This window comes from Pteronotus mesoamericanus, unplaced genomic scaffold (genome assembly GCF_021234165.1).
Source record: "Pteronotus mesoamericanus isolate MK-2021 breed Mesoamerican mustached bat unplaced genomic scaffold, CSHL_Meso_final contig_105, whole genome shotgun sequence".
In the NCBI taxonomy this organism is placed as follows: Eukaryota; Metazoa; Chordata; class Mammalia; order Chiroptera; family Mormoopidae; genus Pteronotus; species Pteronotus mesoamericanus.
The window spans coordinates 3,218,852-3,290,940 of NW_026555006.1; the positions used below are offsets into that span (position 1 = coordinate 3,218,852).

General features: G+C 36.3%; 2 protein-coding genes and 1 pseudogene across 2 annotated transcripts; 2 read left to right on the plus strand and 1 right to left on the minus strand.

The window, feature by feature from the left end:
* The first annotated feature begins 4,119 nt into the window (after nt 1-4,119).
* LOC129069298 (trafficking protein particle complex subunit 6B-like) lies at nt 4,120-4,530 on the plus strand. Its single transcript, XM_054571953.1, has one exon. It carries the CDS (start codon nt 4,120-4,122, stop codon nt 4,528-4,530), a length of 411 nt encoding a protein of 136 aa, XP_054427928.1.
* Nucleotides 4,531-7,829: 3,299 nt separating this feature from the next.
* On the minus strand, nt 7,830-8,617 carry LOC129069677 (60S ribosomal protein L7a-like; annotated as a pseudogene).
* Nucleotides 8,618-9,097: 480 nt separating this feature from the next.
* CUNH1orf185 (chromosome unknown C1orf185 homolog) lies at nt 9,098-47,347 on the plus strand. The gene is made up of 5 exons (XM_054572379.1): nt 9,098-9,113; nt 16,598-16,703; nt 30,774-30,909; nt 45,768-45,804; nt 47,005-47,347. The coding sequence occupies exons 1-5, from the start codon at nt 9,098-9,100 to the stop codon at nt 47,298-47,300; spliced, it is 591 nt and encodes a 196-aa protein (XP_054428354.1). The 3' UTR covers nt 47,301-47,347.
* Nucleotides 47,348-72,089: the final 24,742 nt, after the last annotated feature.

The following is a 72,089-nucleotide window of genomic DNA, read 5'->3' on the forward strand; positions in this document are numbered from 1 at the left end:
CACAGCTCCCTGGAGAGAAACAGCATACCACACAGGCCAACTCAGTTCAAGCACCAGGGTTGGTCAAGAGGCAGAGGGAGAGAGGGGAACAATGGGCAAGTGCCTCTATTTTGGTTTCTGCAGAAAGAAACATGATGGGGTACAGTAAACAGGCTTAAGATTAGCTTCATTATTCAGATCAAGTTATTCAAAATCTTCAGCAGACTTTGTAATGTAAAGACTGTTCTTGGTTGTCTGGTACATAGCCCTGGGGAGTTAGGGTCACTGTACAGTGGCCTGGAGTGTGAGAGCTCTATAAGGGAGGTGGATAGGGGAGGCAGGAGATAGCCAGGAAGGAGGAAACTCCAGAGATGCCCCAGGGCTTACAGAAAGGACATCAATGAAGGACAGAGACCCTGTTCTAAGATCGGTTGTTCCTGCTTTCTGGAAAAGCGCTGAATCATGGTGAATCAAGAATGCACCTCTGCAGAAGATACTGCATGACCCCTGCTTCATTATAATCGCATTATAATAAATTAACATTGTGGGACCCCCTACCCTGGTGGCCAATCAAGGAAAATTATGGGAAATGACATGTTCAGTAGCTTTAAAGTAATATAACTACTTGTACATGTGCAATAAAACACCATCAAAGCTAGCCAGGAAATATCCACTCTATAAGAATAGAAGCCCTCCAGCCCCTGAGGTCAATCTCTGCTCGGAATTAGCCTGCTCCCATGTTCTGTGGAGTGTGCTATTGCTTAAGAAATCTTCTCTCTCTCTTTCTGCTGTAAACTCTCCATGTGTTCCGTTCTGTTCTTTGTACATGATCACCAAGAACCTGGTTACCTGCCCACTTGTGACGGGTATGGGCTTAATTGGCTACTCAAGAAAGGGAACTGACTGGTCTCTAGACAGGGCCTCAAAACTGGGTCAAGTTAGTATTTATAAAAACTATATCACAACACTAAATATAAGGAAATCTTTCACATATGTAGTTTCATGAAAGAATTGTATAAAATGTATTTGCCATACACAGACAAACCTATAAGACTGCCTACAATAAAGTGTGCTACTTATACAGTATTGATCCAATTCTCTAAGGCAGGAAGTTTCAGGTTGTTGTAGAACAGATTAGTCTGTTTTTCCCTTTTGTTCTCTTACCAGTTTTTAAGAGGTTAATTTAAAGGCACATTGGATCATTTCAGATGTATAATGAGCTTAAACACCATAATTGCTCTTTTCACTTCAGAGTTCCTTGTCAGGATTAGAAAGGAAAGGTAGAAAAATGGTAGCAGCACTTAAACAGTGATATTTCATGGTGTTGTGAAAGTGGAGTTCAATTTGGTAAACAGTTTGTCCTGGAAACTTCAGGAAAGTAGGAAGTTACATTTTAGGTTGCCTTCAAAGCATCAATCTTAGATAAAGTATTAATTTAGGCTAGGAGAGATTTACAAACTTAAAATTACCAAGTAGCAGACATTCAAGAGATTTTAAAGTAGCATAAGAATGCCCTGGTGACTCTTTCCTAGGCTGCCGAAGGACTTATCCTATGCTTGAAGTTTTGTTCTCTGTGCCCAAACAACAGTTAGAATTGCTACTCTGGTAGGAACTTGGTAGCTCCACAGTCCCCTTCTTGGTTCATAAGCATTATTTCCTCCTTCTTTATACTTACCCTTAGGTTTTGAATCCATTAAGTTCTGACTTAAGTCCCACCTTCTCTTCAGTTCTTTGGTATAATAAGCATTCTCGATATGGCAGCATGTGTTAATTTTCTGTCCTGACGAATATTCCCTATCTCTGATATTGGAATCTCAGGGCTTTGGGGTTTCCAACTAACCCGTTGTCATGACTTTGTCTTTGTTCTCTTGAAACCCTTTCACTTATTACAGATGTCCTTGGGAAGCAGCAACATCTATAATTAGAAAGGAATAGATTTCCAGAATAACACTAATCTCCAGCTTTTTCTTATATGTAGTATCATATGTATCAATACCTACTTACATGATTGAGCTCTAAAGAATCCCACAATAACTAAGGATTGTTTCTATTTGTTTTATAAATTATAGTATTTTTTTATCAATTTTGTATCAATCATTAGAAACAAGTAATTTTTGTCCCTTTAGATAAAAAATTATACTTACATAACTCATTTTACCTTTCCCAGCTTTTTAATTTTCTGAGTGAGTAATAAATGTACATGGAGTAGAAGTCAAAATATACAAATGGATAGCCACAATTAAAGAATTTAAATTGCATGAAAAATCTCTGTATTCCTCTTAAAATTCAAATTGAAGACTTTCCAGAATAATGTATTACCATTTGTTAGTAGTAGTGTCAGTATTACTTGTACTTATGTAATTGCATATCTCTCAGATGTTTGTTTAAATCTGATGATAAGTATTAACATAATACTTTGTGAAGCTGATACTTTAATGAACAAAATGAAGCACTACATATATCATTGGTCTAAAATCTGTTTCTCAAAAACTATAAAAGCTTTTCTCAAAAGCTATTAAGTAAATTAATGCCCACCAGAGGATGCTGCAACTGCATGAAGAAAAGCAAACAAGTGTCTCAATGATATCATGCCTGTCTAATTCAAGTCAGGGAAACCAATACTTAAGTACTTATCCTAGGAGATAAAGGTGATGCACATTTATTTTTTGACCTATGACCCATTTACCTTTTGGAAAAAAGGTTGCAGTGAAGAGAGTCTAGGAAAATGCAAAGGAAACATAAGGTATAAAATTAGAAAACTACCTTACTAAAAGTCAACAGACTGTTCTGTGGTTTGTATAATGAATTTAACTGCATAACTGCTTATGTCATTATGATGCTCTACTAATATAATGTCCAACATCCTTAAACAAGGATGCTTTTACATTCTTAAACAAGACTCCCATAGCACTGTAAAAAAAAAAAAAAAAAAAGCCCCCACTGATTGAATCTATGACAAGTATAGGCACTATCCCTTTATTGACAGTTCATATTTTTTTATGGATGGTAGTATGAAAATACACATTATCTTGAGGTAACCTTTCCAACTTCCACCTGGTTATTAGGTGATTTCCTCAAGACCTTTATCACTCTTATTTGCTATTGTGTTTATTATTTGCTTATCTTATTCTTACTTGCCTATGTGTACCTTATTTACTTATATGTTTATTATTTGTCCCCTCTCACTAAAATATGAGTGCTGGGACCCTCTTCTTGTTCATCACAGTATCACTGGCTTCAGGACAGTGTCTGGCACCTAACAGGGCTCGGTAAAAATCATGAAATTAAGGAATCCCACTCCCATTGTGTAGCAGTTGTTCAAATGGTAGTACAAACCATTCATAGTTAAATCCCTACTGTGTGCTATGCTACAAACAAAATTTAAGGATAAATTTAAAAGAGACACAAGAGTGTATAAGATATGGCCCTTTTCTTTGAAGTACTAACAAAATTCCTGTAATTTTTTTATGTACCCTTCTTACTTTCAGAAAGGATTTAAAGTAGTTTTCGGTAAAAGTTACATAAATAGAACTGATAAAGATATAAAAGATAGAAACTAGAAGAAAAAATGGAAAAGCGATACATTTAAAATTTGAGTTAACATAATTTCCATAATCCAGCATGAATTTTAGTTTGAACTTGCTAGTTTTCAGGCAAAGGAACACTGGATATCTAATTATTATTATTTGGCAAACATATTGTCAGTTGGCTTGAAAAGAATGTTTCTTGATATTGAATTCTAAAAGAAGTTTGTCACAGAATCCATATATAAGGGGCACCTGGAATAGTGTGATGGATAATATAGTTAATATTTAGATGATTATTCCCTATGTAATCATTTCTTTATTATATCCTTGCTAAAAACATAAAATTAAGGTTGGGCCTGAGGGCTTGGAGGCTCTGAGGTGGGCTGTCCCGATACCTGGCTTTCTGCAGTACCAGCCTTCAGGAAACCGAGTGAATTCCTGTCTCCTAGCAACGAGGGACGGGCTGGGGACAGAGGGAGCTGTGGTGCACACCAAATTACTGAGGCGCTAGCCAGAACCCACGAACTCGGCCCTAACTGAGCCAATAACCAGAGCTGGGAAGAATAAGCTGGAAACGGTCGACGAGGGGTTGTTTTTCCTTTTCTATAACGTGATGGTGTCAAGAATGTACTACTCGGAGGAGCAGGGGGAGGTGGAAAACAGACGCAATATTACTGAGCTGGAAGACATGGCGTTTCTAGTGGCACAAGAATTGATAGAAAGGTTTACAAAAGATACCTCAGTGTTCAAGGATGAGTTAGATATCATGAAGTTTATTTGTAAAGCTTTCTGGACTACAGTATTCAAGAAACAAATAGACAATCTAAAGACAAAACATCAGGACATCTATGTGCTTCAGGACAACAAATTTCGTCTGCTTACTCAGCTGTCTGCAGGAAAAGAGTACTTAGAATATGCACGTAAGTATTTAACATTTACACATGGCTTAATCAGAGGTGGCTTATCAAACCTAGGGATAAAAAGTATTTTAACAGTTGAAGTGTCTTCAATTAATGCCCGATAGTGATGATACAGAAATTGAAGAACATACTGAAATGCAAGGCTTCAACAGTGTAAAAAGTTAAATTATTCATCTATAAAGAATTTCAAGTAGCAATGATTTAATTACATGGTTGGACATTTGTGTTGATAGAAGCTATTTGCTAACTTGTGTAATGAAAAATGTACTCTTAAGCAGGAGTAAGGTTGTACAGACCAAGTTAAAGCAGATAGAGAGACCATAATATAAACTTTACTCAAAATACTCAGAATGGGAAAAACAAAAACAAAAACAAAAAAACCTGACTTCAAATAAATAAACATCAAGATGTAGGATCCTTATTTTAAACATTTTAATTTGTTTAGAGTGCTACGACGTATTTAACAACAGATGGAGAAGCAGAACTTAGGGTTTGATAAATTAGAATAAAGTATGCACCAGTCAGATTCATTTGTGTAAGAATGAACAAATTTTGCTTTTGTCTTATGAATTTGCTTTAGTTATTTAAAAAAGAAAAGAGCAAAAAAAAAAAAGACATACTATTAAAGCATAACATTAAAGATATTTCTATAGGAATACTAATCTATTGTGGCTTAGATACATTTTCTAATAACCTCACTTATCACAAGTAATATTTGATTATATATCCTTGCCATTTCAAGTTTCATTTGTCTACACTGACTTAGTGAAGAGCCAGATAGCAGTCAGTTCAAGATAACTGTGTGGCAAGGATTCAAAGTCATTTATTATTTATGGAAGGAAAATATATATTTAATATAAGAGATGTGCAAGTAATAAAGTGTACTATCTGTTTTGAAAATTAAGGAGATTGACTTTTACTCTCACCAGGTTAAGAACATATGTGATAACTGTGTCCAGCTTTTAATGTTTTCCATTCATTAGTTAATTTAATCTTTCTAAAACCCCGCTGAAGTAGACATGATGAAATTGCTGGGTCATATGGTAGTTCTAATTTTAATTTTTTGAGGAATTTCCATATTGTTTTCTATAGCTGCTGCACCATTTTTCATTCCTACTAACAGTGTACAAGAGTTCCAATCACTCCACATTCCTTTTTCTTAAGGAATCTTTTTTTTAAAGATTTTATTTATTATTTTTCAACAGAAGGGAAGGGACAAAGGACGAAAAAGGGAGTGGAACATCAATGTGTGGTTGCCTCTTGTGCACCCCCTACTGGGGACCTGGTCCACAACCCAGGTATATGTTCTGACTGGGAATCAAACCAGCAATCTTTTTGTTCTCGGGCCAGCGCTCAATCCACTGAGCCACACCATCCAGGGCATCTCCACATTCTTGCCAACACCGCCTTTTATTTATTTTAACGGCCATCCTAACAGGTGAATGGATATCTCATTGTGGTTTCGATTTGCATTTCCCTGATAGTGATACAGTGATGTTGAGCATCTATTTATATGCCTGCTGACCATTTGTATGTCGTCTTTGGAGAAATGTATAGTCAAGTCTTTAGCCCATTTTTAAATTGAGTTATTAGAGTATTTTGTTGGGGGTTTTTTGTTTGTTTGTTTGTTTGTTTTTGCTATTGGGTGAAGGCTTTATACTTTGGAAATTAACTCCTATGGCTTACAAATATTTTTTCCATTCTGTATGTTGCCTTTTTCCTCTGTTGATTGTTTCCTTTGCTGTGCAGAAACTTTTTAGTTTGATGTAGTCCCACTTGTCTATTTTTGCTTTTGGTGTCACATTCATGAAATTACTACCAAGACTAATGTCATAAAACTTTTTTCCTGTTTTCTTCTAAGAGTTCTGCAGTTTCAGAAGACAATTGTTTCTTGTATATTGAGCTCATACCCTGCAATTTGTTAAACTCACTTAATTGTTCTAGTTTATTTAAAATACCACAAGTTTTTCTACACAGATGATCATCTTCTCTGTGTCTTAATCCATCCAAGCTGCTATAATAAAATACCACACACTGGGTGACTTATGAACAAGAAAAATTTATTTCTTACAGTTATGGTGGTGGGACGTCTGAGATTAGGGAACACGCATGGTCAAGTTCTGTGTCTGGAGAGCTCCCTCTCCTTGCATATTGTTGTGTTGTCACATAGTGGAAAGGGTTAGTGAGCTCCGTGGGATCTTTTTCATAACAGCACAAATCCCATTCACGAGAGCGCCACTCTCATGACCTAAGTACCTCCAGAAGGCCCCAACTTCTAATTCTCATTGAAGACCAATATCCCATTGGGCATTAGGATTTCAATATATAAATTTGGGGGGCACAGAAACATTCAGACTATAACCCAGAATATAAACATCTATTTCTTATTTTTTAATCAAGATGCCTTTTGTTTCTTTTTCATGCCTGGTTGCACTGTCTAGAACCTCCAGTGCAGTGTTAAAGAGAAGTTGTGAAAGTGGACACCCCTGTGTTGCTCCTGATTTTAGGAAGAAAGCATTCAGTCTTTTACCATTACATCTGATTTTTTGGCTTTTATCAGATAGAGTTCCCTTCTATCCTAGTTTGCTCAGTTGTTTTTTTAAAAATCAGGAATAGATGTTGGATCTTATCAAACTTTTCATAGATTCATAGTGATCATGTGGATTTTCTTTCCAAACTTGTTAATAATTGGTTTTAAAATGCTAAACCAACCCCATATTCTTGTGATAAACCTCACTTGATAATGATGTATTATCCTTTTAATATAATGTTGTATTTATTTGATAAAATGTTTAGAATTTTTACATCTATGTTTATGATGCATAACATAGATGAAGTTTGCATATATGTACAATTTATAATTTCCTCTCTTTTTCTCTCTTGCCTTTGCTCTCACTCTTATTCGTACCTGGCTTTGGTATCAAGGTAATGCTAGCCTCATAGAGTGAACTGAAAAGTGTTCTCTTGTATTATAAATTTTGGAAACATTTGTGTAGAATTAGTATTGTTTTAATACTTATTTAATACTAATCCTTAAATGTTTGTAGAATTTAACCAGTGAAGTCACCTGGACATGGAGTTTTCTTTGTAGGAAGAATTTTATAACTACAACTTCAATTTTTTTAATTGGGGGTCAGGGGGGAATGTGTCTTTTTGTTATCTATTTCTTGAAAAAGCTTTGGAAATTTATGTCTTTTGAGGAATTTTTCAATTTCATGTAAGTTGTTAATTTTATTAGTATAAAATTGTTTGTAATGTTGCTTTACTGTTCTTTTACTATCTGTAGAATCTGTAGTAATGTCACCTCTTTAATTTCTGACATTGGTAATTTGTGCCCTCCTTTTTTTCTTTTTGAAGGAGAATTTTTATTACTCTTATGTGCAGAAAAGTCAACAGTATACACTTAACCCAGGTCAGTGGTCAGTTCTTTAGCCTTTGCTTTTTCCAGCTTGGCAATGTGAGCCATCGAGTTTGTACCCAGAACACTGACTACCCAGTGGCAACAGATCTCATCATATTTCATCATTGTAAGTGGTTCAGATAGCTTCCACCAGCCTTGCTAGAGCTTCTTTGTCTTCCGAGTTAACCTGTGTGAAGGTAGTGGTGGTATCGCCCTTCCTATGGACTAGACACTCGACCCTGGCCTTCCCCTCAGTAATGCAATAGGGAAACCCTATCTTACAGCACTGGGCAGGCCAGAAGACAAATAGCTTGATGGGATCCACACCATGTACAATCACTACCAGCTGCAACTCCTTGTTCTCCACCAAAGTTGTGACAGTGTTAACCTCTACAAGGACAGGTGGCCTCTTAGTAGGGACATTCCCTTTGCCAGCAGCTTTTTTCCTCAGCCCAGGCCAACGATCTCTGCTACTTCTCTTGCTTTGTCTCTGGTCTGTACTTGTGGGCCAGGTTAAGTAGTTGAGTAGCTGTTTGGCAGACCAAGGCCTGGTTAATTGCAGGAGGCACTTTCAGACACTTACAGAGAACATTCATTTGCCTCTGCAACTGAATGTAGCAGGTTCATTTGACAAAGCAGGTGAGGTCCCTTTTGGGCTGGATGTCTTGTCCTACACCAAAACTTTGGTGCCTTTCCTCAAGGGACTTAACGACCTACTTGGCCTCCTGCTTCACTACATCAGGGCCACTACCATCTTCTTCCCCTTACTTAGCCTTCTTTCCTTTTGGCATCTTTCACAGGAGGAGGAGACACCCTTTTTTCTTTAGTCTAGCTAGAAGATTATCAATTTTTTTAGATCTCAAAGAGCCAGCTTTTGGTTTTATTGATTTTTTTCTCTTGTTTTTCTGTTTTCTGTTTTACTAGTTTTCACTTAAGTGTTTAGTATTTTTTATTCTGTTTATCTTGGGCTTCATTTGCTCTACTTATTCTAGTTTTTAAGATTGTTCACATTTTTTTTCTAATATTGCAGTTTTTTGGTATAGATATTTCCCCCTGAGTACTGCTTTTGTGGCATCCCACAAATTCTGATGTGTTTTCATTTTATTGGGTGGAGTGTCAATTAGAGTTATGACGGCACATGGCTTTCAAAGTTCCCTAGGGATCATCTCCATCCCAGTTAAGCCTAAAAAAGAAAGAACATGGAGAAAGGTGCTAGGGGGCTTTTTATGACATCACTTCCACTCAAATTCCATTGGTTAGAATTCAGTCACATGGCTTCACCTAATGGTATGGGAAGCTGGGACATGTAGTCTAGTTTTTTGTCTGGGAAGAAGAGGAAAATGTATTTGGACAAACAGCCAGCAATCTCTTTCTATTTTCTGGAAGAACTTGTATAAGATAAGAAATACTTGAATCATGGGTATACAGTAGAAATTGTAAAGTTATTGGGGCCTGCTTTTTCCTTTGGGGGAAATTTTGTAACTGCTGATTCAATTTAATGGATACATGTTCATTTAGGTTTTCTATTACTTCTTGAGTCACTTTTTGTAAGTCATTTTTTAGGTATATATAATTTAGTATAAGTTTTAAAACATTAGCATAGATTTGTTGAAAGTATTTTCTTATTTTAATCTCTGCTATAATTGTATGTTCTTCATTTTTAATATTGTTTACTTATGCCTTTTTAATTTTTTTGATCTTAGTAGAGATTTGTTATCTTATCATTCTTTACCAAAAATCTTAATTCACATTTCATTAATTTCTGTTCTTTATATCCTTCCTTTACATTATTTGAGCTTATTTTGATGGTCCTATACAACTTATAATTTGAGTGCCAAGCTCATTATTTTTCAGATTTCCTTTCTAATATATGCATTTAGTGCCTTACATTTCCCTTGAATTTTGCTCCAGCTTTGTTGCTGCATGTATAGAGAGTGCTTTCATTTTTGTTTCTATGTATTTCCATTGATTTCTTCTTTAAGTTATTTACAGTGTGATTTCAAATTTCCACAAGTATGGCAGGGTATATATTAGGTTATTAATTCCAAAATTAATTGTATTATTTTCAGAGAATGTGATATGTGTAATAATGATTCTGTAAACCTTGTTTAGTCCTCCTTTATAGCCTGATATATTCTTGGTAAGTTTGAGATAGCTTACCATTTATTTTATTATTAAGTCCTTGCAACATTATCTTAATTATTCCGTATTCTAATTCTGTGTGAGAGATAGTATTACTCTCATTTTTCAAGTAGGAAATTAAAATCCAGTCAAAATAATAATTAACTTTTCCAAGTTTACAGATCTAATTAGTCTGATACCCATCCAAAACAGACACCAACTAAAACAATCAGTGTGGTCAACTTTTTATACTGGTTGTATATGAGCCCTGTTTATATTTCATTATAGATTTTTAAGCCTCTGGGCAAGGATTCATTCTTATTTAAATGGATTTTTATCCCTCGCTTGGTGTCTCAAACAGTATTTCACACATATCTGGTGTTCAATAAATGTTTGTTGAATTGGAGTAAACCTGAGACTGAAATCTGGAAAAACCCAATAAACATATAACAAGTGGGTAATTTGTGAATACTCAAAAAATAAAACATAACTTGTAGTTTTGGTATAATTGCAAAAAAATAATCTGAAAACAGTCCTGGGTCAGAGACCCAGTAATTCTGGTTAAAGGTATAGATACAGCTATATATGTATATATGTAACATCTATATTTTTATCTTATAACTTTTACATATGCATAAATATATCCATACTATCTAGATATAAATAACGTATCTAGATATAGATAAGGGATATATCTTTATTTATACCTAGATAGAGATATATATGTTAAAGTATATATGGGTAGAGGAAGAGAGACTTAAAAAGACTATAGACAGAGAAAAGGGAGGGAAACCAGGTGAATTTAGGTTACTAATGCCAATACAAGAGAAAGAGAATGGTCAATAGTGAAGTTTTGATTTTGTGTTAATGAAGTTGTTTCATGATTTTTGAAATGGAAGTTGTGAAGAAGTAGAAAATTCCATTTTAAAACTTTTGGCTGTAAAAAGTAAGAAAAGGATCAATGGTAAGCTGGAGAGTGCTGTGGGTAAAGAGAGAGGTGTTGTTTGTTGTTTGCTTGTCTGTTTGTTTTTTAAGATGGAAGAGTCGTGACCTGGTTTAAGACGGTTTCTTTAGCTGCTATGTCCTACTCACTCCATAAGATTCAGCTCAGGTGTTATCTTCAGGAAACTGTTCCTGCACTTGGTCAAATTGCCTCTGTTGTCTTAGCACTGTCAACAGGCCATCATCATAGAACTTAGGATACTTTAATGACTGTATCAATTTAAATGTCTTATCTTCTTCAGGCTGTAAATTTTATGATCAAGTGTTTCTTATCTTTGAATCATCAATTCTTGGCAACGGTTTACAAAAGAAAGTTTTCAAATGATGTTTAACCAAACTACGGAACTTTTTTGTTTTAAATTTCCCCTGCCTTTTTATAAATCTTTCTGTGTCTGTATTTTGTACTTATTTTTTCTCTTATAACACCTGTAATACTTTTCAATAGCAATTATTCTTTTTCACATAACTAAACAGCATACTTGTATTATCCATTTTTGTCATACTAACATCTAGCACAGTGCCTATCATTCATTCATTGACTATTCAATTATTTCTTGAGTAACCAGTCATTATTCTAAATTCTGAGACTATCATAGTGAAAAAAAGACTTATCTTCTTGTAAAGGAAAAGAGACAATAGATAATCAATAGATAATAGACAATAATCCAATAAGTAAAAAAGACTATTTATTATAGTAATTAATGAAAACAAATGGTGATACGATATAATGTCTGTTGAAAGTGAGGAGTCATTACTTTAGATAGAATACTTAGGGGCAGAATCAAGAAAGTAAGAATACTACTTGTGGATATAAAGAATTACATATGAATCTTCAAAACATAATGGTTTTTCTAATATAATCATGGTAGAAAATTTGAATATACAGAAAAGTCTGGAGTGGAACATTATAACTATAAGCCTTTATCCCAAGAATAACTAATGTTGATTATTTTTCTTGTACAAATGTTTCTCCCTTTTTCTCTTTTTATAAATTGAGATCATATAGTTTTCATGTTTTTAATTATTGGAAAAAATAAGAAAAGTGAAAATAAAAAAGGACAAAAATAAAAACATCTATATATCTCGTACTAAATAAATATTTTGACATATAAACATCACATCTTTAAGTTTTAAAGAAATAATATATTGTAATGTTCAGTTTATATTTTGTTTATAGTCTCATTCCCCTCATTTTTTTCTCCCTCCAGATGCAACTAATATGAATTTGGTGTATTTTAATACTTCTGCTAGATTAGTATTTTTAAAATACTATTACTTTGTGGCTTCTTCTAATGTGCATAAAAAACATTAGTACATAACTGGAATAATTGAATATAAATTTATGGTAATTTCTTTTTTTCACTGAGCATTAATTCTGGATTTTAGTTTTATTCATGCAGGCACAAATAGATCTAGTTTATTTATAAGTCATAAGTGTTAAGCTTGATGAATTTTCACTGAATATATCTATGCAACCAGTACCTAGTTTAAGAAACAGAACATAACTAGCATCTCTGAACTCTTCCTGAGGTCTATGTTTGAATTTTATATCTGCCTTCTTTTGTCCAACATTGTTTATGAAATTTATTCTTATTGTTGTATATATAGTTATTCTTTCCTATTATATATTGTTTTCTTCAATCAATTCAACTTTTTAAATTTGTTCATTCAACTATTAATGAGTATTTGAGCAGTTTCCAACTTGTGGCTCTCAACTGGTGATACTATAAACATTCTAGTACATTTTTTTGTTAACATATGTACCTACTTCAGTTTGGTTTATAGCTAAGAATTGCTGGTCATGGGATACACATATGTTCAGCTTTACTGATAGTGCCAAACAGTTTTCCAAGGTATTGTACAAAATTACATTTCCATCAGCATTGTTTGAGAATTCAGGTTTCTCTGCCTCCTTTGCAACACTTGATATTTTCTGTCCTTTTCGTTTTAGGCATCATATAGAGTTGTCATATTATCTCATTGTGGTTTAATTTGCATTTCCCTGATTATTAATGAAGTTTTCATGTGATTATTGGCCATTTAGATATTCTCTTTTATGATACCCTTATATATGTAGCGTTCATACGTGTTTTTTTCTCTAAAAAATCTAAAGATTTTCTGTGTCTATTCTTCACTCAGTCTACATAAGGGAGGACCTTGGTAATTTTTAAATTACTACTGTTCTGTCACCAGTTGTATGCCTTTAAGCAAGTTACTTAACCTAATTTTGCTTGTTCCCTAATCTGCAAAGTGGGAAATAATAGTACTTACCTCATAGAGTTGTGAGAATTAAATAAATATATATAAAACACTGTGAACAGTGCCTGGCGTATAGTATTTGGTCTATAAATGTTAGATATTATTGTTGTTTTTGGTGAAAGGATATATAACATATATCAAGGGGACAGAATAGAGAGAATACAGAAATAGATTACAGAAATAGGTTGACACAAATATAGCTAATTGATTTTTGACAAGGATGCAAAGGAAACTCAAGGAAGAAAGGATAGGCTTTTCAACAAATAGTGTTGGACAACTGGATATACATATGAAAAAATAAGAACTTGATTCATACCTTGCACTTTATGCAAAAATTAATTTAAAATGAATAATAAATTAAATATAAACATAAAACTATCAATCTTTTAGAAGAAAACAGAGGACAAAGTACAACTTGGGTTACGCAAAGAGCTCTCAGATAAGATCCATAGAAAAAAGTTGATAAATTGGATATCAACAAAATTAAAAAGTTTTTCTCGGTGAAAGACATTTAAGAGAATTGGAAAGACAGCCACAGATTGGAAGAAAATATTTCCAATTCACATATCTGACCAAGGACTTGTACCCAGCATGTATGAAGAATTCTAAAAAATGAGCAAAGATTTAAACATGTACTTCACTGAAGATGATATATGGATGATAAGCATATGGCAAGATGTTCAACCTCATAATCCACTAAGGAAATGAAAATAAAACCACAGTAGAAAGCCACTGTACCTGTATTAGAATGGCTGAAATAAAACTGACAGTATGAAGTGGTGGTGATGATACAGAGCAATACGAAGTAGAACTATTGCATATTGCTGGTGGGAAAGCAAGACAATACAGTCACTTTGGAAAGCAGTTTGGCAGTTTCTCATAAATTTAAATATATACTTGATACCTGACATTGCTGAAATAAAACCTTATATTTAAATAAATATCTGTATGCAAGTATATAGTAGCATTTTTCCCTAATAACCCCAAACTGAAAACAACCAAGTGTCTCTCAGCTGGTGAATAAACAAACTGGGGTACATCTATAAAATGGAATGTTACTCAACAATAAAAAGATATGAATCACTGATACATGCAATAACATGGATGAATCTCAACTGCATTATGCTAAGTGGAAAAAAGCTAGACTCAAAAGGCCATGTATTGTATAATACCATATATAAGAAATCTGGAAAGGCAAAAGTGTAAGGTTAGAGAATGTGTATGGAAAACGATTAGTGGTTGCGGGCAGTTAGTGCTTGACCCGCTTACAGGCAGCGTGAGGAAACCTGGCGGGGGAGGGTGATGAAAGTGTTCTGTAAGTTGACAGTGGAGATAATTAAATACTCTTTGTATCTGCCTAAACTTATACAACTACAAACACATGTACAAAAGTAAATTTTACTATGTGTAAATTTAAATTATTTTAAGTAAAAATCTTAGGTTGTACCTCTTTAAATATTGCTTCTCTCTTCTGTATCTTCTGGAACCCTTATTTGTTTTATGTTGCATACTCAATATTTTCCAAATATAATTTACTTATAATTTTTTTATGTAATTGGGCAAATTTCTCAGTATTATCTTTTATTTCATTAATTGGGTTCAAGGAAGAGTTTACTCCGTTTTAATGTTTTTAAAATTTTTATTTCTAAGATTCCTCCTTAGTTCATTTTTGGTCTTTTATTGGTGCCTCAGGACTCCCTTCTCTAAGAGATGTTGGTAATATTGTTATTCACTGTGCCAGAGACTGGTTTGGTCTAAGTCTTATCTCAATGATTTTCTTTGCTTCTTCTAGCTAATTCCTGCTTCCAGATCTTCTAGCATGCCTGTGGTGTTAGTCCTTACTTACTTCTCGGTTGATTTTCTCCTATTGTCCATAGAGATCTTTACCTTACATTTAAGCACGACTATGTATTTAAAATTTTTTAATTGTGGGTTTTATCTATCTTGCTTCTATCCTTTAATACTATCTGACATCTACTTGTACCACTGTATCAGTAATTCTCAGCTGGGGCAATTTTACCCACCTTCCGGAATATGTAATACCTGAGGACATTTTCAGTACAGTGCACAGGACTGTCCCTACAACAGATTATCTGGTTCCAAAGACTGATAGTATTGAAGTTAAGAAACCCTGCACTAAATTAAAGAATACTATATTTTTCTTTCATAATATCATCATAACTCATTTAATTGACTTCATACTGTGGGGTATTTAGAGGTTTTTTGTATTATATATATCACTTTGATAAATAGCTTTATATAACTTTTTTGGTACCATTAATTCCCAAATGTAGACATTTCTGAACAAAAAGAAAACTAAGATTTGAGAGACCAGATATTAAGGAAAAAACTAAGATTCTTGGAAGCTGGAAATTACTTATGAATAAAATACGGGAACAGTCTTTATCATGTCATATGCCTAGTAGAACTTATAATATGTTTACACATAAAGATCTTCTGTTAGTTTTATACTTTTAAACCCCTTTTTTTCCCCCAAATAATACACTCTTAAGTTATTTTAAGAGCCTTCAAGTTCTACAAAATGTTCTGTGAAAGCTTTCTACAGCTTGCTTTTTGCTTAAGTAGCAGATTTCAGAATCTTAATGAATACTTTAATATTTTGTAATGAATACAATCTGACTATAATTGCCTTTGTTTATTTATTTTTCTTTTAATACATACTAATATTAAGGTTGTTAGTATTAAGATAATAGAACAAGCAGAGAACTGGCTATAATTTGCTAACTAACCTTAGTTTGGTTTCTTCTCAATTTTAACACCTATAAAAAGGAGTTATACCTGCAATTCCTATAGGCTTTTTCAATTATAAACCTGTGATATGCTACTATTTCATATTGCTTTTATTTAGGTTTGGCTATGATCTTTTACTGTTCTTGAGATAAAGTATAGGTAAAACATTTTTAAATTCCTAAGACCTTTAAAAATTCCTTATACTTGTTCTTCATTATTCTCATCTACCTTTTTGTAGTGGTTGATAATCAAAACCTTAAAATGAAGTATCTTATGTTGGAGGACTGCAAAGAACGATACTAGAAAGATAACAAATTCACAGCGGGACAGGGAAGGGAGAAAACTAGATAAGAAAAAAGGAGGTGACAGCTGTACAAAAAGCAAACAAAACCTAGGTCTCAAATCCTGGCAGAGTAAGAGAAATGCACCCTAATCAGCATGAGGCCCCGTGTAATTCTCAAACTCAGGGTCTTGAAATTTATTAGAATTGCACAAGAGCAGAATTCAGGTCTCCCAACTTCCTAGTTAATATTTTAACACTACACTATGTAGTAACTTTTGAAATATTATATCATTTAATTTTATCTAGAGATTGAGGATACATGCATGAAATATTCTTTTATAATTTATTTGTATAGGTTCTTTTAATCACTTAACCTATTTTCTGGCTGCTGGTGCTATTACTTTCGGAATTGGTTTCTTTGCTTTGGCATCAGCTTTGTGGTTCCTGATTTGCAAAAGAAGGTAAGGTTTATCAGAGTATTCTACTTTTTCTCTTTTAAAAATCCAATGAAAGCCTTTTTCAAATGGTAGTAAATTTAACTAACTAAAATAGTATTGAATCTGTAATTTGAAATTTGGTTATAGAACCTTCAATTGGGAGGGAAAGCTTTACATGTTTAAAGTAGCTGAAAAGAGAAGTCCTAGTAGTATAATTGTCCAGGTAATACAATAGCAATCTTCATGCATTAAAAGTTAAAAAATTATAATATCTATTGTATTCTTTAAAAGACATATTTTGAGTTATAATATAAAGCTAGAAGATTTTTAAATTTTTCACTACTAATATAGGTTAAAAACATGGCTGACAGGACGTTTCCCATTCTTGAGAAGATATTTAAGGAAAGAGCTGTAGCCTTTAGCCAGATACAGAAAAAAAAACATACTTGGCACCTCAGTTCTTTTCAACCTTAAAATTTGGTGTTTTTTAAATTGAATTTATTGGGGTGACATTTGTTAATAACGTTACAGAGGTTTCAGGTGTACAATTGTATAATACATCATTTGTGTATTGTATTGTGTGTTCACCATTCCAAGACAAGTCCCCTTCTACCACCACTTACCCCCACTATACACTATTCCACTATTCTACCTTCCCACACTTCCTTTTCCCTCTGGTAATCATACTGTGGCCTGTGTCTATGTGTTGCTTTTTTGGTGGGGCTCCATCCCTTCAACTTCTTCACCCAGCCCCCCTACTTTCCTTCTCTTCCACAATTGTCAGTCTGTTCTATCTAGGAGTCTGTTTCTATTTTGTTCGTTTATTTTGCTTGTTTATTTTGTTCATTAGATTCCACATGTAAGTGAGGTCATATAGTACTTGTCTTTCTCAGACTGGCTTATTTCACTTTTCTCAGACTGTCATGATAGTCTCCAGGTCCATCCATGCTGTCACAAAGGGTAAGATCTCCTTCTTTTTCATGGCTGAATAGTATTCCATTATGGAAAGGTACCACAACTTTTTTATCTACTCATCTACTGACAGACACTTGGGTTGCTTCCAAATCTTGGTTACTGTAAATAACACTGCAATGAACATAGGGCTGCATATATTCTTTCAAATTAGTATTTTAGGTTTCTTTGGGTATACTCCTAGAAGTGGAATCATTGGGTCATAGGCACTTCCATTTTTTATCTTTTGAGGAAACACCATACTGTTTTCCACAGTGGCTGCACCAGTCTGCATACCCACCAACAGTGCACAAGGGTTTTCTTTTCTCCACATCCTCACCAACACGTGCTGTTTGTTGATTTATTGATGATAGCCATTCAAACAGGTATGAGGTCATATCTCATTGAGGTTTTAATTGGCATTTCTCTGATGATTAGTGATGTTGAGCATCTTTTCATATGTCCATTGGCCATCTGTATGCCTTCTTTGGAGAAGTGTCTATTCAGGTCCTTTGCCCATTTTTAATTAGATTGTTTATGTTTTTGGTTTTGAGTTGTATGAGTTCTGTATGAATTTTGGATATTAGACCCTTGTCAGATATGTCAGTGGCATATACATTATCCCATTCAGTGGGTTGTCTTTTCATTTTGGTGATGGGTTCCTTTGCTGTACAAAACCTTTTTAGTTTGATGTAGTCCCATTGTATATTTTTATTTTTGTTTGTTTCCCTTGCCTGAGGAGATGCATCAGAAAAAATATTGTTATGAGAAATATTGGAGATTTTACTGCCTATGTTTTGTTCTAGGATTTTTATGGTTTCAAGTCTAACATTTAGTCTTTAATCCATTTGAGTTTATCCTTGTGTATGGTTTAAGAAGGTGGTCTAGTTTCTTTTTTCTTTCTTTCTTTTCTTTTTCTTTTTCTTTTTTTTTTTGACACCTTTCTGTCCCAACACAATTTATTGACTGGATTGTCTTTACCCCATTGTATGTCCTTGTCCCCTTTGTCAAATGTTAATTGACCTTATAGACAGGGGTTTATTTCTGGGCTCTCTATTTTGTTCCATTGATCAAAGTCCATTTTTATGCCAGTACCATGCTCTTTTGATTACTATGGACTTGTAGTATACAAGAGGGTACCAAAAACCCTGAAATTTATTTATAAAAAACTGTGCATTTATTCTTACATATTTAAACTTCAGTCACCTTCAAAGTGCTTTCTATTTGATGCAATACACATACCAAGGCTTTTATCCACTGCTCAAAACAGTTTTTGAACTTGTTGATTTTAATGCTGTTTAGTGCTTCTGGCATTTTTTGTTTCACCTTTTCCACATTGGCAAAATGTTTAACTTTGAGGACTTTTTTTATCTGAAGAAACAAAAAAAGAGTCACTCGAGGCGAGATGGGGTGAATAGGGAAGGCAGGCATGGAGTCATGCCATTTTTGGTCAAAAACTGCTGAACACTCAGCACAGTGTGGGCAGGTGTGCCGTAAATCACCCATCATGAAATGGGCCAATTTGTTGAAAGAGTCTTCAAAAAAACTTCACTGAAGCTGAACACAGCCTATCACAACAACACGAGATGGTACACTGATACAGGTGGTTTTCTAGAATATACATCTAGCAGGGGAAGCCTATACTACAACAGGCCTGACTCCAGAAGATAATTTTGGGTTTTTTGGGGGAGGGGGGTCCCCTCTCATAGTTTGATATCAGGTAGTGTGATTCCTCCAATTTTGTTCTTTTTTTCTAAGATTGCTGTGGCTATTCAGGATCTTTTGTGGTTCCATATAAATTTTTGGAATATTTGTTCTAGTTCTGTAAAATATGCCATTGGTATCTTGATAGGAATTGTGTTGAATCTACAGCTTGTTTTGGATAGTATGGACATTTTAATGATGTTAATTCTTTCTATCCATGAACATGATCTATGCTTTCACTTATTTGTATCTTCTTCAGTTTTTTTTCCAGTGTCTTATAATTTTCCAAGTACAGATCTTTTGCATCCTTGGTTAAATTTACTCCTAGGTATTTTATTTTGATGGAATTGTAAATGGGACTGTTATCTTAATTTCCCTTCCTCATAGGTCATTATTGGTGTATAAAAAAATGCAACTGATTTCTGGATATTTAATTTGTATTTTGCTACTTTACTGAATTCATTTAGCAGTTCTAGTAGTTTCTTGGTGGAATCTTTAGGGTTCTCTATATACATTATCATGTCATCCACAAATAATGACAGCTTTATTTCTTCCTTCCCAATCTGGATGCCTTTTATTTCTTTTTTTTTTTTTTTCCTTTTTTTCTTTTCTTTTTTTCTGATTGCTGTGGCTAGGAATTCCAGTACTGTGTTGAGCAAGAGTGGTGAAAGAGTAAATCCTTGTCTTGTTCCTGCTCTTAAGGGAAATGCATTTAGTTTTTGCCCATTAAGTATGATGTTGACTATGGATTTGTCATATATGGCCTGTGTCATGTTGAGGTATGTTTCCTCTAGTTTCACTTTTCTAAAAATTTTTTATCATAAATAGGTGCTGGACTTTATTAAATACTTTTTATGCATCTGTTGATATGATTATGTGGTTTTGTATTCTTCATTTTGTTTATGTGCTATGTCACATTTATTTATTTGTGGATATTATAACAACCTTGCCTCCCTGGAGTAAATTCCACTTGATCATGGTGCATGATATCTTAATGTACTGCTGGATCTGGTTTGCTAATATTTTGTTGAGGATTTTAGCCTCTATGTTCATCAGGGATATTGGCCTATAATTTTCTTTCTTTGTGGTGTCTTTATCTGGTTTTGGAATTAGTCTAATGCTGGCCTAGTAAAATGAGCTTGGAGTCTTCCCTTCTCTTGAGTTTTTTTAAATAGTTTGAGGATAAGATTTAGTTCTTTTTTGAATGTTTCATAAAATTCACATCTGAAGCCTTCCAGTCCCAACTTTTTGTTTGTTGGCAGTTTTATGATACTGGTTCAGTTTCATTTGTGTAATCTATCTACTCAGGTTGACTGATCCTTCTTTATTCAGTTTTGTATGATTGTATGCTTAGGAATTTATTTTGTCCAGATTGTCCAATTTATTGGCATATAGTTGTTTGAAATATTTCCTTAAAATCCTGGTTGTCAGTTGTTACTTCTCTTTCATTTCTGGTTTTATTATTTGGGTCTTCATTTTTTCTTGATGAGTGTGCTTAAAGATTTCTCAATCTTGTTTATCTTTTCAAAGAACCACCTCTTGGTTTTGTAGATCTTTTGTACTGTTTTGTTAGATTCTATTTCATTTATTTCTGTTCTGATCTTTATTATTTCCTTTCTTCTGCTCACTTTGGGCTTTGTTTGTTATTTTTTTCCAGCTTCCTTTTAAATGTAAAGTTAAATTGTTTATTTGAGATTTTTCTTGTTTCTTGATATAGGTCAGTAATGCTATGAATTTCCTTCTTAGTGCTGCTTTGCCTATGTCCCATGAATTTGGGGTTGTTGTATTCTCATTTTATTTATTTCAAGGTCTCTTGATTTCTTCATTGATCTCATTGTTAACCAATTCATTGTTTAATGGCATGTTATTTAGCCTCCATGTTTTGTGTGTTTTTTAGTTTTTATGTTGTGATTGAGTTCCAGTTTCATAATATTATGGTTAAAGAAGATGCTTGCTCGATATGATTTAAGTTTTCTTCAATTTATTGATACTTGTTTTATGTCCTAACCTGTGGTCTATCCTAGAAAATGTTTCATGTTTACATGAAAAGAATACATATTCTGTTGCTCTGGGATGAAATGCTCAGAATATATCAATTAAATCTATCTGATCTAGTGTGTCATTTAAGGCCACTGTTTTCTTGTTGATTTTTTTTTTGTCTGGAAGACCTATCCATTGATGTTAATGGGGTGTTAAAACCCCATACTATGCCCTAGCTGGTATGGCTCAGTGGAATGAGTGCTGGTCTGTGAACCAAAGGGTTGCCAGTTTGATTTCCAGTCAGGACACACGCCTCAGTTGTGGGCCAGGTCCCCAGTAGGGGGTGCACAAGAGGTAACCACACATTGATGTTTCTCTTCCACTCTTTCTCCCTTCCTTCACCTCTCTCTAAAAATAAATAAATAAAATCTTAAAAAAAAAACCACACAAACACCCATGCTACAACTGTATTGCTGTCAATCTCTCCTTTTATGTCTGTTAAAATTTACCTACTTATTTAGGTGCTCCTATGTTGGGTGCATATATGTGTACAAGGGTTATATCCTCTTGTTAGATTGCTCCCCTTATCATTATGTACTGTCCTTCTTTGTCCTTATTATGGCCTTTGTTTTAAAGTTCTTTTGTCAGATATAAGTTTTACTACCCCAGCTTTCTTTTTCTTTCCATTTGCATGAATTATCTTTTTACATCCCTTTATTTGTGGTCTGTGTGCATCTTTCAATCTGAGATGGGTTTCTTACAGACAGCATATATATTGGTCTTGTTTTCTTGTCCATTCAGCTACCCTATGTCTTTTCTATTGGAGCATTTAAGCCATTAACATTTAAAGTGATTATTGATAGGTACTTATTTATTGCCACTTTATACTTTTAACTATGTTTCTCTGTTGTTGTCATCTTCTTCTTCTCTTCCACTCCTCAATCTCTTCCTTCCTTCCTCCTCTTTTTCAAGGCTCTTTAACGTTTCTTGTAATACTGGTTTGGTGGTAATGAATTCCTTTAGCTTTTCTTGTCTGGGAAGCTATTTATTTCTCCTTCAATTTTAAATGATCACCTTGCTGGGTAAATTAGTCTTGTTTGTACATCCTTACTTTTCATCACTTTGAATATTTCATGCCAAACCCTCTGACCTGAAATGTTTCTGTTGAGAAGTCAGCTGTCAGTATTATGGTAGCTCCCTTGTAGGTAATTTTCTTTTGCTGTTTTTAAGAATCTCTCTTTGCCTTTAATCTTTACCCTTTTAATTATGCTATGTCTTGGTATGGGCCTCTTTAGGTTCATCTTATTTGGGACTCTCTGTGGTTCCTCGATTTGTGTATCTTTTTCCTTCACCAGGTTAGGCAAGTGTTTGGTTATTAGTTCTTCAAATAGGTTTTTGATCCTTTCTTCTCCCTCTTCTCCTTCTGGTAGTCCTGTGATGAAGATGTTGTTACACTTCATGTTGTCCACAAAGGATTCTTAAACTATCTTCATTTTTTTCATTCTATTTTTTCTTTTTGTTGCTCTGATTGGGTGTTTCCTGCTATTTTGTCTTCCAAATCACAGATTCAAACCTCTGCTTATTCCTTCTAGTGTATTCGTTGTTTCAGATAATGTATTCTTCACTTATAACCAGTTACTTTTTATTGTTTCTGTGTCTTTTTTTCATACTTTTGAAGTTCTCACTAAGTTCCTTATAGTTATTGCTATGTTCCTTGAGCATCCTTATAATCACTTTTTCCAACTCTATATCTGATAAATTGCTTGCCTCCATGTCATTTAGTTCTTCTTCTGGAGATTTCTCCTTTCATTTGGGGCACATTTCTCTTTTTTTTAAATTATATTTTATTGATTATGCTATTACAGTTATCCTGATTTTTCCGTCTTTGCCGCCCTCCACACAGCACGCCCCTCTCCCTCAGGCAATGTCCCCATCATTGTTCATGTCCATAGGCCTTGGGTATAAGTTCTTTGGTTACTCTATTTCCTATACTGTACTTCACATCCCCAAAGCTATTCTGTAACTACCTATTTGTACTTCTTCACCCACTCACCCTCTCCCCCCTCCCATCTGGCAACATTCCAGTAACTAACTTATTTTCTCTTGTTTTTAAGAGTCTCTATCTTTAACCTTTGGCCTTTTAATAATGATGTGTGTTGGAGTGGGCCTCTTTGCATCTGTCACCATTGGGACACTCTGTGCTTCCTGGACTTGCATGTCTAATTCCTTCACCAAATTAGAGAAGTTTTCTTTCACTATTTTTTCAGATAGATTTCCAATTTCTAGCTCTTTCTCTTCTCCTTTTGGCACCCCTAGGAGGCAAACATTGGACCTCTTAAAGTTGTCCCAGAGGCTGTTTATACTACCCTCATTTTTTTGGATTCTTTTTTCTTATTGTTGTTTTGATTGGTTGTCTTTTTCTTCCTTATGTTCCAAATCATTGATTTGATTCTCAGCTTTCTCCACTCTACTGTTGTTTCCCTGTACATTGTTCTTTATTTCAATTAGTGTATCCTTTGTTTCTGACTGGGTCTTTTCATGCTGCTGAGGTCCTCACTAAGTTCCTTGAGCATCCTTATAAATAGTGTTTTGAACTCTGCATCTGATAGATTGCTTATCTCCATTTCATTTAGCTCTTTTCCTGGAGTTTTGATCTATTCTTTCATATGGGCTGTGTTTGCCGTGTTTCTTTGTCTCCTCATTTTGGCAGCCTCTTTGTGTTTGTTTCTATGTATTAGGGAGAGCTTCTTGCACTCCATTTCTTGGTAATGTGGCCTAATGTTGTAGATGTCCTGTTGGGTCCAGTGGTACAGCCTCCCCTATCACCCAAGCTGGGTACTCAAGGTGCACCCTTTTTGTGGGCTAAGTACACCTTCCTCTTGTAGCTGAGTCTTGGTTGCTGTTTGGCAGATCAATGGGAGGGATTTACCCAGGCCAGTCAGCTGCAAGGACTGGCTGTGACCAGTGACCACCAACCTCCAACCTGTGTGGAGGATCAGCTGTGCAGGGGCAGGGTGGTGGTGCTCCAGCGTGGTCTGTAGCTATCCACTCGGTGTATTGGCCCTGGAGTTTTCTGGGTGATGCAGGCCAAAGTCAGCCCCCACCTGTGTTTTGCCCAAAGTATTCTGCCTGAGCTGTAAAGTAATCTGAGATGTCTGCTACCTGTGCTGGGCTTGGAGATTCCTAAGTGCAGCCAAGCTGTGATTCTAATCTGGCTGCTGCTTGGGCTCACTGAAGCCAGCTGTTGCTTGTTTGACAGAATTTAGGAGCCAAGACCAGCCACTTCCATGGAAAAGCAGCTAGGGTGGCCTGTAAGTTGGAAGGGGTGGAGCCTCTGTGGATCTCCAAGGGTCAGAGTGTTCACCAGGTAGGTAGAGTCTCAGATATGGCACAAGCCTACTGGCTCTGTCGGGAGAGGGCTCAGCAAGGGGATAATGGCCTCTGCTTGCCTCAATGCCATACACTTTAGTCTCTCCCTATATACCACTGTGGGGCACATTTCTTATCTCCCCAAATGATGCCTCTTCATGTCTGTTTCTATGTATTAGATAGATCTATATGACTTCTAGTCTTTGTAGGGTCGTCTTACATAATAGGTGCCCTGTGGGACCCAGTGGCGCAGTCTCCTTGATCACCTGAGCTGGGTGCTCTAGGAATGTCCCTTGTGTGGATTATGTGGACCCTCCTGTTGTAATTGATTCTTAATTGCTATTGGCCCATTTATACATGGGGTCAACCCTTAGGCTTGCTTACTGTGAGAATCAACCCAACCACAATGTAGGACATGCTGTGCAGGTGCTGACCATACAAAGTGAAATTCACCTAAGCAGGGTCTGCTGAGATCTCCCTTTGCATATGCCACCTAAGAAGCTAATTGAATCCTGCTCTAATATTGTCTGAAGCTGACCCCTTTGTGTGTTGGTTCTGGGACCTCTTGGGAAAAACTCTGGTGCAGACCAATGTCAGATACCACCTGTTACTAGCCCTGGGAAACCTGTTTGGAGCTACAATGTGATCCACAGTTTGTGGCTGCCTCTGCTGGACATGGGTATACATGGGAAGGACCAGCTGTGCTCCAAGGTTGGCTTTTACCAGCACTGGGCCTGGGAGAAGGTGTGCGAAATTCCCAAGGTACCCTGAGATCTGCCTCTGACTGCCTCCACCTGCCAACTGCCTATTATGCTTAGTCACTGAAAGAGCCTCTGGCAGTACTTGTGTTGCATGATGTAGGTTCTCAATGAGCCACCAAGTTGCAGCATGTGGTGTTTCCCAGATCAATACAGGTTTAAACTTGGTACCAATGCTGGGTCTGAGACCACTCAGCAAATGTCTCAGGGTATACCAAGTCTAGCTGCCACAGGCCTGGTGATCGCACACCATGGTGGTAGGGCAAGGCCTCAGGGAGTTATCAGTGTGAGGCCAGCAGAATTTATCAGGCCTAAACAGGCCAAGATTTGGCCATGTGCAGGGAGGGCTCTACACCATTCAGGAATATGAGGGACAAATATCCCTAGAACCACACTACTCAGTGTGTCCGGAACCTGATCTCAGAAGGGTGGAGTTGTCAGGAGTTAGGAGGGTGGGCCTAGTGTATCTCCCATGAGGGGGAGGTGCTGGTTGGGCTTGGGGGAAGGTAGGGGGAGTGGCCCCCAACCCAGAGCTACACAACTCAGTTTTTCCTGAATTTTGCTCAGACCTTGTTGGGGTGGAGCCACCAGGAATTTGGAGGGTGGGGCCACCAGGAGCCCATAGAGTGGGGCTAGCAGGTCTCCCCTGAGATGCAGACACCAGTCAGTTCACCAGATAGTGGGGATAATGGCCTCTCCCCAAATCTATGCAACTCAGTCAATAACACCCCTTGAGTCTGCACAGACCCCTATACCCCAGCCCAGGAAGCTGACTCCTCAGCAGGACTCTGCAGGGTGGGACAAAAAGTAGTCTATAGGGTGGGGCTATTGCATTCCCCAGGCTGACGCCAAATGGAGTGGGGGTGCTCCACCCAAGGACGATGCTGTCTGCAGTGTGGGAGAAGAACTCAGCTCAGTGAGCCTGGAAGCTGTCCCTTCAGCTCTCTCTTCAGAGCCACAAACCCCAGTCTCTCCTCACATGATTCTAGTCTGCTTCACCCTCCCTTCGCCAGAGCCAAGGTGAGTGGCTGCAAAGGAGATTTTGTGCATTAGCCCTTTAAGGGGTCACCTGTGTCTCTAGCAGACCTGTGTCTCTCCCTGGTGGGCAGAATCCCCCATGATTTTTACAGCCAAACGTTAAATGGGTATCTCTTCCTGGCTCTGGTGCTCTTCACTGGGGAGCCCAGCTTAGGGTTGAGACTCCACACTTCTCAGAGGAAATCTTTGCAGCTAAGGTATCTCTCTGCCTATGGATATGAGTTTAGCCCTTTTCGTGTCTCCCCCACCTTCCTACCAGTTTCAATGTGGCGTCTTCTGTAAATCCTTGGTTATAAGACTTCTTCAACAAGTCTTCACTTGGTTATTCAGGATGAATGTTCTGTATCTTAGTTGTAAATACAGTTTGGTCCTGGGAGGAGCTAAGTGTAACATCCACCTACTCCACAGCCATCTTGGATCCTATGTAATGAGATCACATACTTCCCATGAGGTAGCAGTAATATTATCCTCATTTGAAAGATAATAATGTCACCTGTAGATGAATTAATTTGTTATAACACTTCTTAAAATTTGAGATATAATTCACAAAAAAGAGTACATAGATTTTAAATGTACTATGATGAATTTCAACAAACACATTCCCGTGTAACCACAATCCCAGTCAAGCTACAGAACTCTTACATTACCCTGTGAAGTTCCCTCATGCCCTTTCCAGGCATTACTCCCTACTTCCTATCAGGGGCGATCATTACTCTGACTTTCATTGTCATGGATTAATTTTGCCTATTCCTGAACTTTGTATAAATGGAATTGTATAGACATTGTATCTGCTTTTTGACTTAACATATTTTTGAGGTTCATTTATGTTGTATTTATCTGCAATTCATTCTTTTATTAATGACTAGCATCCCACTGTATGAATATACCTGATTTTGTTTATTCATTCTGCTGTTAGTAGACATTTGGGTCATTTCAAGTTTTTAGCTGTTGGATATAAGGGTGCTGTAAATATTATTCTATAAATATTTTTGTCCATGTGTTTTTACTTATGTTGGGTCAATACCTAAGAATGAAATTGATGGATTATATGATTAACTTTATAAGAAACTGTCAGTTCTCCAAAGTGGGTATACACTCCAACTGGCAATGTATGAAAGTTTTGATTTATATTTTTAAAAATTTTTCTTGCCCGTGAAGCCTGAATTTTAATGGAGCAAGGGGGAAAGCGGAGAGACAAGTTAGGAAGTTTTGCACAGTCCAGGTGAGAGGTGATAGTGTCTTGGACTAATACGGAAGTAGAGGAAGTGAAAAGAAGGGGTTGGGTTTGACATATGTTTTGTAGGTAAAGTTAGCAGGGCTTGTTGAAGGATGAGGTAAGGAAAGATAAGTGAAATGGCCGACTTAATGCTAACACCTACGTATGTATCATGAGCAACTGAGTAGCTGTTCATGCCATTTACTAAGATGAGGAGATGATTAGAGAAGAGAGCAAGCCGAGGAAGTAGTGATAAACTAGGAGTTGTATGTTGGATGTATTTTTCACAGCCTATTAGACATCTGAGTGGAAATTTCAAATAAACAGTTGGATATGACATGTTTGAACTTCAGGAGAGAAGTCAGAACTGAAGATTAAGGTTTTCTAAAGTGGTAGAACTGGATTAGACTAACCAGGAAGTGATTGTTGAAAGCGAAGAACCTAGGGCTGTACCCTTTAGCTCACCAACATTTAGAAATATAGCAAAGAATAGGAAGAATCAGTAATATCTGGGAAACATGTCAAGGAAGTCAAAATTATGAAATGTTTCAAGAAGGCAATATCCAGTTATGTTCAAGGTGCTTAAGAAGTTAGAAAAGTGAGGCTGGAGAAATAATTTTTGGATTTGGCAAGTTGGAAGTTATTGGAGACCTTAAAGAATTTTGGTGGAGCCCTGGCTCAGTAGCTCAGTTGCTTAAAGCATGGTCCCAATACACCAAGATTTGGGTTTGATCCCCAGTCAGGGTACAATAAATTTTTTTTAAGGAATTTTGGTGGAGTGATGGGTTCAGAAGCTTACCTTTGAGTACAACACAAAAGATGAGAAAATTGAAGCAAGTATAGATATCTCTTTCAGGAAGCTTTGTGTGTGTGTGTGTGTTTGTGTGTATGTGTGTGTGAAGGGGAGTTGATAAATGGGGCAATAGCTGGAGGTGAATGTGGAGTCAAGGAAAGGTTTTCTTTTTTTCTAAAGATGGAAGATATACATGGCATCTCCCTTACTCTTTCCCATCCCCACTAAATTTGAACCATCACTAAGTTCTACTTATTTTACCTCACAAATCGCTCAAATCTGTCTATTTGTCTCCACTACCGCTGCCACCACCTTACCCAAGTTATCGTCTCCCACATGGACTACTGCAATAGGACTTACAACTGATCGCTACCCTTATTACCACCCTTTTTTAATCCCTTCTCCACATTTAAACCAGACATTGTCTGAATACAAATCTAATCAAGTGACCCCACCCTTGCACACAATCCCTATTATATTATAAAGAACTTCCCATTATTTTTAGTATGAAGACAAAACAACATGACTTTTAAATCCCTGCATGGTCTTCCCATGCATATTCCCCAATTTCATCTTCCACTTTCCCTCTTGCTTTCTGTGTTCCTCCTACCTGTTCTAAAGTGGCCAGTGGGTATTTGGACTTGATATTCTCTCTGACTAGAATATTCCTACTACTACATCTCCCCTCCTCCATCACGCTCTATCTAATAACTACTACTTTTTCTTCAGATGTCCAATTCAATCATCTGTTCCTCAGAAAAGCCTTCCCTGACCTCTCTAACCACATTAATTTGCTTTGTTATATTGTACTCACACAGTACCAAGTAGCTTTCCTTGATAACACTTTCCACACTTCTAATTTTTCACTTTTTCGTGATTATTTTATTGTCTGTCTTCCTTACTAGTGTTTAAGCTCCATGACAGCAACGGCAGTTCTATGAGGGTAGTCACTGTATTTCTTTTCTTTTGCCACTATATATACAACACCCAGCACAATGCCTGACACATAGTAAGTACTCAGAAAGTATTCATTAAGTAAGTTGAATTCAATGAATGAATGAACCCTAATTGTTAGTACCTCATTAAGTAACACAATATAACCTCTTTAATTAATTTGGAAATTCACTAGTATCTCTGAAAGAAGAAATGGCAGTTAACATTATTATTTAAATCATTGAGTTTAGAATGACTGTTAGAAACTACATTCCCTTATACATAACTGTCTTTGATCATCGGGGATTTTACTTGCTGCTTTATTATTTTAAACTCTTTCAAAATTACCTGCGGTTGCATGGGTAAATATCACAGATACTCTTCTTTTGTAAGTCATTAGTTTCAGTTCAGTTTCCTGCCACTTACCTTTGTCAGAGATATTATTAAACATAACATTGACTATTGAATTTCATTTCACTTAATTTCCTCTGCCATTAAGGGCAAAATTATGAAAAGATTACTTAATACTAAAGTCAATTAATTATCTCACAACCAGAAAGAAGGTCTTTCTTTCTGGTAATTAACCAACCAAAAACTCACAGTTACATATGATTTCTCTTATATGTGGAATCTAAAGAACAAAATAAACAAAAATAGAAACAGACTCAGGGAACAGACTGACAGTTGACAGAGGGGAGGGAGGATGGGGGCAGGGACCTCTGTGAAAAAGGTGAAAAGATGAAGAAATACAAATTGGTAGTTATAGAATAGTCACAGAGATGTAAATTACAGCATAGGGAATACAGTCAATAATATTGTAATAACTGTGTGTGGGGCCAGGTGGACACTTGAAATAGCGGGGAAACCACTGTAACGTATATGATTTTCTACCCACTATGCTGTACATCTGAGACCAATACAGAATAATATTGAATATAAGCTGTAATTAAAATTTTTTTAAAGATTTAAAAACTCATGGTTGCTCTTAAAACTGTAAATATTAACTCTGCATAAGAAGTAGCTTAATTTACATTGTACAAATAAAATAAATATAATAAAATCAGTAACATATGAGAAGCAAATATATAAGTTTATTCGTGCTTTTAAAAATAAATACAGGTGGAGGGACTGAGCAAAACGGAAATAGGACTCATGGACACGGACAACAGTGGAGTGGTTGCAGGGAGGAGGGGAGTACTAAGGGGTTAAATGGGAATGGAAAATATACAATAAAAATTTTTAAAATAATAAATATGTAGTAATACATTTATCCTGATTTTATACCCTTATTTATAACTATTATCAATAAAGTAATTCATTTTAATAATATTCTCTATAAAATATTTTTTCAGAGAAATATTTCAAAATTCCGAATTCAAAGCGACTGATAAAAGATGCAGCCAAGGACCATCAGAGGAGAAGAGTAAATCTCATTCTCAGTGTGTTTTTATTTCTCGAAATTTTCATACAGGACTATTTCAATTACAGGTAGAGTGCAATTTTTTCAAATAACTTTTTGATACCATGTCATTAGCATCATTGTCTTTCAATTTTATCTACTGTTATTTTTTTAACCTGAGGGACAATAACATGAGCTAAATTTAAATTACCCAAACTAGTTATAGCTTACATTATAGGACACTGAAAAACTAAATGAAAATATCTCCTTCACTAAATCTCTAGCCTGTGAACCTATGTTCTCCATATTGTTACTGTTACAGCATCCAGGATAGATGGCTAAGAAAAACAAAGCAACTTGCCAGGCCTATCAGAGGAAAGATAGTTGGAGATAAGAGGATACTCAGATAACCTGATAATCTACTGGAACCAACTAATAAATTAAAGCCTTTATCCAGCCCTTGTTATATTCTTGTATCCCACCCCCATTGTGGATAGTAAGATATGAACCCTACATTCAAGGTGCTAGTTGTTAGTGCAAGTGTAAAAGGCAGAAACCTAATTAATTCTTTGTTATATAAGTGTCAAAACACTGCTAAGTAAATAAGGGAGAGACCAGTAGAAACTTAAAAGTATATAACTAAACAAAACAAATAGTTTAGTGGTTTTATAAAATTAATAGTAAACTAGCAAAATGATAATATGTGAAAATGATAAAATGATAAAATGATAATATGATTCATTATACATCTTGAATACTGAACTCAAGTTGAACTCAGTGTTCCTTCATTTAACAAACATTTTTTGAGCGTCTTAAATGTGACAATACTAGTTTTGGCACTGAGTCTACATAAATAAGACATGAGTCCAGACCTAGATGATCCCAAAGTTAGTAGAAAAGAAAAACAAAAACATATAAACTAAAAAGTAGAATGATGAGAACCACAAAATTGAAGAAATGCAGACAAGGAAGCATAAATTAAGAAAGGTTTCACAGAGAAGACATTTTTAGCTGGGTTTTGAGAAGTGAATAGAAGTTTGCCAGGCAGGAAAACAAAGGACAATATGTCCAAAGTCTCGCAGCTGTGAAAGGAGTAGCATGTTGTTTGGCTTCTCCAGGCCACACTGGAAGAAGAAGAGTTGTCTTGGGCCACACATTAAGTATACAAACACTAACAAAAATTGATGAGCAAAAAAAAAGCTTTTAAATAAATGTATAGTTGTGTGTTAGGCCACAGTCAAAGCCATCGTGGGCTGCATGTGGCCCATGGTCTGCCGGACGGACACCCAATCTATAAAAGAGAGTGGTAGGAAAAGATCCTGGAGATGGCATTATGAGGAGCCTCATTTCCAGTTTAAGGATTTTGGATTTTACCTCATAGGCTCTACAGATCCACTGGAGGCATTATGGGATTATGATCAAGAGTATAAACTGAAGAGGTTAGAATCCTTGTTCTACCACTATTAGCTGTGTGATTTTAGGCAAGTTACTTGTCAGTCTCTCAATTTCCTCATTCGTAGTGCTAAATTTTAATTAAGGTGTTTATTATTTATTCATCAAATATGAATAAGTGCTTGTGTGCCAGGCACTGTTCTAGGCAACTGGAAATTTGCTCTCGTGAGATTTATAGTTTAGTGGGAGAGATAAATAATGTACAAGTAAACACAAATCATTCTTCAGGAGTCTCATCAATTTCTGTCTCTTTCTCTGTATTGGCCTCTTTCTCACTACAACAGACAAGCAGGAGGATGAAAATTATTCTTAAAATGTGGTTTGAATTAATATAGAACTATAGCTCAGTTTCTAAAAGAGCTTTTATTGTGTAATACAACCTACATAAAAAAATACACATGCAGTTTAAAGAATAATAAATGGAATTTTTATACTCACCACTCAGAATAAGAAATAGAGTATTACCAGTACCTTTGAATCCTGAGTCTTTATCTCTTATATCCTATACTCACACCCTTCACTGAAGGACCCACTATCCTGCAACTGTAATTAACTATTCCCTTGCTTTTCATTATGGTTTTACCACAAATGTTACAGATCCTTGAAGAGTGTATTATTAAATTTTATGTTTTGGGGCTCCATGTATAATATACTCTTCCCTTTTTGTGCAGTATTACATTTCTGAGACTCAACCCAATTGATGCATATACCCATAGTTTATTATTTTTACTGTTATATGGCATTCCATTGTATGAATATATCAAAATTTATGTTGTGGATGTTGGGTTTATTTTTAATAAAGATTTTATTTATTTTCAGAGAGAAAGGAAGTGAAGGACAAAGGGAGGGAGAGAAACATTGATTTGTTGCCTCTTGCACACCCCCAGCTGGGGATCTGGCTTGCAACCTAGACATGTGCCCTGACTGGGAATTGAACTGGTGACCTTTCAGTTTGCAGGCCAGTGCTCAATCCTCTGAGCCACACCAGCCATGGCTGAGTTGTTTTTAGTATTTTTTTTTTTTGCTTTTGTTTTTGTTCTTTTTAGGAAATTTCAATGAGGAATATATCTAAGAATAGAATTGATGACTTAGAGGGTATGTGCATGTTCAATATTATTAGATAATTCCAAATTGTTTTCCAAAGTAGCTGTATAAATATACATTTCTCCTAAGGCATGAATAGGTCAAGAATAGGTGCTAGGATTGCTCCATATCTTCAAAAAAGTATTGATATTATTACGCTCCTAATTTTTTGACAATCTGATGACTGTAATAGTATCTCACTATAGTTTTTCATAATAGAATTTATTTTTTGAACAGTTTTCAGTTCACAGCAAAATTGAGCAGGAAGTACAGAGTTCCCATCTATCCCTTGCTCACACCCTCCCCCACTATCAATATCCAGAGAGGCACATTTTTTACAATCAATAAACTTGTATTGACACGTCTTATCACCCAAAATCCATAGTTTACATTAGAATTCACTCTCATGTTACACATCCTATGGGTTTTGAGAAAAAATATGTATATGTATTATATATGATATATATTATATATGATATACAGGGTCCAGCACAAATAATGCCCCTTTTTTATTACAAAATCTTTCATTACAAAATGAGAGGTGTGTAATTCTGTAGCATAACAATATCACACTCAAGCACACCATATGACATTTTAGGTGAAATGTTCAAATTAAAACTATAAATTATTACACCCATATTATTACCCTACCTGTCACACTAAAGCAGCCCTTACTTCTGCCGGACCCTGTATATTGTCAAAATCATAGAACAGAGAGAGACAGAGACAGACAGAGACAGAGAGAAAGAGACAGAAGGACAAGATGGGAGGATAAGGGAAGAGAGGGGCAGAGATCCACCATTATAGTATCATACAAAATAGTTTCACTACCCTAAAAATCTTGTTGTTCTTTGCCTGTTCATTCCTTCCTCCTCTCTAATCCCTGGCAAGCACTGATCATTTTACTGTTTCCATAGTTTTATCTTTTTTAGAATGTCATATAGATGGAATCATATCGCATGTAGCCCTTTTAGATTGGCTTCTTTCACTTAGTAATATGCATTTAAGGTTCCCTGACTTTTCAAGGCTTGAAAGCACATTTCTTTTTAGTGCTGAATAATATTCCATTGAATAGATATACCACAGTTTGCTTATCCTCTCCCTTACTGAAGGACATCTTGGTTGCTTCCAAGTTTTGGCAATTATGAATAAAGCTGCTATAAACGTTCATGGGCAGATTTTTGTGTGGACATATATTTTCAATTCATTTGGGTAAATACCAATGATCATAATTGCTGGATAGAATGGTAGGAAGTGTTCAGCTTTGTAAGAAACTGACAAACTATCTGCGAAGCTGGCTGTACCATTTTCCATTAACACTAGCAATGAAAGGGAGTTCCTTTTGTTTCACATCTTCACCATCATTTGCTGGTTAGTGTTTTGGATTTTCACCATTACGATAGGAATATTTTGTATTTTGTGGTTTTAATTTGCATTTCCCTAATGACATAAGATGTTGAACATCTTATTATGTGTTTATTTGCTGTCTGTATGTCTTCTTTGATGGGGTGTCTGTTTCAATCTTTTGCTCATTTTTAATTGGGTTGTTCATTTTCTTGTTGTTTTAAGAGGTTTTATATATTTTTAACAACAGTCTTTTATTGGCTATATCGTTTGTAAATATTTTTACCCAGTCTGTGACTTGTCTTCTCATTCTCTTGATGTCTCACTATAGTTTTAATTTGTATTTTCCTGCTAAAAAGCTAGGTGATTGTTTTTTCTAAAGTTCATTGGCCATTATGGTTGTTTCTTATGTAAAATGCCTGTTCAAATCTTGCCTCTTTTTCTATAAGTTTGTCTTTAAATTATAAAACTTTAAAAGAATTATTTATTCTGGATGACTAATCTTTTGTCAGTTATGTTAATTTCTATGTCTCCATACAATTTGTGGCCTTCCTTTGCACTATTTTTATGACATGTTGTGATGAACAAAAATTCTTTTATTTTTAATGTAACCTAATTTCTCAGCCCTTCCTTTTAGATTTATTATTTCCTTCATTATTCCAAAGTCATAAAGATACCCTTCTATATTGTTTTCTAAGAGTTATATATTTTTAACTTCATAGGTCTTTAATCATTCTGGAATTGATTTCTGTGTTTGGTGTAAATAGGAGTCCAATTTTAAATTTTTTCTTATCTAGTAGCATTTACTAAAATTATTTTGGAATTTCAAGGAGAACTATGATGCAGTTTTAGACCAATTTAGGAAAAACTGATTCTTTATTAAGTTTCTAACCCATAAACATGATACTTCACTGTATTTACATGTCATCTTTAATATCTTTCAGTAAAGCTTTATAATTACCTTCATAAAAGCCTTGCACATCTTATATTAACTTTTATTACAGGAAAATTTATGTGTTTCTGCTTTTGCATGTGATTTTTAAGTAAACTCTTTATTTAGGAATAATTTTAGATTTATAGAAAAATAGCAAAGATAATATTATAGAGTTCTACTATACCTTTCACCCAGTTTATCCCAATGTTAAAATCTTAAGTTATCATGGTAGATTTGTCCAAACTAAAAAACCAACATTGGTACATTACAATTAACTGAATTCCAGGCTTTAGATTTCACCAGTTTTAAAAAATTTAATCTTTGTTGTATTTTTTCCATTACCATTTAGTCCCCTTACACCTCCTTCTCCCCAGCAATCACCGTACTGTTGTCCATGAGTCCTTTTTCCTTTTTGCTCAGTCTCTCTACTTTGCCCCCCACCACCACTAGCTGTCATCCTGCTCTTCATCTAAGCGTCTGTCCTCACTTTCCTTGTTAGTTCAGTTTGTTCATTAGATTCCACAAATGAGTGAAGGATTTCACCATTTTTTATGCAAATGTATTTTGTTCTTTTAAAACCTAATCCAAGATACCATACTGCATTTGTCTCTTTAGTTTCCTTTGCTCTATGACTGTCTTTCCTTGTTTTACCCGACATACAGTTTTTTGGGGAAAGGTTCACAGTTTTTTAAAGTTATGTTTGTTTGTTTACGCTATTACAGTTGTCCCAATTTTTCCATTTTTCCCTCATTGTCCATTCCGCCAACACCCAGAATCACCAGTTCCTCAGGCAATCCCCACACCACTGTCCATCTCCATTGGTCATGCATATGTGTTCTTTAGCTACTTTATTCCCTATGCTGTACTTTACATCCCTATGACTACTTTGTAACTACCAATTTGTACTTCTTAATATCTTTACCTTTTTCACCCATCCCTCTGACCTCTCTCCCACCTGGCAACCATCAAAACGTTCTCTGTATCTGTGATTCTGTATCTGTTCTGCTTGTGTGTTTATTTTGTTTTTTAGATTCAACTGTTGGTAGATATGCATTTATTGCCATTTTATTGTTCATGGTTTGGATCTTCTTCTTCTGAAAGAAGACCCTTTAACATTCATATAATACTGATTTAGTGGTGATGAACTCCTTTAGCATTCTTGCCTGGGAATCTCTTTATCTGTCCTTCAACTTTAAATGATAGCTTTGCTGGGTAGAGTTATCTTGGCTTTAGGTCTTTGCCGTTCATGACTTTGAATATTTCTTGCTAATCTCTTCTAGCCTGCAAAGTTTCTTTTAAGAAATCATCTGACAGTCCTATAGAAGCTCCTTTGGAGGTAACTAACTGCTTTTCTCTTGCTGCTTTTAAGATTCTATCTTAATCTTTAATCTTTGGCATTTTAATTATAATGTGTCTTGATGTGGGCCTCTTTGAGTTCATCTTGTTTGGGACTCTGCGCTTCCTAGATTTGTATGTCTACTTCCTTCACCAAGTTAGGGAAGTTTTCAGTTGTTATTTTTTTCAAACAGATTTATAATTTCTCGCTCTTTCTCTTCTCCTTCTGGCAGCCTCATGATGCAAACGTTGGTACACTTCAAGTTGTCCCAGAGGCTCCTTACACCATCTCATTTTTTTTTATCTCTTCTGATTGGTTGTTTTTTTGCTTCCATATGTTTCAAACTGCTGATTTGATTCTGTTTTATCCACTCTACTGTTGTTCCCCTATAAATTGTTCTTCATTTCAGTTAGTGTATCCTTCATTTCTGACTGGATCTTTTTTATGCTGTTCAGGTCCTCACTAAGTTTCTTGAGCATCCTTATAACCAGTGTTTGTATCTAGTAGATTGCTCGTCTCCACTTTGTTTAGTTCTTTTTCTGGAGTTTTATGCTGTTCTTTTATTTGGTCCATATTTTTTCATCTCCTCATTTTGATAGCCTCCCTGTGTTTGTTTCTATGTATTAAGTAGAGCTGCTACATCTCTCTGGCTTTATAGAGGGGCCTAATGTAGTAGGCGTCCTTTAGGGTCCAGTGGCACAGCCTCCCCTCTTACCTAAGCTGGGTACTCAAAGTGCACCCAGCATGTGGGCTGTGTACACCCTTCTCTTATAGTTGAGCCTTGATTGCTGTTGGCATGCCCAGTGTCACCCACTGCCTGTGTTCTGTTTGGGGTCCCATAGCATTAATTACTAAGCAATCTGCATATGGCTGTTACTTCTGCTGGCTTTGGAGGTGCCCAGGAGTGGCAAAGCTACATACCAAGGCTGGCTGCTGCTAGTGCAAGGCCTGGGGCATAGCCGAGAGGTACAGGAGTTGATGAAGCCAGGTGCTACTTGTTTGAGAGAATTTAGGAAAATCTAAAGCATGGGCCAAGAAAAGCCATTCATATGGAAAAGCCACTGGAAACAGCTTGGATGGGTCTGAAAGTTAGGTGAGGCAGGGCCTCAGGGAATCAGCAGGGTGATGCAAACAGTGTGAGCCAGGTTGATGAAGTCTCAGCTATTGTATCCTCTTGCTGGCTTTGTGGTTCTGTGGGAGGAGGGCTCAGAAAGGAACAATGGCCTCTGCCTGCACTTCTTCCTGGGAGAAGCTGCCCCCAGCTCTCTCCCTGATACTGGACAATTCATTTCCTCCTGGTATGTCTCTGATGCCTTTCAATGAGCTGCCCCCATACTGGAGCTCAGAGGGATTGAGTCCATGTAAGTCTGTGTATGGGCCCTTTAAGAGGAACTGCCTGGGATTCCAAAAGTTTCTATCTTCCACAGCTTCAATCCCTCCTGGTTTATACAGCCAGAAGTTTTGGAGACTTATTTTCATTGTACTTCATGGGGGTTTGGTGTGGGGCTGGGACCCTTCATTCCAGAGACATCTCTCCATACATTTATCTGCCACATGTAGGTGTAGGACTGGCTCCTTCTGCATCTCGCCTCTCCTACCAGTCTCAATGTGGTTTCTTCATTAATTCTGTAGTTGTAGGACTTCCATTCAGTTCAATTTCTGACAGTTCTGAATGATGGTTGATCTGTAGCTTAGTTGTAATTTTGATGTGGGTGTTCCAGGAGGCAATCCATGTTTACCTATGCCCCCATCTTGACTGGAAATCTGACCTTTACAGTTTTAAGGAGTGTTGATCATATATTTTGTAAAATGCCCTTCAATTTGGGTTTATCTGATGTTTTTCTCATTACTATATTGGGGTTATAAATTTAGGGAAAGAATACCAATGAAGTGAAATTGATAGGAGTTTTAAAATATTTTATTTATGTGTAATTAATTACAACAGAATGCGAAGACCTTAGATATTCCACTCAGTGAATACTGACAATTGTATATACATCCATACCTCAGTACTCATTGGCTTCAGAACTCATTGAACCCTGTACTCATCGCATTTTGACAAGAAAGAATGTTTCAGCACTCAGTGCTTGCTTGGGACTTGTCACACTTGCTGTAACTTGTATGAGTCACAACACCACCCAAGAGAAAATGCTTCATCATTCAGTACTCATCGGTTTTGGTGCTTGTCATGCGTTCCAGAACAAATTAACAAGTACAAAGGTACCACTGTACACTCCATCAACACCCAAAACAAGATACAGAACTTTTATTGTCATCTTAAAAAGTTCTCATGTCCCCTCTACCCTTCCCAATAAAGCAATTTATGATTTCAGTCAACAAAGTTTAGTTTTTATCCATTCCTAGATTTCATACACATGGAATCATACAATATATATACCTTTTATATCTGGCTTCTTTCACTTAACACATGTTTTGGGGATTTACCCATGTCATTGTGCATATTAGAATTTTACTTTATCTATTAATAAGTAGTATTCCATTATATGAATTTACAATAATTTGTTTATATATTACTTTGTCAGACTTTTGAGTTGTTTTCAATTCTGGCCTAATATGAATAAGATTACTCTAAATATTTGTGTACTTTTAGTTAACATAATAAATTTAGACTGCAGGCCTTACTAAGATTATACCAGTTTGCATGTACTTATCTTTTCGTTGTCTTTGTATATAATTCTATAGCATTTTTCTTAGGTATAGATTTGTATAATTACCACCATAGCCAACATACAGAATGGTTCCATCACTGCAAAGGAACTCCCTCCCTCCCCTTCCCTAACCCCTGGCTATCACTGATATGTTCTACATCTGCATAAATTCTGTCATTTCAAGAATGTTACACATTGAACCATACAACATGTAGCCTTTTGATATTGATTTTTCTTCATTTACCATAATATTATTAAGATTGGTCTAAATCATTCATGTATTAATAGTTTTTTTCTTTTCTACACTAGCTAGTATAATATTGTATGGATGTACCATAGTTTGTCTAACCACTGACCTATTAAGGAATATTTGGATTTGTTTCCAGTTAGGAGCTATTACAACATAAAGATGCTATGAACATGTGAATACAGGTTTTTCTGTAAATGTAAATTTTAGTTACTCTAAAATAAGTGCCCAGGAGTACAGTTAGTGGGTGATATTTCATGTCTAATTTTTAAGGAAACTACCAGCTTGATTTCCAGAGTGACTATACCATATTACATACCCACCAGTAATGAATAAGAGATCTATATTTCTCATATCCTCACCACCATTTAGTACTATTGATATTTTATCCATCCTAAAATGTGCATAGTGATGTTGAACAGCTTTTCATACTTTTATTCGCCATCCATATATCTTCTTTGATGAAGTAACTGCCCAAATTTTTTGTGCATCTAATTGGTTTACTTATTTTCTTACTTTTATTGTTGTTGTTGAATTTAGAGGGTTCATTCTATATGCTGTATACAGGTCTTTTTTTATCAGATATGTGATTTACAAATATTTTCTCTCATTTGGTGATGGGTTTTTATCCTCTTAACAGGGAATTTTGCAAAGCGTAAGTTTTTAATTTGATAAAGTCCAATTTATTCATTTGTCTTGTTTGGGTCATGCTTGTAGTATCAGCCCAAGGACTCTTAGCCTAATCCTAGGTCACAAGGGTTTGTTTCTATGTTGTCTTCTAAAAGTTTTCTAGTCTTAAATTGTTTTGTTTTATATATAACAACTTTATTGAGATATAATTCATATACCACACGATTTGCTTGTTTTAAATGTATAATTCAGTGGTTTTTAGATATTCACAGAGTTTTGAGGTTAAAAAGGTGTTATAACTCCAAAAAGAAATCCCTTACTCTTAGCAATCACTGCCCCTCCATCTTCTCCCAACTATCCCGTGCCTACTTAACCATTAATCTACTTTCTAAATCTACAAGTTTGCTTGCTCTGGACATTTCTCATAAATAGAAGCATGCAGTAGATCGTCTTTTGTAACTGGCTCTTTCATTTAGCATAATGCTTTCAAGGTTCATCATGTTCTTGCATATATCAGTACTTTTTTTATGGCTAAATAACATTTCATTATGGATATACCACATTTTGTTTATCCATTTACTAGCTGAAGGGCATTTAGGTTGTTTCCATTTCTGACTATATGAATAATTTTTATGAACATTCATGTATAATTTTTTTGTGTGAACTGATGATTTCATTTCTCTTGAATATATACCTAAGAATGGAAATGCTGGATATGTTGACTCTCTATTTAACATTTAAAGAACTGCCAGACTGTTTTCCAAAGTGCCTGCACCATTTTATATCCCCACAGACAGTACATGAAGGTTCCAATTTTCCACACCCTTATTAATACGTTGTTATTATTTGTCTTCTTTATTATAGTTATTCTGTTGGGTGTCAAGTGGCATCTCTTTGTGGTTTTGATGTACATTTCCTTAAAGGCTAATGATGATGAGAAATACTTTATGTGCTTATTGAATATTTATGTATCTTCTTTGGAGAAATGTCTATTCAGAGCCTTTGTTCATTTTTTTAACTTGGGGTTTTTGTCTTTTTATTGTTGAGTTCTAACAGTTTTTTAATATATTCTAGAAATAAGCCTTATATCAGTCACATGATTTGTAAAAATTTTCTCCTATTTCATGGGTTGTCTTTTCACTTTCTGATGATGTCCTTTAAAGAACTAAAGTTTTAAATTTTATGTGTCCAATTTATTATTTATTTATTTATTTATTTTTGTTGCTTGTTCTTTTGGTGTTATATCTCAAACCATTCCTTAATCTAACATTTTAAAGATCTATGCCTATGTTGTCTTCTAAGAATTTAATAATTTTGCTCTTATATTTAAATGTTTGATTCATTTGGAGTTAGTTTTTGTATCTTGTATGAGATATGGTTCCAGCTTTCTTCATTTGCATGTATATATCTAGTCCTAACACCATTTGCTTAAAAAACTTTTTTGCCTATTGAATTTTCCAGATACCCTTGTCAAAAATCAGTTGATTGTAAATGGAAGCATTTATTTCTGGAATCTCAGCTCCATTTTACTGATTTATATATGTACCCTTCTACCAGTACCACACTGTCTTAATTACTATAGCTTTGTAGTAAGTTTTGATATCAAGTTCTTCAACTTTGTTCTTTTTCAAGATTGTTTTAGCTTTTATAGTTTTACCTTTTATATTTCTATCTTTGATCCATTTTTAGATAATCTTTATATAAAGTATGAGATTTAGATCAAAGTTCATTTGGGGGGCTATTCATATCTAATTGTTCCAGTACTATTTATTGAAAAAGCTGTATTTCCATTTAATTGATTTTTCAACTTTTTTCAAAAATGTTGGGCATATATGTGTGCATCTATTTCTGGATTTTCTATCTGCACCATTGATCTGTGTGTCTAGCTCTACCAAAAACACATTCTGGCTGCATAGCAAGTCATACAATTAAGAAGCATGCTTCCTCTAATTTAATTCTTCTTTTTCAACATTGTTTTAGCTTTTCTTGTTCTTTTACTTGTCACATAAATTTTAAGATAAACTTATTTCTACCTACAAAAAAATCTTATTGAGATTATAATGGGACTTACATTTGATTTATAGATTAGTTTTTAGTGAATGACTATTTTACTACAATTGTTTTTTATATTGACTTGTGTTCTGTGACCTTTAAAAATAAATTTATTTATTACTTCTAGTAGTTTTTATTTTTGTGGACTCCAAAAGGTTTTCTTCATACACAATCATGTCGTCTACAAAACACATCAGTTTTTTCTAGTCTTTATGCTTTTGTTTTATTCTCCCATTTTATTCTGTTGGGTAGGACCTCTGGTATAATGATGAATAAAAGTGTTGAGAGCAGATTCTTTTATTCTTTTTATGTTCCTAATCTTAGAATATATTTAGCTCTTTACCATTAAGTGGGAGGTAGCTACGGGATTTTTACAGATACTCATAATCAGGCAGAGGAAATTCCTTTTTATTCTAAGTTTACTGGAAGGCTGTTTTAAAATATCAGTAAAGTGCTGAATTTTGCCAAATGCTTTTTCTGCATCTTTTGAAATTGTTCACATGGCCGGGCGTGGTGCCGCGCGCCTGTAGTCCCAGCTACTCGGGAGGCTGAGACAGGAGGATCGCTTGAGCCCAGGAATTCTGGGCTGTAGTGCGCTATCCCAATCAGGTGTCCGCACTAAATTCAGCATCAGTATGGTGACCTCCCAGGAGCGGGGGTCCACCAGATTGCCTAAGGAGGGGTGAACCGGCCCAGGTCGGAAATTGTTCACATGGAGTTTCTCTTTCATTTTGTTAATATGAATTACACTGAATTTCAAATGTTAAACCAACCTGTATTCCTAAAATGTACCTCACTGGATTTCATTTACTAACATATTTTAAAGAATTTTCTTAATCTTCTAATATCTTCGTTAGATACTAATACCAGTTATACACAAAATGATTATAAAGTGTTTAATTCATCTCTATTGTTATTTATTGGCATTAAGTTTTTAATAGCATCCTCTTATTATCCTTCTAATACCTGTAGAATTTTTGGTGATGGTGCTCTTAATTTCTGATTATATTTCTCTTTTCTTAAATCAATATTGCTAGGAGTTTTAATTTTATTATTCTTAGACTTTTCTTCTTTTCTAATATAAACATTTAATATTCAGATTTCCCTCTAAACACTGCTTTTGCTGCATCCCACAAATTTTTAAGTTTTGTTTTCATCATTATTCAAACCATTTTAAAATTTTCTGTCTTCATCTTTCATGATATTGACATTTTTGAAGAATACAAGCCAGTTATTTTATAAAATCTGTTCTTCCTCAGTTTGGCTTTCTCCTGTGATCAGAGTCAGTTCATTACATCCGGAGGCATACAGTGTTTGCTCTTTACTAGTGATTTTCAGTAATCACAAAGGTGATACCTGTTCTTCCCGTCACTGTAATAATCATATTTTTGCCCTAGCAATTAATAAACAATCTGTGGTGAACTTTGAAACCATGTAAATATCCTTTTTTTCATCAAACTCTACTTACTAGCTGTAGAAATTATTCTTGTATGAGCTAGTCTTTACAACACTATAGAAAATGATGATTTTTCCAATTCTAATACTTCCATCTACATTTGTCATTTGGCTTCTACTGTGAAGAAGACACTTTCCTTTCTTTCTTATTTTACTTATTTATTTATTTATTATCAGTATAGACTTATGGATTTCTATTTTATTCAGCAGATCACAATCCATTACTATAATTATTTTGATGCTCAAATTTTCCCAAATTTAACCAGTGGGCACTCTTTCAAGATTTTTCCTCTGTCTTTTTGGTATGACCCTGTGTCTTTGGAGTCCTTACTTCTGATACTATAGCATCATTTTTTAATTGTTGAAAGAATATCCATTATATTAATATATGCATCAAAATACATTTAACTATTTTCTTACTTTAGAATTTTAAATTGCAGGTTTTAAAAATGGTAAACAATGTTGTAATAAGCATACTAGTAACAATATTTACACAAATCCATAATTATTTATTTGACATGATTAATTTCTAGAAGTAGATTTCTTAAGTTGCCCTCTGGAAAAATTTTACCTATCTATATGTAGGAATATATAAGAATGCCCATTTTGTCATTGCTCTAGTTGAGGTAGAATTTTAATCAGACCAAGGTTTACTCTGGGGTTCCCAGACCAGCACTATCAGCATTACCTGGGAGCCTGTTAGGAATGCAGAATCTAATGAGTCAGAATATGCATTTTAACAAGCTCCCCAGATAATACATAGGCACATGGATGTCTGAGAAGCAATGTTCTAATATAATTTATATAGGAGTCACAAAATGAATTGGTTCTAAATTCAGGCAAGGTAGTATCAGCAGCCTATAATGGCATTTGTATTAATAAAAAGGTGAAAGTGACAAAGAAGCAAAAATGTGCTTATCCTATATGTATACATCCTAAGCAAGACTTTTACAGGGACAGGAAAATGCAGATCAGCACAGAGTATTAAAATGTTTCCCCAGAACACAAGAGACAGTGTTCTCTTTCCAGCCTCAACTTCACCCGCTCTGTCCAAGGCACCCTGTGCACTAACTAGCTCATTGTTTTTCTAGTGGTCAAAGGATAACCTGAATCAGAACCACTTGTGGTATCTGTTACAGTGCATATTTCCAGAGAATATGTTTCAATAAGATCCGATGTTACACCCAAGAATCATTATTTTAACAAGCACACCAGATGAATCTGATGCCCTAAATTTTGAGAATTACTACGCCACCACACTCCTCACAACACATCTGGAATGTATTGTTTCATCAAATGTTTTATTTGCTTCAAAAGAATAGTTGCATTTTTATAAAAGCCTTCAGCCAGAATTCGCTTTGTTGGTGGTGGTGGTGGTTAATGAAATGAGTAAGTCTAGGAATTCTAATTCTTTTGTTAGCCCTTGCTAGTTCTAACTAAATGACTCTAAGTGAGGATAGAGAGAAGTAAGCCTGTTGAACTCCATTTCACCCTTTCGTTCCCAGTCCTGGAGACTGCTTTCTTGAACCAGTCCACATTCTTTTCAGATGATACTTCAACACTTTTTCTTTTCTGTCAATACATTTTGGTAAAATAAATTCTTATCATGGAAATAAACATTATTCTATCAAAAATCTATTATGTTAAAATATATTATTCTTATATAAGTATATATGTCAAATATGTTAAAGAAATTATATTAAAACTCTTCGGTTTTTTAAATACAAATAACTTTTTTTATATAGGAGGAGCAAAGAAAAAATGAAACAGCAGATATAAAAGGTACTTTTTCTCAACAATTTATTATAAGAAATTGTAATCAACTTAGAGCAAAGTCACATCTTAAAAAATCCAGGGGCTATCCTAAATGTTTCTAAGTATTTTTAAAACCCATGAAAATTCAAGGGAAACATTAATTTATTCGTATGTGAGTGGGCATATAATTTTTAGAAAACAAAACTCACAATGTTTAGTCTTAAATTAAAATGTGAAGTTTAAGTTTTTGTCCCTCATTTATACCCAAAGGTATTATAGTCATTGCCATATAGTAATGCCAAAGGGTCAAAATGCCTCAGTGTTTTATAACCCTTTAGCTAGTGCATATTATGTCTTAGTATCTCAAAATATTATCCTCCTACATAATTTTAGAACTACTGAATATAAAATGTAACAAGGTATTTAAAACAGCTTTAAAAATTAATGTTATACATTAGTATCAAAGGTTAATATATAAAATATAGTAAAAGATATTTTAGGATATTGTATAAATGTTATATTTTCTAAAACATTTTTAATACCAGCTGCCAGCATAAATAATATAATAGAAACATGAGACTTAGAGTAACAAAAAAATGGATTGAAGTCCATTTTGTATCTGATCTGTGGTGAGTCATTTCTCTATTCCCAATCTTCTCTTTTGTAAAGTGGTCCAAATAATAACTACCTTGAAAAATTACTGAGAAGATAAATGAGACATGGAAATCTATCAAACTGCCTTGTAAATTATAAAACACTATAGGAAAGTTAGTTATTTTTATTGGTATAAAGCCAACTCATAAACCCTTTCCACTATGAACCAAACATTTTGTGATCTGCCTACTCAAGAAGACATGCATTTTTTAAATTTATTTTCTAAAATAGACAATATATAGCTTTAAATAGTTAAGAAACTATCTGTCTTTTTTAATTTTAAGGGACATTCCAGAACTGTGATCTCTGGCCTATTTAGAATCTTCTGTTTATAGGTTGATTTTATTTAGGATAGACTTTTCTACACTCGATGACTATAAAAAATATTGATAACTCCCAATTACATGTTTTACATTGAACATATGATGATAGCAACTCATATTTTTCACTCTATCATCATCCTGTCCATTATAACCGTAAAAAGATTATAAAATTTTAAAAGAAGCATTGTTCTTATAATTAAGATTTGGCTCATGAATATGTATTCATAGTAAATCTAATTTTCTCTTACAGCAAGTGAAGACCACTCTGAAGAAGAATTCTGCCTTGCAAAAAGAAAAGTGATTTGTGACCCTTCAGAGACTAGCTCAGCAACAAATTGCAGTGATGTTACCTTAAGCTTACCAACATTACCATCTGATTCTTACTACAGCCAAACTATAGAAGCAGCCGATGACTGGTTTTCTGATGATTCTCTAGTAAAAAAGAGATCTCCAGCACCTTTTCTCAGGGAACCTCCAATGGAAAAAGTATTTTCATACCTGTCAACCATTTCATTAGAAGACTGTATTGAACATGACTCTTTATGATGGTCAAAAAGATGACAGCATTAAGGAAATATTTTCAGGAAGAAATACAGAGGTTGAAATACAAAACCTTCAACATAATATTGAACTTTTCTTGTGAAACTTTGTGTACACTAAAATCAGTAAAGTTAAAACTGAATCACCAGCTTCTGAATCTCTTAATATGTATATGCTAATATTGCTTTTCTTTTTATTTCCCATAGAGTGGTCCTACTTCCCTTGCTGATTCTTATTTCTAGAAACAAAATTATGGGAAAAACTAGAGTGATATCATGAACATTAAGCTTAACTCCTTGTGTCTCATCAAAGGACATAATAAATAATACAGGAGAAATACTTTAAGAAATCAATACATATATTTTTTAATAAAACATTCACAGAATTTTCTTACATTTTTTACATTTTCAATTTAATTTCAATGTGGATATGGCTGGGTAGAATACCTCCTTCAGCTTTTCCAAATTTTAAATATATAAAACACCTACCATTCAAATATTAATATGTCATGATGCTGGCAAGCAATATAATTTTGCTTCTCTAGGGGAACATGGAGCAATCAGAATAGTCCAGAAAATAATTTTCTTTCCCCTGTCCTGTATCTGTTTCTCAGAGTGGCCCCTCGCCCCTCACCCCACTATGATGAAAGTGGGAACAGCTACATTCATAGGCGCCTGAGTCAAGCTAGATAAATCAGAGTTCCTCTCTAATCTGAGAGGCCCTTGGCCAAATTTCTCCTTATGATTCTCAGGAACTTCTGACACCCACCATGTAATTAATCTCTTTTTTCCCTCCTAAATACTTTCATGTAATCAGTCCCTTTTTTTCTTTCTCTTGGGGGAAACAATTAATTAACAAAGTATGATATTACTTTCATGTTTAAGTTACTCATAACAAGCATATGCATATCTTCCCAAGAATAAACCATACCTATTACAATAAATGAAGAGATACTTGTCTCAAATAAGACAGTAGCATTATCCAGGCCTATCATTTCTGTCCCAGGAGAAACATTAACAACAATTAGGACAACTCTCTTTTGAAGCACTTGGTCATTTCTACACAGTGTATTTATGGGTGGTGAGAACATCTCCCTATAAATACCCCTAAATCTAAGTAAGCTATTTCAGCTCAAGGTCTTTAAGGAGAAGTAAAAAAAAAAAAAAAGGAACTAGTCTTTGTTTCTTGGTGTTCTTCAACTTTTGTTTTACTGCCCCATCTCAGAAAAGGAAGTCATCTCTAATTTTAGTAAGATGCGAAAACTACCCTAGGAATTTAAGGTTAGAGATTAGATATCCTAGCCTTGGTCTGACTAGTTGTTGGGAGAGAGGAAACATAAACTGGGGAGTTATGGGCTTTCATGTCCCCCCTGTGATTTGGATAGAAAAACAACAAATGTGCAGTGAAATACCAATGAAGAATTTGCAAAGTGAAAGGCAGAGACGAGCGATCAGGACAATGTGGTTCCTTACTTTCTAACTGTGAAGAGCAGGACCTGAGCCATGTTTAGAGCATGCGCAGTGCAGCAATGATGCAGAGAAATAATACAACCCCTCAGCATGCACAGTACAGCGTGGCAGATAATGCACTTATATGAAGGGTAGCACCACCCTTTCAGATAGATCATATGCAGTAAAGTGGCATAAACCACATGTGCCTATTAGGTTGCACAAAACATGTGTCTATCAGAGCTGACGTATACAACAGATGCCTATCAAGACTGAGGAAATCAACATGTGCTTATCCAAATTAAGAAAAACATGTTTATGAGAAATTGTGGAAAATCAATGATTTTGCAACCAAAAGAAGCATAAAAACAGAGGCCTTCAGACCATGGATGACACACCTAGAGAGCAAGTCACTTTGAGGCATCCTGCACATTTCACCTCAGAAGAGAGAGAACTCCGTTGTGCTTCAGCACATCTGATTCTGCCCTTGCAAGACATTGGCCACCTTCATTATCCCCTAATTCTCTTGTGTGATATTATTACTGATTGTTTCTGAGTGATTATTACTGTTAGTAGGTTGGTATGGATTTGGATGGAATGTGCATTAATACAAGCTGAGTGAAAAGCATAGTTACCTGTGTTGACTCATTATTATTCCTCAGTGCAAGTGTCACCTGTAGGGCTGGTGATCACATAGATGATCCAGCGCTTTCAGTTCCTGAGGTCCAGGTCAGTCCGCCAGAGCAAGGACCAAAGGCTGACTTATAAGTAAGACTATATCAGGAAACATATGCTCGTGACACCAACAGTGTTCCATTCCCTTGTTCCAGCCTTTCGTGAAGCTTGCCCTGGGCCTGGTAAGGCATCCTTGTATCCTAATTATGAACTCCCCTTTTTGCTTAAACTAGCAAGATTTGATTTCTACTACCAGCCACCATCCCTGAAGCCTGTTTTTAACTTGTTGTTCTTGGCTTTGGTAAGATACCCTTGTAAATTGTACAATAATTTATCCTTTTTGCATAAACTAGAAGTATTGTTTCTATTACTATAACCAAAGCAACCTAACCAAATTCTTGTCATTAGAAATGATAAAGAGATCTATGCATATGAAGTAATCGCTATACTATCATGCTATAATAATAGAATTTATTCAAAACAACACATTTACTTGTTTATCAAAATGCAACTCTATATCATAGATACGTACATTGTTCTCTTTGAAAAGCCCAGTAACCAGTACATATGAAATTACATCAGTCTAACAAGGCGTATTATACTAGTGAGAATATATATTGGCTCAGCCACTATGGAAAACAGTATGATGTTTCCTCAGAAATTTTTTTTAAAGATTTTAATTATTTATTTTTAGAGGGGAAGGGAGGGTGAAAGAGAGGGAGAGAAACTTCAATGTGTGGTTGCCTCTTGCACACCCCCTACTGGAGACTTGGCCCACAACCCAGGCATGTGCCCTGACTGGGAATCGATCCAGTGACCTTTTGCTTCACAGGCCAGTACTCAGTCCACTGAGCCACAGCAGCCAAGGCATAAATTTAAAAATAGACCTACCATTATGATCCAGCAACTCCACGTTTGGGTATATGAGATCTGTCCAGAAGATATCCAGCCACGTAATATGAAAAATAGATACATTTACTAAACAAAATAGAAGATACAGGAAATATTACACATAGGACAATGATACCTCAGTCCCCTTTAAAATAGGTACCTTGGTATCTCACACAGCTCTCCCAATTGCCATAAGCTGTCGCATAGTATTTTCCTGAATCTCAGTGATGGTCTGAAATCTCTTCCCTTTCAAAGGTGATTTTAATTTGGGGAAAAGCCAGAAGTCACAGGGTGCCAAATCTGTATGGGGGTTGAGTCACCTGGGTGATTTGATGTTTCACAAAAAAAATTCTACACAAGACATGATGCAAGAGCCGATGTGTTGTTGTGATGGAGCTGCCAGTCACCAGTTGCCCATAGGTGAGGCCTTCTGAATCATCCGAATAGTTTACGCAGAGGAATGTTCAAACTTAACACAGAATTTGACACAGATTCGTTGCTCTACTTGCTCAGTCATTTTGAATGCGACAGCCACACAGTGCACATGCTCACTCAGCGGCATCTACCGCTTCCACCGACTAGTACAGTAAAGTCATCATTGTTCACACATGTGCATTCCAGTCCACTCTCCTTGACTGCCAGGTTACATCGATGTCACACAAGTTATCCTTGTTATATTAACAATTGCTGGGTTCTTTCTGGACAGATCTCATGTTTCTTAAGGAAATAAAATCACTGCCTGAAGAGATGTCTGCACTCCCGTGGTCACTGCAGTATTAGTTACAGTAGCCGATACTTGGACACAACATAAATGTCTATCAACAATGACTGGATAAATAAAATGTAGGAAATCCTGCCATTTGCAACAACATGAATGGATCTTGAGGGCATTATACTAAGAGAAATAAGACAGAGAAATACTATATGATCTCACTTGTATGTGGAATCTAAAAAACAAATGAACTCATAGAAACAGAGAACAGGTTGGTTGGTGGTTGCCAGAGGCAAGGAGTGGGAGGCGGGGAAAGTGGCGGAAGGTGGTCAAAAGGTAAAAACTTCCAGCTATAAGATGAACAAATTCTGGGGATGTAATGTACAGAATGGTGGCTTTAGTTAACAATACTGTATTGTATATTGGAATGTTGCTAAGAATATATCTTAAAAGTTTCCCTAACAAAAAACATTGTAACTGTGATGTCGTAGGCATTAATTAAACTTATTGTGGCAATCATTTCTCAGTGTATACATACATCAAATTATTATGTTGTACACTTTAAACTAATACAATGTTATATGTCAATTATATCAAAAAACTGGGGAAAATCTTTGAATAAATAAAAACATAATTTTAAAAAAAGAATGAGTCATGGATTCGAAGGGTATTTTATGTGCAAGTTTCACCTTCCTCGGTTCCCTCTTTTCTGGAATTTCCTCTTGTTCTGGATTTCCAACCACTCTGGCAATCCCCAGTTCCTTTTTTAACTATTCAGGTCAATAAGTCTTACCTTTCCCCTTTAGTTCTAGCCTCCAGGTACTGCAAAGATTCAGGATTACCCTCCAGGGAAAAACCTATTGAACATAAACATATCTTACCTATTGTAATTTCTTTCTTTCAAATGCTAAATCTACAAGTTCTGCTACCTTTTGGCTTCTCTCCAGTACATAATTGTTATCTGTAGGAAAGTTCATTCAAAATGAGCAAATGTGCCATTACTGAGACCCTCTACTTTAAAATAATAATAATTTTTCAGTCATTTCAAAGATGCATTGTTGAGAGTGATTGCCATGTCTGTTGTCTTTAAACCAAAGTTCCAGTTTTATATTTTTTTTCTGATTAAATTGATTCTTTTATTTCACAGTCATAAACATTTAATGGACTTTAGTGTGATATTTTCAAAAGGCCCTACAACCATTAATCACACTAATATCAGAAAACTTTGTGCTTATAAAAACTGACAAACAAGAAGGAATGCTAAATTTATCTAATAACTGGATGTCAGGCAAAGAGGAATGCCTTTGATGCCTGTTTTTACTTCAACATTGACTGACCTCTCAGCAGTTATGGAAACTATGAAACAGAGAATTGAAGAGAATGATCCATCACTATTATTTTAATATATGTTTGTCATACATTATCTACATATAGTATATAGTACAAGTATAAGAATCTTACAGCATATTTCATTTTTCTCCTACTACTACTTTATTTTCCCCTTACTATTTTTTGTGCTTTTGTTGTCATGCATTTTACTTCTACTGTTGTTTTAAATGCCATAATACATCATATTTATTTTTGCTTTAAACAGTAAATTATAAGGAGAATAAATGTAAGAAAGTCTTTTCACCATATATTAATAATTTTCAGTTAACTAAACTTATCTATGTAGATCCTAATTTCCACCTTGTATCATTTTCCTTCTGCTTGAAAAATTTTCTTTAACATAGTACATGTTTGCTGGCAATGAATTCTCTCAGCTTCAGTTTGCCTGAAAAGAAATCTTTATCTTGCCTTTAACTTTGAAAGATATTTTCACCGGGTAGAGAATTTTAAGTGGATTAGTATTTGTTTTTCTATCAGTCCTTAAAGATATTGTTCCATTTGTAACAGGGGGCGTCTAGCCAGATCACTGGGGGTTGGAAGAAACCCAATCCAGTGCAAGAGGCTGCCCTCCCCTGCCCCTGAGTGGGGAGGGATCGCAGGAAACCCCAAGACAGCGATTGAAGCAGCAGCTGGGGAAAGAGCCTGCACTTCCCCAAAGAACAGAGCGACCCCTGAGAAGGGTTGGGAAGTGCCAAAGGCAGCCTGGGATTGAAACCGCAGCTGCGGTGTGATTCCATACCCCCCAGGCAACAGTAAACGATACAGCCCCTGACACTGGTTGCACGGAGCCTGCGTGGGCTGTGGGGGCCTGAAAAGGTCACAACACATGTGTAACAAAGTGACACCCCACCCCAGGCAGAAATGCGGTGCCCCTATATAGCTAGAAAACCCTGCCACTTGCTTATGGGTCATGGTGGCTGGAGGAAGGGTTGAGATAGAGTGCGGCCTGATGCTCATGGTGGACGTTGGCCAGGAATTGGATGGGAATTTGGACACTCCCACAGCATGAGGCTTCGTGGGGAAAGATTTAAAACAGAAGGCACACAGAAGCGTTTCCCTTTTCTTCTTGCCCTGCCCGGGGGGCGGTTCACGGGATCCAGCGGGCACCAGGCCTCGCTCGCAGCTCCCTTCTTCAGGAGCCAGCTCACGGAGGCTGTCCCACATGCAGGACATGCGCCCTGCCGGAGGCGCACGTCTCGTCCTGCTCACACCATCTGCAGCAGGCTTGTGCGGAACACACATCTTGCCCGCTCTGGGTTTGGGCGAGACACTGTGGCCCTGCGCCACACTGCATGGGTCCTAGACTGCTCCCATTCTCTCACCCTCAGAGTGGCAACCAGATGCATGGGCCAGGAAAGTTCACCCGCCCTGAGGGCGTGAGTAGTCTTGGACGCAGGAGCCCAGTAGAGTGATCCCCTAGCACAACCAGCTGCAGGGACCTGGCAGTGTGCCCCGGCGCCAGGAGAAGAAAGCTGTGAGGCAATGGAGACACCCGCCTAACAAGCGTGCACTCCAGAGAGCAGCCTGGAGCTGGAGAGATGGAGACCCATCAGATAAGAATGGAGTGGGGGGTCTTTGGGCATGGATTCGGATTTCAGTTTTGGGAGGGAACAAGAGGATTTCTGTGTTTTGCTGAAAAAAAAAAAGGCTTGGAGCAGAAGATCCCCCAACTCCCCCAAACTGGGCGCCTTGTTAATAAAAACCTTTTTCTTCCCCACCAATCTCCGTTCTATGGTTATGTACAGTGGCCGGCGGCCAAATCCCAATTTGCCCTGTAACACATTGACTTCTGATTTGCATGATTCCTGATATAAAGTATGGACTCCTTCTTATCTTTGTTCCTCTGTACATAATGTATCTTTTGTTTGCTTGCTGCTCTTAAAATAGTTTCCAGCACTTTGTTTATAATATTTGTTCAAGTTGTTTCTCAAGATTTATTCTGCTTGGACCTTTAGATATATAGTTTTCATTAAATTTAAAACATTTTTGACTATTATTTCTTGAAAATTTTTTGCCTCCCTCACCCTTTTTTCCCCTTTGGATTCCAATTACACATGTGCTAGACCATTTAATTTTGTTCCACAAATTACCATTGGTCAATTCTCCTCCTTCCCCTCCCACCCCACAGTTGTTTTTTTTTTCTCTACTCACTTCCTTTTGGATAGTTCCTACTGCTCTACTTTCAAGTTTACTTATCTTTTTATTCTTCAGTGTTTTATCTGCTGTTAACTTCACCCTGTTTGTTTTTCATTTCCGATACACATATATGTATATTTGCATTTTTGTATTTATATCTAAAAGTTCCCGTTAGGTCTTTTTTATGTATTCCTTAGCTGGACTTCATGAGAGGTGTGTGTCTACATTAGTAAAAGAAAGGAGCAAGAACAGCCATGTTAATTTTCTATTTTGAATAATTTTTAATAGGCTAATAATGCTTTTTTCTTTATTCAACAACTTTTGAAAGAAATTTTGCAACTTTCCATTTTTCAAAAGGTTAAAAAACAGTGTCTTAGATGGAAGGTTTGAATTACATAATAATTTTTTCAGAATCTAAGGCAAAAAACTGCTGGGAAGAAGAGGACAACAGTGACAACCTCAAACATGGAGACGAATCAGCTACTGTTGAATCTCCTAAGATTCCTATTGACCCGGAAAGTTGATTGCTGTCCCCAGTCACAAAGCCTGAAGGAGGTGCCTTTTTCATTTTGGCATTCTTCTTCAGCTTCGTTGAGAACTTCCAGAACTACCCCTGGTCTTTATTTGGGGAGGTGAGGAGGATAGGAGTTTTGCAGGGGTTGAGAGATAGAAGAGACTTGGATTACACTGTTCCAGTTTTCCTAGTAAAATGCTGCAGTGAAAACTTACCTGGAGAGGGAGACAGAAAATTCCTTCTCAAATGGTGAGAAATGCAGGTATGGGAAATGTGTTTCTGTGTGACTGAAGAGCCCTTTGCCCCTTCTTTGAAATTACCCCCAGGTTCAGCCCTTGCTGAGGGGGTTAGGTGGCCATGACTGTATTAGGTGACCTCCTCTTCAACATCCTTTTGACCACCGCAGAACGGATCAGAGTTCACACCTGGTCCAAGTTGAGTCAAATTCTTTTTCTCTTAAAAACTTCAAACCGGTATTCAAAGGTGATAGGATTCAACTGGGGAAGCCAGAGTTAGTCTGCACGGATTCCAGCATTGGAGGTTTGCTGTGTTTCCTCAGGATATCTGTGGCAGGGTGAGGGCAGCTCAGGGCCATCTAAGGCCAGGCCTTCTAAATTTGAATTCCATCTCTGCCCCTAACACAACATGAAACATTGGGCACATTTATCTTCCCCAAAGTGAGTTTCCAAGTAAGAAAGATGTGGTGAAAGTGCTTCCCTTGCAGCACTGATGTGAGAATTGAATGAGGTAAACGGTATGAAATCACTGTGGTTAGTCATGGGCAATGTTTTTGTAATAAAATGAATAAATAGAAAGTATTAGACTGTATGACACATAGTGAGAGTTAATATTGTTTTGGGAAAGTTTAGTCTCAGATATATATGTATATAAATGTGTGTAAACTGTATCATACTGTAAAATATATTTCTTACTATAGGCTGTGGTATTTTTTTTTTAATGTTTAAAATCAGTGTTGCTCAACATGTGGACTAGAGACACCCACATTAGAATCATCTGGATACCTGCTAAAAATATAGATTCTTGAACTTCACTGCCCAGAAACAGAATTTCTGAGGGTAGAGTCTAGGAATCTATAGTTCAGCTATTTCCCCAGGTAAGTCCCACACACATGTTGAAACCTGAAAACTAGTGCTTCAAGTCTACAGAAGTTATCCAATTTACATTTGAATTGGAGCTATTATTATATAATTAGCTATTATTACATAATTAATGCATATTATTATAAGCTATTATTATATAATTAAACTCATTCCTTCATACAAACACTATTTATGGAACACAGCCCTACTAGCACCTCTGTGAGGAGCAAAGAGGAGGGGACAATTACTCTATTTTGAGGAATGCAGCATCTATAGTGTTCTGGTATTTTGGTTGGTCTGACATGTCTTGTCACATTTCACTTTTTGTTTACAAAAGACAACGAACTCTAAGGCAGGAATTCCCAACTGCTATACCTCAAAGAGTTTACAAAGCTTCCTAAGGTATTGATCTCCTCAGCTCTCAGAAAGTTGAATTATGAATTATTTCTAAAAGTGTGTCATTTTTAGGAACACTAGCAAAGGCACAGAATGGTTAAAATATTGCAATTAATAATCAAATGTAGATTGGAATTCATATACACTAATACGTACTACTCACAATGTGGCCCATGGACCAGAAGCACTGGCATCATCTGGAAGCATGTTAGAGATAAAGAAACACACAGGCTCATCCCAGACCTACATTAATGTTTGAGAAGCACTGTCCTCATGGAAGCACATAATCAGTTACCTAACTTCTGGTGTTTTATAGGTTTTGTTGGTTGACTCTAAAATCATATAATCATTGTAGAGATTTTTGAAAATTCATAAAATGGGGAAATGTACCCTTAATAGAAAATGTATTCATAGTTCCATTCCCTTTTCTTCTTGTTTAAAAAAAAATTTTTATTGTATTTTTTCCAGTTGCCATCTGTCCTCCATATACCCTCTTCCACCTCCACCCATGCCCTTGTCCCCACAACCACTACACTGTTGTCCACGTCCATGGGTTCTTTTTCTTTTTCGCTTGATCCCGCCAACCCCCAAACCCCCCACCCCGAGCTCCCTTTTCTTCTATAAAACACAAAAATGTACATATTTCACAAAACTGGATCATACCATAAAACAAGATTTATATCTTTCCTTTTCATTTAATTTATTATGATCATTTTCAACAGCGCTTTTTAAAGAAAAATTAGAGTGGTACCTATCCACACCAGATAAGATTTTCTTAGTATGGATAAAGCGAAATGATGAAAGTAGGCAGGCCATACATGTCACGTCCAATTCTAAAGTGGAAGAGTTAAAAGGAGTCTTAAATACTATTTTGTTTAAATTTTTTAGTAATAGTTGGAGAAATTTACCCACAGGAAGAAAAAGTGTCTCACCAAAGATAATATGCGTAGGTAAACAAACGTATTGGTTGAGCTGTTGTTGTGTGTTAGGACCTGTGGCACGGAGACCAACTGTCTAGTTGCCTAGAAACTGTGGGACTTTCACCGCAAAATCTCAAACAGTCCCAGGCAAACCTGGATGGTTGATCACCCTGTTGCTTAGCATTGGAGGCAGAACAATTTCTGAGATCTGGCCTCTCCTCTAGAGTGGGAGAGGCAGCTTTGTGAACAGATCATTACAATATGGTGTGATTAAGTACCAAAAGAGCACCCAATTTGTGAATGAAGCAAGAGGATCCTGAAAGCTATAGGAAAATAGGGAAGTTAGCCAGATGAAAGCCAGAGTAGGAAAGAGAGAGTTTAGAAAGCCTTCTAGTCTGAAGGACAACTACAACAAAAGACACAGTAGTGAAAAATAATACTAAGAATTTACTGTGTCAGGCACTATGTTATTTATTATCTCCTTTAATCTTTACAGTTGCGTAAGTTTAGTTTTATCATACAAGTGATGAAAATGCCATTGGAAGGTTTTAAGCAAAAGAGAAATATAATTGTGTACTTTAAATATAAAGGATTATCATGGCAGTATATAAAGTGCTTTTTTAAAAATCCACTACATATGTGCTACTTTGAAATACTTTTAACCTAATCATCCCCCAAGGCCAGTTTCATAAGAGGGATTCCAGATTCCCAATACAGTTTCAAATCAAATTAACTCTAATCTATCTATGTCTTCTATGTCTTTTTATGTCTTCTATTAGCTTTCTACCAATATACAAAATTGTGTAAGGAAATCACGTTATTAGGTTTTGTAACAGGAGCTCCCCCTATTGATTGTGTGGCAATAAAGCAGCAACCATTTGACCTCCAACAGAAACAATTGCTTTGGATGTTTACAGTAATTTTTTTTTTTTATTTTCTTGTTTCCAGGAAAATCAGAGGTCTTTGTCCCTAAATTACAATAATTTATAAAATATTCAGATGCATATATGACCCAGTTATTGGGTTAAGTTTAAAACCAAAGAAATATTTTCATACTTTGCATTTACCATTTTCACTGTCATTGTTCTATTTCTTCATCAAAGACCCATTTCTATTCATTAAACTGAACAACTCTTTGAATTTCATAATAGTATTGTCCAGACTTTCATTTCCTATTATGCCTAGAGTCATACAAATGAATTTTATTATCAATTATCAGTAATGAACACTTACTAGAAATGACATTTCTTTGCAACTTTCAGATTGCCTAAGTTCATGCATCACAAGTTGGCTCTCAACTGTTCCAAATGAGTTCTTGGCAGAGAGGCTGTAGCAAGGGCTCCACCATGTAGCACTGGCCCTTTAAGATTATAGACAGAGTCATTCACTCATTCAACAAGTACCCAGTGAGGCTTCCTCTGAACCAGCTCTGTACTCCAGAGACAGATTAACAACGGAGACACGGAGACTCTGATCCCAGAACCCTTTCATCTAGTGAGGGAGATATTTGACATATGAAGCAATACCTCTAATTCGAAGTAGACCATAAGTATAATTACAGTGGTATACCAGCCATAAAAGCAGAAGGAAATATTAAATATGACTGAGAGAATTCAGGCAGACATCTTGAAGAGGATACTATTTGGCCTGAATAAGACATAAATTTTATGGTGGCAGAAATTTTTGTCTGCTTTGTTCTCTGCTATATCCTAAGTTCATACAAGTGTGACTGGCACATAGTAAATGCCTACTAAATAGCTATTGAATGAATAAGTAGATTTTGAAGTCAATAAGAATTTTACTGACAGAATAAAGCAAAGAAAAACAATTTCCCTGTTGAAAAGGTTTATCCTCAAAACCATGGAAATGATTATCTTTTGTTTGTTCAACCTGCCTAAACCTTTCCCTTGGCTCGCCATTATTTTTAGGACAAAATACTGTTGCTTGTCCACTTCTCCTCAGTATCCCAACCCAAGCCATTAGGGTTGGAAGATGGATGGTGGGGAACTGAACATTCTGTATGAATTGTTCATGTGCCATGTAAAGTATAAAATATAATATAGGTTGTTAATAAACATACGGATCCTGTGTATATGTTTCAAGTTGGGATCCATTCAGTTTCAAGTAATAGAAAATTCAATTCAAATTTTCTTAACTAATGGAAGGATTTATTGGCAAATGCAGCTGAAAATCAAGCAACAGGGCAGACCCCAGGGCAGTTCAATCAGGGCTTCTCAGTTGCTCTTCAGTTGTCTCATCTCTGACCAACGTATGCAGTTCCTACAACATAATCCTTCAACTGACTTTTCCCACAGATACAAATTAGCCACTAGCAGAAAGGAGGTATTACGCTTTCTTGTTTACAGGCAGCAGGAAAGAGCACTATTTCTCAACTCAGTGAATAAAAGTTACAAACTTAAACTATCTCTGAACTGTTTTCTGTAGTCAGAGGACTGCCATATTTGATTGATTTATACCTCATTTACCAGAGCAAATCATTATGTCACAGGGGATAAGACTTCTCTACCTGGCTTCTGTCAGTCAAAGTCCACCTCCAGACCTGGGATTGGAATCAGGAAGAGAGGAGTAGTTACCAGAAGAAAATATGAGCATGGATAAGAAGGGGAAAACAGAAGATAAATGCTGGATACACAGCTAGTGAACATCTAACATACATAATTTTTGGGGTTGGCAAATATGTATCAACTATTACTACTGCTTTTGTTGAGGTCATCTGCAATTCCCACCGGTTCTGAAACTCCAGGCAGTTCTGAACTTTCTTTCACCACTGCCCCATCAGGGATTCAGTTTTCTCTCCAGGAACCCACTTTTGCCCTGCAAACTCTTGACCTTTGAGGACTACTCCTCCCTGGGGTGGCTTCCCTGACCTTCAATCTGGTCAGGCATCTACATCAGGCTCTCATAGCCTTCTGCTGTGCTTCAGGGTCGCACTGATGTGCTGAGACGTGATTGCCTGTTTTCATGTCTGGCTCTCTCAGGGACAGGGAATTCCTCAAAGATAGTGTTAGCTTTTGGCTGTGAATAACAGAAACCTAATGCACACTGACTTAAACAATAAGAGAATTTATTATTTCTCAAAATTGAAAATCCACGGATAGTGAGGACTCCAGGACTGCGCTGACCAGTGGTTCAATGGTGACATCAAGAACTCATGTTTTTTTCCCTTTTTCTACCACCTTCATAGCTCATCCTCAGGCTGTAAGCAGGATGGCTAAAAAGTTTCAGGCATTACATAATCCAAGGGAAGAAGCCCTGGCTGGCGTGGCTCAGTGGATTGAGTGCCGACCTGTGAACCGAAAAGTCACTGGTTGGATTGCCAGTCAGGGCACATGCCTGGGTTGCAGACCAAGTCCCCAGTGGGGACACATGAGAGGGGACTGATGGACGTATCTCTTGCATATCAATGTTTCTCTCCCTCTCTTTCTCCCTCCCTTCCCCTCTCTCTAAAAATAAATAAATAACATCTTTTTTTTTTAATCCAGAGGAAGAAGAGGAACTTCATCTTTCTTTGGAATAATGGAACATTTCTCAGAAGCTCCCCAGCAGATGTGCCCTCATCTTCTTGGCTGCCCATACATTAGTCACCTGTGAGGGGAATAATATCACCACCAAGAGTCTAGGCTAATCATCCACAGTAGGATGGAAGTCGGTAACTATTTGTGTTAGTTACTACACCAAGGTCTTGCTGTCACTGCTCATCCCCTGGGCTCTGATACTCTGACACACATCTGCCTTTGTCATTCCGTTTCCCACCTGACCCTGAAACCCACTACCATGATCATACCCTAGGCCCTGTCTTTACCAATAAATGCATCCCGCCATGATTTCAACGTCAAGTACTTCCCGCTCTGAACTCTATATTTCTAGCTCACTTTTTTTTACTGCTCCAACTCCAACAATCTTCCAATCCCACAGGGACTTATATATAGTTCACTGATGATTTTCCCACATTTTCACTGTCCATCACCCCCTTCATGTTCTCTCTTCCCTTCTTTCCTAGCTTAAATTTTGTGGCCAGTCAGTACAATCACTATGTTGTATATACCATCAACTTCCTTGCTCCCCTTCATTTCATGATTCTCTTTCGATAAGACTACAACCCTGCTCATATAACTCTCGGCTTATTCTGTGCACCAAGACCCCTCAAGATGACTGTAGAAAAACAGCAACAATGTTAATTAGTCTCATTAACAATCATAATACACAAGTCCATTTTGCCTTTCATTATAGTAGATGACCTCCCATCAGATTTTCAATCTCCTAAAACCTCCAGCACCTTCTTTCATGTGCTTGCTTTTAGCTGCTTTCTCTGCCATTTATTTTACTAAGAAAACAAAGGCAACTAGAAGAGAACTTCCTTAGGTTCCTACCACCATACCTAGCCATCTGGCTGTATCTGTGCCCATACCCTCTGCTTTCTCTGTTAATGTGGATTCACAGTCTGCGAAACTAGCAGACCCATCCTTCGCTGTGTGCAGTGGATCCCATCCCTTCTCACCCACTCTAGGATATTGCCCAACAATTCTCCCATTCACTATCCTGCATCATCAACATTTCTGTTTTTTAAATCAGTGGTTCTCATCCAGGAGTGATTTTGCCCACTTCCTTCCCCTCTCTCAGAGGACATTTGCCAATGTCTGGAAACCCTATGCTTATCGCAACTGAAGAAGTGGGGGGATTCTACTGCCATCTAGTGGGTAGAATGCCAAAGATGTTTCTAAACTTACAATGCAGGACAGCCGTCCACAACAAAATAATTATTTTGCCCAAGATGTTACTAGCGCCAAAGCTGAGAAACCCTAAAGTAGATCATTACTATAAACACACCCACACAAATTCTGGTACTTCTCCCATCTTAAAAATCATCCTCCCCTGACTCTACAACCTCTTTCAACTTCAGCCCTATTTCCTTCTCCCCTTTACTACAAAAGTCCCCAAAAGCCTTACCTACTGTCACTGCATCCACTTCCTTTCCTCTAAATCTCACTTTTCCAGTTGCCTATGCCCCCAGTATTCTATCAGAATTTCTCTTGTCAAAGTCACCAATAACCTTCATTTGTTAAGTCTGACCGTCAATTCTCAGGAGCACATGATTAGGTTGATCACTACATTTTCCTAGAAACATTTTCTTCATTTCATTTCTAGAATCTACCATCTTCTGGTTTCCTTTATGTACGTCCTCAGTCTTTTCTGGTTTCCGCGTCCGGACCTCTCACTGTTGGAATGCGCAGCTCTTCAGTCCTTGGACTTTTCTTGTGTATACTCACTTCTTTGGTGGTTGCATGTGGCTTCAAATGTCATCTACATGCTGATGAATCCCAAATTTTTATCTTTACCCTGAACTCCAGACTCATATATCTAATTGCTTACTCATAAATTCCCCCTGAATATTTAATATGCATAATATAAATCTTGGTATTTCCAAACTGAGCTCCAGATCTTTCTTTTAAAACTTGTTTCTTCCTCAGTCTTATTCATCAACATAAATTACATTCTTCCATTTCCTTAAGGTAAAACCTTGGTGTTACCCTTGATTCCACTCATTCATACCTTGGTAAGCAAACTTACCAAGCTCTACCTTTAAAATATTGGGATGGCCAATAAGTCTGTATGGTTTTTTCCATAAAATAGAAGACACATTTTTCATTTTCACCAATAACTATATTGATGTGGATATTTTGAGTATGTCAGTTATCTCCCATATGGTATAAAGTTGATTGTTCTCAATTAATGTCTCAATTTGATCGCTATCAACTTCAACTGATCTACCCAACGTGCAATATCATCCAGTGATAAATCTCCAGCAGGAAATTTCACAAACCACTTTTGACATGTTCCATCAGTCACAGCACCTTCTCCATACACTGCACAGTATTTCTTTTTTTGCTTTGCAGTTACGTTTTTACCTTTCTTTAAAAAATAATGTATAATATGCTGAAAATGTTGCATATTTTCTTCCATCTTCAATATTAAAATGGCTATACAAAAAATGCACCAATTTTGGTAAGTTTTTTTAAAAAAATACATGCTGGTATGACAGCTGTCACAATACAATCTAACAAAATTGCTTGGAATGAAGTTAAAGACAACTAAGTGCAACTAGAGCCATCTTACGAAAAAAACCGAGAAACGTTATGGCCAACCCGATACTATATATCAGAGTGAGGCCACTTACTACCTCTGTTGCTACCACCCTGATCTTAGCCATCATCATCACCTCCCTGAATTACTGCAAAAACCTCCTAACTCATCTCCCTACTTGCGCCATTATCCATTATCAACATGGCAATGAGAATGAAAATGTGCCACCAGAAAGTAAATCATACCACTCCTTGGTTATTCATCTTCCTCCAAATAAAAATCAAAATTCTTATAATGCTCACTCTGCTGTGGTTACCCTGGCCCCTGTGCTGTTCCTGGACCACACCAAACACACTCCAACCTCAAGGCTTGTCCACTTGCTCTTCCCTCTACCTGGAATGCTCTCATTTTTGTGAAAATACAAGTCTTTGCCAAAATATCACCTTCTTAGGGGGCCTTTATTGACCTCTCTATCTTACTGATACTTACTGTCCCTCTTCCCAGCTTTATTCTTCCTGGCTATCAGCACCATCAAAAATACTATATGCTTGTGCTGGCTATGTGGCTCAGTTTGTTGGAGCGCTGTTCTGTGCACCTAAGGGTTGCCGGTTTGATTCCCTGTCAGGGCACATACTTAGGTTGTGGGTTTGGTCCCAGGTTGGGGTGTGTACTGGGGTGGGCTAGGGAGAAAACAATCAATGTTTCTTTCTCAGGAAACCAATCAATATTCCTCTCTCATGTTGATCTTTCTTTCTCTCTCTCTCTCTCCCCCCTCCCTCCCTCTTTCTCTCTCTCTCTTTTCTTCCCCCTCTCCCCCCAAAATCAATGGGAACATGTTCTTGGGTTAGGATTAAAAATAAATTAAATTAAATACTATATCTTTTACATATTTATTTGTCTGTCTGCCCCAATAGAATGTAAGCTTCATGAAAGCATGTCTGTTTTATTTACTCTTATTTACTTAGAACAATGCCTCACACATAGTAGGTTCTCCATATTTATTTGTAGAAAGAATGAGCCTACCACAATGATCACTACAAGCAGGAACTCTGTCTGGCTCTTATCTGAATCCTTGGTGCCCAACAGAAAACAGAAATAAGAACTAGTGAAAAATGGATCTTCATTGTTGTTTTGAATAGTTGTGCCTATCATGTGTTTCAATGTTTTCTTGATTCTGGTAAGTAAGAGTTTCTCTTCTTTTTCCATTCCTCAAATATTTCTGTGGGGAGACAGTGATTTCCTTGGGCACTCTTCCTAAGTCATCTGGTATCTGGAATATGCCCTTTCTCCTTGTTCCTGGAGCTTTTACCCTGAGACCCCTGTCAAGCCCTGGGCATATATGAAACCATCATTCCTGGGGGCTCCATTTCTGGAACACCTCTGCTTTCCACCTATTTTTAGGTGCCTGACCCTCTTATCAAACTGATTTCTCCTTCAGTGCAAAAATAATATTTGACTTCCCTGTGTCCCCAGTATTTGGATAGGTCCCAAAACATATTAGGCACTCTATAAATGGTACTTTGACTAAACATTTGCCATTGTTACTTTATTTCCTATCACTTTATAGTCCTCATTCTTTCCATACTTCCACGTAGCCATCATAATACCTTAGTAAATTTATTAATTAACATGTCTCTATGATGTTGTGATTAATAATATAGGCTTTGGAATCCAATAGACTGAGTTCTGGCTCTGTAACTTACTGATTATATAACTTTAGGCAAGATACCTAACCTCTCTAGCATCTCTTTCTCTATTAGTAAAATGGAAATAATAATGCCACAGAAAGATATGGTAAGATTAAATTCAATCATGTATACTGAATCCTACCACTCTAGCTCATAATAGCTCAATGAATAATAACATTAATACAATAATAATAATACAATTATGAATAACTTAAGGGTCAGGAACTGTGTTTCTAGCATCTAAAGATTATAGACCTTGTAAGGGAGGAAAATGATGAGAAATGGGGCTTCTGATGCCAGTTGGAGCCACATTTTAAAGGGTTAAGGAGTTTAGCCTTTATTCTTTAGATAATGAAGAATAATCAAAGAGTTATGTAATACCTAAAGCAAAGAACAAGCTAGAGATGATTTTGTGAGTACCAAATGAAAAAAGCCAGGAGAAATACATGAGGACATGTTAACAACTCACTGAACTTTACGGTGACTGACATCAGTAATCCACTCAGACTACAGCTACATGATGTTAGCCTTTCAGATGAAAATGGAAAACTTCAGTCAAACATCTGGTTGTTTAGTCTACCCAACATCAAAGACCTGGCTATTCTGAAACTTTCAGATGTTTGGCTGAATGGTTTAGTTTTCATCTTCATCTAAGGGGACTGGTAGACACAATCACTATGATTTTTGTCAGCTTTAGGCTTGAGGTTTTCTTTTTTTTAATTATAAAAACATTTTTATGACAACATAATAGGAATTTTTTTAGAGAAATGTAAAACCTCCCTAATTCTACCTCTTTAAAACTAGTTTTATTTTTGCATATTCCCTTTATAGCATATAAAGTTTACATTACTTACTCACAGTGAACATATGTTTTTGTCCTTTTCTTTGCACTTAGTGTTATATTGTAATATTTAAGTTTTAATAGAATTCATATTTGAAAATAATTACTATATAATATTATCAACTATATACTAGACTGCTACTGAATTTTTTAAATATATTTTATTGATTATGCTTTACAGTTGTCCCAATTTTCCCCCTCTCCTCCCCTGCCCAGTACACCCATTCCCTCCAGCCACTGCCCCCCTTAGTTCATAACCATGGGTCATGCATATAAGTTCTTTGGCTTCTCTATTTCCTATGGTATTCTTAATATCCCACTGTCTATTTTGTACCTACCAATTATGCTTCTTAATCCCAACACCTTTCCCCCATTATCTCCCTTCCCTCTCCTAGCTGATAACCCTCCAAATGTCCTCCCTATCTATGATTCTGTTCCTGTTCCTATTGTTTGTTTTTTTTAGATTCAGTTGTTGATAGTTGTTGAATTTTTTGTCATTTTAATGTTCATAGTTTTCATCTTCTTTTTCATAACTAAGTCCCTTTAACATCTCATATAATAACAGCTTGGTGGTGATGAACTCCTTTAGTTTTACCTGGTCTGGGAAGCACTTTATCTGCTCTTCCATTCTAAATGATAGCTTTGCTGGTTAGGGTAATCTAGGTTGTAGGTCGTTGCTTTTCATGACTTTGAATTCTTCTTTCCAGCCCTGTCTTGCCTGCAAGGTTTCTTTTGAGAAATCAGCTGATAGTCTCATGGGAACTCCTTTGTAGATAACTTTCTTCTCCTGCTGCTTTAAAGATTCTCTCTTTATCCTTAACCTTTGGCATTTTAATTATGATGTATCTTGGTGTGGTCCTCTTTAGATCCATCTTGTTTGGGGTTCTCTGAGATTCCTGAACTTGTATGTCTACCAAATTAGGGAAATTTTCTTTCATTACTTTTTCAAATAAGTTTCCAGTTTCTTCCTCTCCCTCTTCTCTTTCTGGCATCCCTATGATTTGGATGTCGGTGCATGAGGTAGAAGGCAGCCCCTTCCTGCAGAGGCCACTCCAGGTCATCATGGATGGGGAAATCAAATCAGCCAAGGGGTGAGGGTCTTTTTCCCTTCTCCGTGTCCTCCAAGTCCTTCCCATGAAGGCCCCTATACTACTGTGCCTGTCTTAGGTTGCCCCTGCCATCGAGGGGTCTTACCCATCATTGACTAACCAGCCATCCTCCGGGGCTAAGCAGGGTGATGTGATTGAGGCAGGGGCTGTGCCCCTGCCAGGGGGACAGCTTTTGTCTCCTTAGTAACCTGTTTTCCCAAGGCCTCCTTGCTCAGCTCCAGCCTTAGGGCCCTCTCACCTGTCGGCGAAGCTACAGTCCCTGAAACCAGGCAGCATGGTTCCTAACAGGTATATTTGAAGATGTCCCAGGGGCACCATATACTAGCCTCAGTTTTTTTAGTTCTTTTTTTTTTTCATTCTGTTCCAGCTGAATGCTTATTTCTTCTTTATGTTCCAAATGGTTGATTGGAATCCCAACTTCATCCCCTCCACTTTTGATTCCCTGTATCAGGGATGTCCAAACTTTTGGCATCTCTGTGCCATAACAGAAGAAGAAGAAGAGTTGTCTTGGGCCACAAATTAAATATGTTATGACCCATAATCACAGAAAAAAATTTCATAATGTTTTGATGTGAAATCTCTTCTCCTCTCCCAAAGCATCAATAAAATGAAAACAAAAATAAATAAATAAAATGCATGAAATGATTATTTTAAATGTAAACTCATGCAAAAGAGAATGTAAGAAAGTGTCAGTGGACAAAGCTTTAGAAGAGGGAAAAGTTAGCAGAGTTGAGAAAGCTGCAGTATATGCTAACAGGAGAATCCAGTGGGATGCTATAAAAACTAATAAAAATATGAATAATATTATGTTATTATATGTATTAGTGATGGCAGGCATTGTCCTAATCATTTTACATAAAGTGTATAAACTCATTTAGTCCTCACCACATACTTTGAGATAAGTACTATTATTCTCACCATCTTACAAGTGAGGAAACTGAAGCATGAAGTCAAATACTTGTCCAAGGCTGCAGAGCCAAATTACAAGCCCAGGCTTGTACTGCCTCTTGAGAAAAGCTCAGCAATTTGAGGCACAGAGCATTGTGGAAGGCAGGGGTGAGGTCTGGAGATTGATTGAAAGTCTGTGGAGGGAGAAGCTAGACTTGCAGGTCCTGGCAGGTGATTCAATCTCTGGAAAAATTGCACCTGAGAGGCTAAACCCCAGAGAAATTAAGCACTGCAATAAGGAGAGAGAAATGCCAACTGAAAAGAGGGGAAATAAGTGAATTTCTCCTTACTAAACAGTGAGTCCTCTGGCTCCCTTATTCTACTCAGCTTAGAGTACTTGGAAAACCAGGCAGACATACCTGTCTCTGCTACGCAAGGGAAGAAACTGCAGATACTGACCAGTTTCAGAAAAAAAGAACTACAAATAGATATATTGGGGTCCCCAGCAAAATGGCCAGGTAACCCCCTTTACCATCCTACAGCAGAGATTTTCAGCATTTTTCACCTCAGGGCACACATAAACTAATTACTAAAAGTCTACAACATACAAAAAAATATTTTTTTTTGTCAATCTGACAAAAAAATAAGTATAATTTTTATTCACACTGGATGGCTGTTAGTTTTGTTGGCTGTTCTCATTTTTTTTATTTGACAACCTAAGGGAAAAGATGTTAGTGCCCCTGATTGAATAGTCAGGTATTACATGTTTTAAACATTCTTGCTGTGGAAAAAGGATGCATCATGTTGAGGCAGGGGCAGACTTCATTCTGGGCTTGCCTGATTGTGCAAGAGTGGGCATGGGTCTCTCTGGGGGAGATGGGCTTGCTGTCTTGGGAGGAGTGGAGATCTACCTTGGACTATGTGATGCTTGCTATGTAAATTTTTTCTACTCCTGTGCTGTATTGAAGTGAGGGGAACTGGGCTTTGTTACAAATAAATTATTTTGTTTTAAAAATATTTTTTAAAATACCTGTGACACAATGGTTGAAAATCACTGCCTTCCAGTGAAGCTCCGAAACAGCAAGTCCTATCTATTCCTACTGAGCTTTTAAATTACTTTTTAGTACCTCACTACTTAAAATAAAGGGCTGCAAAAATTGACCAAATATTTGAAAAAAAAATAACCCTCCAAAATGAGAGAAGCCAACAGAAACAAACAGAAAAATGTAACTCAAAGGAAACAGACAAATTAGGGAACAGAATAAAAATGTTAAATGATCATCAATGTTTTTAGATAAGAATAGATATTGCAATCATTGAACAATATTAGGATGCTTCCTTTTTAAAAAAATAATAAGAAAATAAGAACTCATAAAAATTTAAAATGTGACAGCAGAAATTTAAAAAATGAATAAAAGGGTTGGAAATTAAAACTGAAGGAATATCCCCCTCCCTCCCCAATAAAGCAGAACAAAAAGACAAAGAGTTTGACAATAAAAGAGAAAACTGGAAGATCAATTCAGAACATCCAAACAATATAAGTTTCAAAAGAGAAAGCAAAAATACAAAGTAAAAGAAATTATAGAAAGAATATAAGCAAAATTTCCAGAACTGAAGAATATACAAGGTCTGTCCAGAAAAGGTCCAGTCATTGTTAATATATTGAGAATGGTTTGTGCGACATCAATGTAACCTGGCAGCCAAGGAGAGTGGACTGGAATGCATATACCTGAACAATAATGACTTCACTGTACTAGTCAGTCGGGGTGGTAGAAGCTCTGTTGGGTGAGCATGTGTACTGTGTGGCCGTCACATTTAAAATGACTGAGTGAGTAGAGCAATGAATCTGCATCAAATTTTGCATTAAGCTTGAACATTCCTCCACGGAAACTATTCTGATGATTCAGAAATTCACAGCTATGGGCTACTGGTACTTGGCAGCTTCACCATGACAATGTGCCCACTCATGCATCACATCTCATGTAGTGTTTTCTGGCAAAACATCAAATCACCCAGGTGACTCAGCCCCCTTACAGCCCAGAATTGGCACCGTGCAACTTCTGGCTTTTCCCAAAACTAAAATCACCTTTGAAAGGGAAGAGATTTCATACCACCAATGAGATTCAGGAAAATATGATGGGGCAGCAGATGGGGATTGGGAGAACTGTGTGAGGTTCCCAGGTGCCTACTTTGAAGAGTACTAGGGCATCATTGGCCTATTATGCACAACGTTTCTTATAGCTTGTATTTTTTTCAATAAATGTCTCTTTTTCATATTACATGGCTAGATACCTTCTGGACAGACCTTGCATGTCTGGTTTGTAAAGGTTTATCAATGGACTGAGCACAATGAAGTAAAAACAAACAAACAAAACTAGGTCAAGATGATTCATTAAGAAACTTCAGAACACTAGGAGGTTAAAAAAAATACTATGCTCGAGAGTCCAGGGGAAAGTAATGGTATCATACAAGGGATAGAGAAGGAATTGAAATGACATGAAATGTCTCAACAACAAACACTAGATGCTAGAATACAAAGTAGCACTGCCTTAAAAGTTCTGGGTAAAAATTATTTTCAACCCAAAAATCTGTATCCTGAGAACTACCAATTAACTTTGAAGGTAAAATTAAAACATGTCGAGACTTGAAAAATCTCCAAACAGAATTACTTCTCGTACCTCTTTTTCAGGGAGCTACTACAGGATATGTGCCACCAAAATGAGAGAGTTTAAAAAAAAAAAAGTAAGAGAGAGGAAGAAAAGGAATGAGAGAGGAAGATAACCATGGGTTTGGTAAAAGAAGAGATATAACACAGGAGAGAGATGAAGAGAATCCCTCAATGATTACAAAAGAGAACCCTAGGATGACAACTGTTTAACATGTATAAAGATTGGAACAGGAGAATGGAGGGCTCCAGGACTTACATCTTCAGGAAAATAAATGAAACAGATAAATTGTCTGATATATTTGATAATATAGAAAATTGTGACATAGAGAACTAAGCAAATAAAAAATAAATTAATGTCTTCAGTAAGAAAAGTATGTACAAGAAAGGAAATATAATTATAGTATAGTGCTTAGCTTATCAGTAAACAATACTTATAATAATTAAGAGTTAATGTTGATTTAGTCAAAAATTATATTTTAACTACATTAAGGAGAGGAAATTGGGGCCAAGAGTGATGGAAGAAGGCTGGATCTTCATCTTTCACAATAGGAATTAAAAAGATAATGTCTAAAATGTGTAAATAAAAAAGAACCACTATAAGCATATTATCTTTAAAAGGAAGTAAATCTAAGAAGAAATAGCTTTAAAAGTTTGGGGAGCCTCCCCCCTCTCCAGCAGCCTGCTCGCTTTTCTGAGGGCAGGACAAGGATATATATATATGTAAATAAAAATTCCATTTTCTTTTCAGAACAAAGTTTGGGGAAGGGTTAGATGTTAAAAATGGGTGAAGCTGGAGATTATAGTTTTTCATTAAAAGCCTTATAGAATTATTTAACATTATAAAAACAATGTGAATTGGCCCTGAAAAGGTAGCTCATAGTTCGGTTGAATAAGCCTCATCTGAATATGCCAAGGTTTCTAGTTCCATCCCTGGTCCAGGCACAGTGTGGGGATTAACTGGAGGAGGGGGTGGGGAGGGCGGGGAGGGTGGGGGGCGTGGGGGGTCGGGGGTGGAATGGGGAAGGGAGGGTACTGGGCAGAGTTGGGCAAAGGGAGAAAATTGGGACAACTGTAATAGAATAACAATTTAAAAAATCATAAAAGAAAGAAAAGAAAATGCTTATCTAAAACTGAAAACATTTTTTAAAGATGAGTTGAAAACCTATTTAGTTTTAAAAAATAAAAACATTTTAAAAAACAAAACTAAAAAGGAAGCAAGCAATGCATGCATAAATACTAAGTGTAACAACAAATCTACATTTCTCTTTTTCTCTTTCCCTCCCTCCTCTCTTCTCTCCCTCTCTCTAAAATCAATTCT

Coding starts and splice junctions, on each gene's coding strand:
- LOC129069298 (XM_054571953.1), top strand. CDS start 4,120: ATGGTGTCAAGAATGTACTACTCGGAGGAGCAGGGGGAGGTGGAAAAC.
- CUNH1orf185 (XM_054572379.1), top strand. Junction 30,910..45,767: donor CAGGACTATTTCAATTACAG/GTAGAGTGCAAT, acceptor TTTTTTATATAG/GAGGAGCAAAGAAAAAATGA. Junction 45,805..47,004: donor TGAAACAGCAGATATAAAAG/GTACTTTTTCTC, acceptor TTTCTCTTACAG/CAAGTGAAGACCACTCTGAA.